This window comes from Pollicipes pollicipes, unplaced genomic scaffold (genome assembly GCF_011947565.3).
Source record: "Pollicipes pollicipes isolate AB1234 unplaced genomic scaffold, Ppol_2.1 Scaffold_3447;HRSCAF=4054_pilon_pilon_pilon, whole genome shotgun sequence".
Classification (NCBI taxonomy): domain Eukaryota; kingdom Metazoa; phylum Arthropoda; class Thecostraca; order Pollicipedomorpha; family Pollicipedidae; genus Pollicipes; species Pollicipes pollicipes.
In genome coordinates, this window is record NW_023596297.1 from 5,016,108 (window position 1) to 5,086,825 (window position 70,718).

Consider the following 70,718-nt stretch of genomic DNA (forward strand, 5'->3'; position numbering starts at 1 on the left):
ATATATATATCAATATAGATCAATATTTGTACCGCGCGGACCGTCTGCAGTGAAAGGGATGCCTCAAACTTAAAAACATACACAAGCATGGCATATTCACTTTAACTACAACCACTTTGCACCACAAACTTACGAAGTGTTTATTCATGTGGGGGAGGGGGGACGGCATTGCTTTCGGCCGCGCACTTGGTACACGCCGGTCCTCGACATCGTCCCCGAAGACATCGACAGCGTGCCACTTTCCAGCCTCCGCTCGTTCTTCTGCCGCTTCTTCCGTGCCCCCAGCAGACATGCGCTTGATTTCGCTCCAGAAGAATCGATTTTGCCTCCGACTCGCCGAACGGTGGGTCGACTTTGAGGCTGGCTCTGAGCAGCACAGCCACCTTTGGGCTGGCTCTGAGCAGCACAGCCACCTTTGGGCTGGCTCTGAGCAGCACAGCCACCTTTGGGCTGGCTCTGAGCAGCACAGCCACCTTTGGGCTGGCTCTCAGCAGCACAGCCACCTTTGGGCTGGCTCTGAGCAGCACAGCCACCTTTGGGCTGGCTCTGAGCAGCACAGCCACCTTTTGGGCTGGCTCTGATTCAGACCCAGAGGACATTATGCAATTCTGAGTCAAGTCTGATGACAACAGCAAAACATAGGCCTCACCTAAGCCTGCAAAAAGCCTGCGTTGGACCTCCATTTCGATGGTAGGATGACATACACTCACGGCTTCATTTGATGCGCACAAAAAAAACTGTTGGTAGGTCACGATTTCATATTATTTGCATTTACGCTTGAGATGAGCCGTCGACGATAGTGTCAATACTGCCAACTCCACTCCGACTCAGAGTCATTCAAAATAGCATGGGTCGCTTACAATTTAGGCTCAACAAGCTTTGTCTTATTCCAGAGTAATATGCTTGGACATTGCCGGGAGTCAAGAACGAATCTGCTCCACATATTCATCAGATGGCCTTCATCGCTGGTTGGAGCCCGGATATAATCAAGTGAAGTCGAGAAGCTGACCGAATAGTATGGTCTCGGTCACGGCCCCAGCTGCTTTCCTCGACCTTGTACAGAGGTAAGGGCAGGCCTGTTACTTGCCCGCTTTTGTCCCTTCTTGTTGTCCGTAATGCATCAATTTGGTACGCGGCGGATGGGATGATTGATGCCACTCGAGGAACAATTATGATTAAAGTGAATTCGTCGGCGCATTATCAGGCGATCGACATCCTTCAACCGAGCGACTCGATCTAAGCATGGGCACCCCACGGGGCGCGAAGGTGAGTAGCCCACGACATCCATCAGCGGGGAACATCTGCACTGTGCGCTAGCAGAACCGATAGTCAGCCAGGAGCACATCCTGTCCTTCATGGGTCGTGGGACACAAGGGCGAAAAGAAACTCCAGCCCATTTCAATTACGACGCGTAATATCCAGACCGACGTAATATGCCCCAGAGGTCAGGATTAGATACGAGGCATTCAAGACGATATGCCGAAGGACTTTAAGTGTTCCGTGCATGGGTGATCCGAGTTTGTTCCACTGAACACAGCAGAATGATGGCTAACGGATGGCTAGTGATGATGGCTGGTGGATTGGTGATGATAGCCAATGGATGGCTGGTGATGATGACTGGTGGCTGGACTGCACCTTTAGTTCTGCTTTGTTTTGATTCAGTTAAGTTTATCGGTCGATCGTCAACGTGTGTGTAGCTTCCAATCGCAGATAAAGCCATAATAGCAAAGACACAAGCACCCTCGAGCCACGTTGGTTGTAACGATCTAGGAACTCGTTTCGATTCAATTTGTGGATGGGTCGGTGCACCTGAGCGATGCACCATGTATTGCCTCGGAAATGCTAATGTAAAAATAGAGAGCTTATGCGATTTCTAATGCCCATCAGTTATCACATGATATGCATGGCGTTCGAAGTTGCAACGCCCCTTCGACGTGTCTGCTGCAATGTCAACATGACTAAAGCGACCATGCTGCTCAACGCCAGGCGCCCCAGCTTGCCATGCCCATCGCTTCCAACATACCCAGCACCCGCCAGTGCTGTCACCACGCAATACCGCCAGTACCTCACAGTGTAAACAATCCATCATGTGAAAAACAGGGCCCGTTATTTTTCAGAGATGCGGGCCCGGATTGCCAGCTCAACCTGCGGGGCGTCCGGCCGTCGGGCGGCGCACAGTGACGTCACGGAAGCTGGCTCACGCCTCGCTGGCCCTCGCCAATCTGCCTCACTGCAGTCTACCCGCCGACATCCGATGACCTCCACAGAACATGGCTAGCAGAGCGCCCATCTCGTTATGATATTCGACCGTCAGCCACGCCTCAGTTAGGGCCGTCGGGCGGTACGTGGGCCATTGGGTGCAGTCGACAACTAAGGACAAATGGAGTAAAGGGCGCGGTCACGCTCGGTCGTTTTGCTCGGCTGCGTTTCCTCTTTGCTTCACATCCCCGCAGCTCCTGACCTGTGGAGAATCCGACCAACGTGATGCTCCCCCAGGACATAATCGTTGGATCAGAGAAATGCATACGGCAATCGGCAGTTCTTGCCATTTTTACGAAGGATTTGTTAAATTCGCATCATTGTCATGTATGATGACGTCATATCTCTCGCAAAAGACATTGAAGATAATGAAAATTATCTAACCACTTCAAAGCTCTGTAACACCGATAATAATGGCAATGTTGGTTGGCGCTGCACAACAAGCAAAAGAACACAATTCTCGCACGTCAGAATAAAGCCACGTTGTTGGTAGTTGCACGACGACGTGCATCCATTTGTGGAATGCCAGCGACTATAATGGTTCAGTCAGCACCCAGAGACCATAACTCACCAGGAATCCAACCAGTTGCGAAGACAGGCACGCTCCAAAGAAAACAGAATAATGCTACCGAAACGTACGCCCAATGATCGCACCATGATCATCACGACGCAGTGGAAGATAGTTCACGCATGTTTTAACCATGTGCGGTCTGGCAGGTGTGCAGCCTATGGGACATAAGGCAAGAAAGCATTCATGGAATAATTGTCCTGCCATGATGCAGCACCTGTACTTGCAGCAGCCGACATACGCTCCTCTCGCATTTCAAAACCCACAATGTTCCGAGTGTAAAGCGATTTTTGGCAAAAAAGATGTCATTTTAAGATATGCGTATATCTGGCTATTGTCATTTTTCACCATTTTTAGTTCCACATTCGTCTTGTTGTGCAGGCCATCAGGAAAATTTTAGACGCATAAATCTCATATTGTCTCGATGATGACGCAGATTGACAAACGGGCTGAGACGGAAAAATCTCGGACAGCTACGAGGAAAATCAAAGTTTCGGCAAAAAGCAGGGGAAGGCAATACGTTTTCTACTTCGTGAGCAAATGATCAACAAAATTACGATGTTTGTGGAAGAACAAGACAAATCTTTTATCCTGATATTCACTGCAATGAGCCACACACGGAAGTGTATCGACTTTGCCTATCATTTTCACCGTCTTCCTCTCACAACCATTCACACGACAATTTCGTCACTCAGCTTTGATCTACACTGACACCTATTATCGCTTGTCACGCGCCATGTGCGTCGCATGATAAAGCCAGCCCCGTCACTGCTTGGGACGACCGGCACAGTGACGCACCATGTTTAGGAGCCCCTTGCCGAACAGGCAGTCGTGATGAGCACCATTTGTTACTCGCCGATCGTCATAGCGCCTTTACAGCCCGAAGCATTCACACGGAAGCACTTGAGAGGCAAGGACAGATCAGACGACATCCACGACCTTAACCTGCGTGGCCAGAAGGCACTGCATTGGAATCGTCATGACCTCATTGACACAAGCCTGCTTCGCCTTTGTCACACGCGGACAGAAGCGCCGTTAGGGTCGCCAGATATGGGCCAGCGCCGCGGGTGTGACAAAAACGTCCACGGCGGTCGCCGCTGCGCATCACACCGTCGTCGGTCACGGTCATGCGACCGCAGGCATGTATCAAGTGCGCGCACAGCGCTCGTGTCAGGAGTGGAGAAAGGAACATCACAATGTAGTCCTGGCGTGCCATGCCAGCTGGATTGAGCTGTACAAAATGCCAAACTGAGAGGCCTCATGAATTCGGATGAACTACTGGACGCGAGTGAATGATGCTATCGCTACTCTGTGCGTAAATAACCACTCATTCTCTTCGTGCCTTGTTTTTGTCAACCCGAAGGCTGCATTCACGCAAAAAGAGCAGCGCAGACTCGCCCTGCAGCGCAACTAAACAAGCATTAAACTTGTCAGTACAGCGACAGTGTTTGATGGGAAGTGCTGCGTTTCAAGTCAAAAGTCAGCTGTGCACGTGCACGTCTCGATTAAGCGTGTCCCAGTCGGAGCGCGGGGCCAGTTTTCTCCAGGTCTTACTCAATGGCTCTAAATGTTATTCAATGATTTCTTTGGAATCATTCCACCCAATCCCCTGATAACTAGCATTATAATATGTTTTAGCGATATTTCCTTAGTTTTGCTACGGGCTGAAATAGAGGACTGAGAGTAATAGTGCCGAAACTGGATGGAAATCAAATATCGTTTACGGCACTGTGTTTATTTAATGCCAAAAGGACATGCTTTTCGCAGAATGTGTGGCTTAACTGCTCTGCTCTCGTTACCCGCACGCGAAGTTATAATACCCCCTCAATAGAGAACGCAATTTAAAACATCACAAACCAACGAAACCTGGCAACTTTTGTGGCACTTGTCGTATGTCAGACGGCGTCCCATTTTGGCCGTCACTGTAAGCGAGAAACGCAGGCCATCGGCTATCACTGCAACTGCATAAGATACAAAATACACTTGAGTCATTGAAAGCATATCATAACTCGATTGTGTTATCAGCTGTACCTCAATGAATGGTTGTTGTCAGCCACCGGGGCTTCTTTTGGCGCTGCATCCCAAATAGATTGCAGTTACTTTCGAAACGCGCCCATTCTGGCAGTTGGTGACTAGTCTTAAATGATATAGGCTATGGAAATTTGAGCAACCGCAAACAAATCTAGCAGACCCGTATAAGCTCACTTTTCATTTGCATACAGCCGACCCGCCAATAGTATTTGTGGTTTCGATCTACCACGGAATGAACGGCTCAGCCATCGTTAATGCTGTATACAATAAGGTGTCATCGGTCACGCTTTACTTTAGGCAAGAGATGAGCCGGTGATGTTGTGGTGTGTCATGATGAGAAAGTTGTCCCTATCTGTTTCACCTCAGCGGCGGCGCTGTCACCCGGCGGCAATAAGGAAATCCAGCTAAAAGCTGTAGTGAGTTTAGCTGTTGCGCATTGTGCTCGGTGCACGATGAGGTCAGCAAGAATAACGATTTATTTTATTTTTTGAGGCCGCCGTGAACATTGCACGCAATGCTACGCCAGATGGGAAATATTCGCTCACGACAGGCGCAGCGCGTTCCTGCCAAGCCCCAGCATGGTCTTAACAAACTTATGAACACGTTTGTGATTCCGTGGCTGGTCAAATGTTAAGAGGACGTCAAGGTTTGGTTAGATATTCCTGTGCATACAACACCGTGAGCGTCAACTCAAACTCCGCAGCCTCCCCGCTGTAAGATAACGACCTTGATACTAATTCGAATGGCGCCTTAAGCTGACTCACGTATGAAGAAATTCCTGTGTGGACTGTGTGTTTCACAAAATGAAATAAATTTGCATGGCAGATTAGGTCTTCCGAGCAGCCTGTTTGTAACACAGGCTGATCTGCAAATTTTACAACCCACGTGACTGGTGAGTGTGATCAGTTCTGAGAGTGACACCATCGTATGGTTCAGGTGGGAGCTGAGGCAATGCGGTACGCGTTTAGGCTGACCCTGTGGCACGGCTCATGCTTATTAAGTGATTAAGCTCACCATAACCCACAATGGCTTTAAGTAGGTAGAATATGCTCATAATGGCCTAAAAGTCATAACAGACATCTCAATTCCCGCTCACTTTGCCTCGTACTCGTAGCAAATATATGTACCGAGACAGAATTGCCACCCCGCCTCATCCTCGTTCTTGCGTAGACCATTTTCTTCACTTCCTTAGAAGCTCTTTCGACAACACCTGACTGAATCGCAGGACTGCAGCTCCCATGCAGAGGCCCCTCTGGTCCCATTGCCGTCGTCAGCATCGTTGGCACAGCGGTTCGTTGCTGTGCAACCGTTCATACCTACCACGCACGAAATACGTCCGCTTCACGTTCGGAACGCTGTATAACCGCGCGCGCTCCATACGTACGAAAACCGTACATCACCATCATTACCAGCTGCGCTCAGGATTGCAGACGCCTTCCTCGTCACAGCTTCCAAAGGACACCACTCCCTGCTCCTCAAGACGCTGCTCTGTCCTTCGCCATCATCACCAGCTGCGCTCAGGATTGCAGGCACCCTCCTCGTCACAGCTTCCAAAGGGCGCCACTCGGTGCTGCTCAAGACGCTGCTCTGTCCTTCGCACTCTGTCTTCAGGATACCAGGGCGGTGCGGCGCCTGGTGCGACCATTCTGTTGTGAACGAGTGGGCTGATCGGTCACTCCCCTCGGCGCCGGCTCTTGCATACATGCATACATCCATGCGTGAGCGACTCTTCCCCGGCTGCCGGCGGCGCCGGCTGAAAGTAAAAGTCCGGCGACGCGTCCGGTTGCGCAGGTTTGCCAGCAAAATATAAAATTCATCACCTTTGACCCGGTCCTGCGCAGCGCCATCCGTCGCCACCCACGCGCCACGTTACCCAACGCACTGTCCCATCTAATTATGGATAAGCCGCGAGGTCCGTTGACCGGGGCGTGCGGAGGGCGGCCGCGAAGCCGGTTTAGGTGGTCCGACAGCCGGCGCGGCGCCCGCTGAGACAATAGCGGTGTGCTTAATGACGCGCTGCGGCCGTCGGTCAGACTCGCCTTGCCGGAGGTGGCGGCGAAGATGGCGCGTGTGGCGCGGGGTGGCACAGATGAGAGGTGAAGGCTCCTGGAGTCGCACGTCATGTCTGGACCTGTCGACGCGCCGACCGACCGGCGCGCGCGCGCAATTGACCGATGACTCGCCGGAGCGCGCGGGCGGCGGACGCTTGGAACCGCGAGATGGCCGGCCGGGCCCGGGCCCGGATGCCACAGTCCTCCGGACCTGTGGCCCACTGGTGCTAACTTGTCGACAGTCAGGTAGGAGTGTCTGCGGAGTGACACGTCCTCACTCCGGTGTCAATCACGCAATGCAGCATCTGGTCCGGACAAAGAATGTGGAGCTTTGTTCGGTAAATGCGTGGAGGCATTTTTATGTCGATGCCAGCATATTATGCATACCGGGCGCACGAATAGGCTGCCTAGTACAAAGTTCACGAGCCCATCTTTCCATCAGGTCTTGAGGGTGGACGGAGGTCGCACTAAGGATCCCGGCCAGCAGGGCCGAACCTTGCATCGTCAGTCAGATGGTCCCTTGCGCCGATCGAGGACCTCCGGGGACGGTATGGATCTATGTGACGGCCAGAGACTGCCAATTCAAAATCATCGGCTTTGTACCAGTCGGGGTCGTGGGGCCATTTCCCAAGAAGGAACAAGGTGGGGGCCGCGATTTGATTGTGTTCAGATCAACCCCGTGAAAACGGCGGTCCCCTCTGCAGGTCAAGGGCCCAAGGTGCCTAACAGAGAATCCTGTGCTTTCAGAGGCCCCGCACCGGCTAGGGGCTCATTTGCTGGAAAAATTCAGGTTAGGGTGGGGACTTATTGCCGGAGGGACTCTTGTATTGGTCGGGGTCCTCTGGCAATGGAAGGAGACATGATAGCTGGCGATAAAAGGGTCCACATTGAGATAATGAGGCAGTGGAAGGGACCTTTGTCAGTGGGGGGCCCAGTACTAAAAAGAGGGTCCTGTGCTCAGCTCCAGCTAGAGGAAGTGATCACAGGTCAGCCCAGAAGTCGCACGGAAATCCCTGTGCCAATTATTGGCCTCCTGCGCCGGTAGCGGGTCTTTTTGCGTTAGCGCGGGCCTCTGCGTCGATCCGGGCCAACCAACCCGATCACGGGGCCTCCCACGTCAAGGAGGGGACGTATGAACGATGCATCGTTGTAAGGACCTCTGGGCCGGCCATGGCTTCCTATCCCACGTCACCGGAATGGCAGCCGATGGATACCTCGGGCTAGGATAAAAGAGCCCTTCAGCCACTGGCCGGGAGAGGCAATCTGTCTTCTAGGGTCCCGCCCTTGCCTCCCGCTCTTGAAGGAGTCTCGTTAGCTTTTAATGAGGTAGTTTAAAACGAACTCAAAGTCTGATGTTGTATTTCTGACACATGTCTGAGTAACCAATTGTGTAAACAATGTAATGGTTTTGGTCATGCGCGCTTGCAGTCCTCAAAGGTAAAAGTAACTGCGCCCGGCGTTGCAGTCCCCGTCGAACCAGCGGCGTTATGGGGTGCAGTTAACGCATTAGGCGGTGGGTGCCGGACGTTTGAGAACGACCATGTGTCGGGGATATAATGCATCTCAAAGCCTTTAAAATCAGTTCGTCCCGTTCAGAAGTAAGACAGGGACATTTACTTCACATGTGCGACATTGGTTATCCTGCCCCGGACAAGCGGGGTGTCGAGAGAATACAGGATGAGGCAAGATAGAGGATGACAGGGACGGGTGTGCGGCATTCAGACTGGTCATCTGAAGGGAAGAGTAGCTAAACAACGCGAACCGTAGGGTTCTGCAATTACACCAAGGGTATGAGGTGCTGTAAATGGTAATTTCGAGCATCAATAAGAAAATGGCACGAGGGAAATTTACGGCCTGGTCTATCTTTTACACGAACTAATGATGTCATGAGACGTTCGAAAGTCCTACTTTCCGAGGCGCGGTTATTTTCGCCCGCTCGTTGACCGCCGCCTGTTGTCAGTTGAGGTCAGACGCCAGGCGGCCTTTATAGAGGCTACGACGGCCATCAGTGCTTTTGCTCCTAAAGGTTCGCGAGTTGGCAAACGCACATGCTCAAAACCATTGTTTTATAACGCTTTTGCTTGAGGATTGTTGAGAGTAAATTACTATCCTCGCCGGATATGGGTTGTTCATACCAATTCATTTTTTACGCTCTTTCGATCTAGAATCTATGTTCAGTAAGCAATCTCTCAATATTTCTGTAGATCCCGAAACATTCTGACGAAGTCCTTGACTGTCATCGGTATAGAAAGAGCATAATGGACCAATTTAAAACAAAGAGCAGTAGTGTTTTCTCGATGCAGTCATTTCATGGTGCAGCCGCGCGGTCAGCAGCCATTCCTGCCTCGCCATTTTCTTTTTGGGGGCTATAAATAAAAGCAATCTGCACATTATGGTGGTTCCTGGTTTCTGTCTCAGTTCAAGAAGGTTTAAATTAAATAAAAATTATACCCCTCGAAATGAAATGAGACAGATCTGGACGCTTTCAGTTTTCACCGGCAGGACCCTTCCTTAATCCACTGGCCACCTGTCTTTTCCAAGACTCTGGCTGCACCCCAGGGCAAAGGAAAACCAGAAACAAAGTTGACCCCCGAAATCAAATAAGTACACTGGAACTCCAAAATATAGGCCAAATGCCGATCATTTCCAGCTGTCAGTCGGCGTTAGGCTTCAATGTTCTGTCCGGAAGTGTTGCGACTTTCAGGGTAATCAGAAAAAGGCAATACGTGATTGAACAGGGAATTTTGACAATTATACTGCTATCTGTCTCTGTTAAAAGCGCCGCACATACGAAATTTGTGAACAGAAAATATGCACACAACGTCACGCTATTGCCCACTATGTTGGCGCACCGTTTATCGTTTTAGTATTCTGTGCAGTGCTCATGTGATCGTCAGCGCACCTACCTGCAATTTGTATTTCGCGTACCAGTGTGTATGTTGTTTTCAGATTTCGTCACTCGACTTAGCCAATTGGCGGTGTGCGGGCATGACAGCAGTAACAGATTTGTGACAGACAACAGTGCTCATGAATCGTTCGAACGACTCAGTGCATATATCAGATGCTGCTGTAAAAAGGTGCACGCCACGTGATCGCCAGCAGCCAATGAGCATGCGCACATGATCCACCGGCCAACCGGAGCCTTTATGGATACTTGATATAGCCATCGATGATGACTCCTTACTTGTGGCGCATTGAATATGCGTGCGAGTCTGAGTCGATCGTTTTGTGTTTAATTGATGGTTCCGTGCTGGCGTCAGAAAGTGTCAGAAAGCTTACCGCGCTCTCTTGTTGCCATGGCGTACATTGTGCGCTCTTCGGCAGCAAAACATCCTCACGAGAACCGTTTTGTTTACACCATCTTTGTTTTTTTAATGTACGGTTGCGGAGGTTTATGTAACATCAATTATGTTTCATGCCATTAATCACACATCAAATATCATCAATTACCCTGAACATTAGCTGTGTGGTGAGCTAAGCCCTTCTCAAACATCCCTGAAGTAATCGTCTCGCGTATGAAAGGCTTCGTGTGCAAGTGCTCCAGTGAGAATGCCACCAAAGTGGGACGCGAACGGAGCGAGCGGAATCCCGCCAGGTCCTTAGCGCCGTCTTCACAGCCGTTCGACCTTCAGAGCCTAAGCCAGTCCACACGTCCTTGGCTTACCACGGCGGTCTGCCCAAACACAACACTGAGACGTGCTCCGGCGCGGCATCCATCAACACGCCGACAATGGACGCCGCAATGCGGCACTGACTGTCGTCGTCCATTGGCATCCGCTCGTGCGCAAGCCGAGCGAGCCCGGGACAGGCCACTTCACCGCACGTACCCTGAGACCACTCCCAATACAGGCATACCGGGCAGGCCGCTGTGTGAGCCAGCTATTCTCACATGTTATGGCCAGCGGCAAGCTTGCTGCTGAATACAAAGTCACATATTTAGCAGATAAACAGTGACATTAAACAGACAAATCAAGCACTTGAAACGTCTGGTTTAACAAAATAAACATTTTTGAGAATATTTTCCCCTGGTTATGGGCTCAATATTGGCTAAGCCCTACGTTGGCCAACTCTGCAATGGGCAGCCTCACTCGAACCGACTGACGTCCCTTGCCCGCAATCCCTCACGCGGGCCGGCTGACGTCCCTCACCTGTCATCCCTCACTCAGACCGGCCGACGTCCCTTGTCTGCCATCTCTCACTCGGACCGACTGGTGTCCCTTGCCCGCAATCCTTCACTCGGACCGGCTGGCGTCCCTTGTCTGCCATCTCTCACACTCGGACTGGCTGGCGTCCCTTGCCTGCCATCCCTCACTTGGACCGGCTGGCGTCTCTTGCCCGCCATCCCTCACCCGGACCGGCTGGCGCACCTTGCCTTGCATCCTTCACGCGGGACGGCTGGTGTCCCTTGCATGCCATTCCTCACGCGGGCCGGCTGGCGTCCCTTGCCTGCTAGCACTCACGCGGACCGGCTGGCGTCCCCTGCCTGGCATTCACGCGGACCGGCTGGCGTCCCTTGCCTGTTATCACTCACTCGGACCGGCTGGTGTTCCATTGCATGTTGTCTACGTTCCCCGAAAAATGTACTAGCCATTGTCTGATCTTGCATCAGAACCTAAAGACAGCGTCAGTTCCTCGCAGACCAAGCCTGAACTCAAACGCAGCGAGACGTGCGATGAAGAGAGAACTTCTGAGCGCTAGCCAACGCGTCAGCAATGTTAAAGCTCTCTCCGCCTGGATTCGCATGACGGCACGTAGTTCAAACCTCGTTTTTTTCATTTGGCACTCTGTCAGAAGACCTGTGCTGTACTCCTGTCACGAGACCTGTCGACAACCCTGAGTGAACCCATCATCGGCATTCCCCGATGACCTTCTATGTGTTATGGTTCACTTCTTTTTTACAGCTGTTTTCTTGTTGACGTGATGCAAGCCCAACTCTGTTGGTATAGCACTATTTTAATAGTTTGTCATAGACAGTTGTTTGTTTCGGCAAAGGCACCACTTCAATTTTCCTCAGCGCTCTCGCTTTGAAAATGTGATCGCTAAGTTTGCGAAGATGTCACATCGACAGGCAAACCACAAGTAGAGCAAAGCCTTGACTCTAAGTGAGAGCCGTCATTTCCAAAGTATATGTAATTCTGTAGGCACTGCGCTGCGTGAGTTAGCCGGCTCAATGAGCGCTGCCGAGCCTGAAGATCCGTCCGCGTCTAACGCCGCATCCGCTGCACATGGGCCGGACGAAAACACTCGCTCCAATCCTGTCGACGCACCGACGCCGGCCTGCACAACAAAGGCGCGCACCGACATTCCGTAACTCGCCCCGGTGCCCAGACGTTACACAGCGCATGGCGAAACAGCGGTGGCGCCGGTGGCCGCGTTCGCAGGCGCGTCTCTGGCTGGCGGCGGCGGTTCCGGCGGCGGCGGCAGCGCCGTGCCCGCGCCGTCTCCTCACGCCTGGGAAGGCCGCCAGAGGTCGGCTGCCGGAGCAGGTGTCGTCACTCGCTCCCACCGGCAGCCGACGAGGTGACGACGTCATCACGGAGATGGCGTGGGACGACGTCATCACGGAATTGGCGTAGGACGGCGTCATCGCGGAAGATGACGTGGGACGGCGTCATCGTGGAAGATGGCGTGGCATGGTGTCATGTCGGTATACATAGCTTTGTGGCGGCTTTGAATTAGTTAATAGGTGTGGCAACGTCCCAAACAGTGTGTGAACAAAACCCATTGATGTGGTCGACTATTGCATGCATTATTTTATATTTAATGACACCCACCCACTTTCACAAGTGAGTGAGCGGGTGGGCGATGCTTTCCTCTCCCCATCCGAGTTTCTACGAAATATATTAGTTGATGCAAAGGTGGTGTTAGCCCATACCTCACAACCATGTGTTTTTCATAACCAGGTATATCGCCGCACGCTACTGGTCACACTCCAATGGCGTACCGCACGGCCACACATCACTGGCGACACGCCAATGGCGTACCGTACAGCCACACATCACTGGCGACACACCAATGGCGTACCGTACGGCCACACACCGCTGGCGACACGCCAATGGCGTACCGTACGGCCACACATCACTGGCGACACGCCAATGGCGTACCGTACGGCCACACATCACTGGCGACACGCCAATGGCGTACCGTACGGCCACACATCACTGGCGACACACCAATGGCGTACCGTACAGCCACACATCACTGGCGACATGCCAATGGCGTAATGTACGGCCACACACCACTGGCCACGCGTCAATGACGTACCACACGACCACACACCACTGGCCGGTTAAAGGAAAAAAAATCGAAAGACAAAAGTTCAAAGGACAAAAGTTAGATGACGAGCAATCATACGCTAACGATTCAAAAGGTAAAAAGTCAAACAGAATAAACGTCAAGTGCGAAAAAACTAAACAGTCAAAGAACAAAAAAATCAACTGCAAAGTGTTAAACAAACAAATAATCAAAAGACGCAGGTCAAAACGCAAAAAGTCCAACGGGCAAAAAGTCAAATGAATAAAAGTAAAAAAGATGAACGCCTAGATTGTAAATCTAGTAGAATTACAAAACGTCAAAAGGAATAAACGTCAAATGGAGAACGACAGAACAAGCACTTAAAAATCACTTTCCGGCTTTCACAGGGAAGCCACAACCCTTTCACAGAGTTAAAAATCCATTGTGCTATGGCGAGGTCAAGCACAATACACTCTGCGGCGCCTCTGTAGCTGAGGCGGGTCGCGCTGCTAGACGTGTGACCTCACATCATGCCCTCGCCTCCCCCTAGTTGTGGCGGTGCGTGTGGGCTCTCCACCCTATCAGTACCTTCATTGATGCCGTCCAGTGGGGCCGACCGTGTAAACAAAGCCCCCCACCGCGACGTCTGGCGCGTCCCTCTGCAACAATGAGGCGTCAACGCCGTTCTCGCTGCGCGAGCGGATCGCCCCATGCAAGGACAACACAATGGCTCTGCGTGTGCTGCTTGGCAAACAATCCCTTACCTGATTCAGAATGGGTGCTGGATGACAGTGGCTTTGCCGTTGGCACAAGCCCACGTTTGTATCGCAAAAAGGTCTTGAAGCGGCCTGCGCACTGTGGGATGGAACCAAATTTGCCCATGGTTCAGCAAAATGTGAAATTGCCGGTTATTTGCCGCGACGTAAAAATATGTCACATGAGATTTTCATTTACATGTTGAGGTTCACAAGCACAGTTTGTAGCACGCATTATTTAGCATAAGGTATAATGCTGCAGGGTGCTGAAGCTCACGGAAAAGACGGAGTTAGGGGTGTGGGTGTGGGGAAGAAATTCAAGTCTTCTTTTCATGCAGCAACGTAGAAGCAGGACTCCATTTCTGCCTACACGAGTGCGATTTACCGGGCATCGAAGGCAGCTGACTCTAACCTTCCCCCCCCCCACGCCCCCCGGTTCCCTCGCTTGAAGACATGACAATAGCCAAACGTGAGTTGGGGAAAATCGGATGAGATGATGCAGCTCTTAAAGGATGGTTTTAGTTTTCACGTTTTTAGCTCCTTCTTAACCTTGTAATACCAACAATGCACCTTATTTTGCAGAATGGTCGCGCGATTTTATTAGGTCATGTGAATAAACTTCTCACTGGTGATCAGAAGCATGTTCAACCGAGATTGCACACAAAATAAGCACAATTACAGGCTCTTCACCTGAGCAATAACACTTGTGTTTTGACCCCAGTAGTAGATGCAGTAAGTGTTCCAAAAATAAACAATCAACGTTGCTCGCCTTCCCGCCGGCTATGCAGATCGTGACATGTTTGTCCGTGCCTGTTTTTCTTCTTCTTTTCGCTTGTGCTCATGTTTGCCTGTGAAATTCGGGTAAGAGCGTGCTCTTGTGCGAGCTCTTAGCGACAAAAGATGGAATGTAAAATGTGCAACGGTTCGAAGCCGAACAAAAACCTACCGCCTTAAAACATCAACTACGTTAAGGTTTTAGTTCACGTTAACGAAACAAAAACGTTTTGAGCCAACACGAAATAGGATGCTACGCCTCAACGTTCACGAAACTGACAGGTTTTAAGCCAACATGAAACAGCACGTAACTGGAGAACCACGTAAAGTACCTCCCTCCAATGTCATGTCGGAGAGAGAGAGAGAGAGAGAGAGAGAGGAGAGAGAGAAGAGAGAGAGAGAAGAGAGATAGAGAGAGAGAGAGAGAGAGAGAGAGAGAGAAGAGAGCAGGCAGGCAGCAGGCAGGCAGGCAGGCAGGCAGCAGGCAGGCAGGCAGGCAGGCAGGCAGGCAGGCACAGGCAGGCAGGCAGGCAGGCAGGCAGGCAGGCAGGCAGGCAGGCAGGCAGGCAGGCAGCAGGCAGCAGGCAGGCAGGCAGGCAGGCAGGCAGGCAGGCAGCAGGCAGGCAGGCAGGCAGGCAGGCAGGCAGCAGGCAGGCAGGCAGGCAGGCAGGCAGGCAGGCAGCAGCAGGCAGGCAGGCAGGCAGGCAGGCAGGCAGGCAGGCAGGCAGGCAGGCAGGCAGGCAGGCAGGGCAGCAGGCAGGCAGGCAGGCAGGCAGGCAGGCAGGCAGGCAGGCAGGCAGGCAGGCAGGCAGGCAGGCAGCAGGCAGGCAGGCAGGCAGGCAGGCAGGCACAGGGCAGGCAGGCAGGCAGGCAGGCAGGCAGGCAGGCAGGCAGGCAGGCAGGCAGGCAGGCAGGCAGGCAGGCAGGCAGGCAGGCAGGCAGGCAGCCAGGCAGGCAGGCAGGCAGGCAGGCAGGCAGGCAGGCAGGCAGCCAGGCAGCAGCAGGCAGCAGGCAGGCAGGCAGCAGGCAGGCAGGCAGGCAGGCAGGCAGCAGGCAGGCAGGCAGGCAGGCAGGCAGGCACAGGCAGGCAGGCAGGCAGGCAGGCAGGCAGGCAGGCAGGCAGGCAGGCAGGCAGGCAGGCAGGCAGGCAGGCAGGAGGCAGCAGGCGGCAGGCAGGCAGGCAGGCAGGCAGGCACAGGCAGGCAGGGCAGGCAGGCAGGCAGGCAGGCAGGCAGGCAGGCAGGCAGGCAGGCAGGCAGGCAGGCAGCAGCAGGCAGGCAGGCAGGCAGGCAGGCAGGCAGGCAGGCAGGCAGGCAGCAGGCAGCAGCAGGCAGGCAGGCAGGCAGGCAGGCAGGCAGGCAGGCAGCAGGCAGGCAGGCAGGCAGGCAGGCAGGCAGGCAGCAGGCAGGCAGGCAGGCAGGCAGGCAGGCAGGCAGGCAGGCAGGCAGGCAGGCAGGCAGGCAGGAGCAGGCAGGCAGGCAAGGCAGGCAGGCAGGCAGGCAGGCAGGCAGGCAGGCAGGCAGGCAGGCAGCAGGCAGGCAGGCAGGCAGGCGCAGGCAGGCAGGCAGGCAGGCAGGCAGGCAGGCAGGCAGGCAGGCAGGCGCAGGCAGGCGCAGGCAGGCAGGCAGGCAGGCAGGCAGGGCAGGCAGGCAATCTTCACGAGGTCCCCCTTTTTAAATGTAGCCAATAAAAACAGTATATTTACTTTAAACTGTTTATTCCAATCCTTTTAAATGATGTCCCAAGCGACGAATTTGCTTCGGTGCGGCGCTTATTTCGTGCAAAGGATATCTATGACGCAATATCGTCATACTGAGCCAGCTGAGCCAACCTTGAGAGTACCTTCCATACTGGTACCCTTGATCGGTATCGACCCCGATCCCGCTTCGACTTGGGCGGCGTGTTTGCATAGCTTTACAATTAGGTGAAATCGCAGAATCTTAATTCGTTATCGGGCCAACGGAGCAGTGAAACTTGACTTAATTGTTTGACTGCGTGCATTCAAGTGATTAGGTAGTCTCTCACCTATTTACATGCGTAGCTAGAAGGGCACATGAAGTTGAAGTTGGTTCGTGTTGACGGCAGGTGACCAGAGGTTTCTTGATTCGATCTCACCTTTTGACAATTTTCCTTGATTGCTGTTAACATCTGTGGCGACCTAAAAAAGGAATCCTGGCCTACTATCTGGCATAGAGTGTGGCCTACTGACAAAGGTTCCTGTTCATTTGTTTGAGATAGCAAAGAGGTGTTTTTAGGATGTCCCTGCCCAGCATAGGGGAACTGATGAGCAGATAACTGCAGCAATAATTTTGAGAAAGGTATCAATTCATGGCACAAAGGGAGACAATTTTGAATCAGAATATGCTGAGTTTTTAGATTTTTCTCTCAAAGCTATTGCCTGGGGGATCAGATCTGTATAGGTATTGCTCTTCCCAGCAATTATTTTTGTGACAGCTGCTCCCTGCCCTAATCCAACCTCCATGATAAGTGTCTGCCCAGACTGCAAAAAGTTAGGTTACACATGATCTCAGCAACAGCTTGAGCACATGCATCTTAAATTTGATCAACAAGTTTGGTACTTGGTCAGCACCAATTCTTGAGCATGAAGTCAAAGGTTCCAAGGAATTGTGATGTAAAGTTTATGTCATACAAAAATACTTTGAAAACATTTTTCATGAAAAATGGTATAAAATTGACCTGAAATTAGCCTGGCCTGGGTAGTTTGGCATGTACAAGCTTGAGGTTCAGGCCATTGATCTTGTGTAGGCACCCTGTTTTTGGTATATAGAGTTACTGTCAGCCCTGCCAGTTCCCTGTTGGATCTGTGTGAACTTTGACATGCATGCTTCCTGCTCAGGCATGGGGGTTGAGCTGCTCTGATTGGTACTAGGGTTAGTTAGAAAGGCTTGTATTGTTATACCATTTGATATCAGTAAGGAAGAATAAGGTGCCAGGATTTTAATAAAATAATCAGTGGTGTCATGATGACAGAGTGCCTACTAGCATCTTAGTTCTGACATAATCATATCTGGTAGTATAACCAAGCATTTACTTCTGTAGCCATGTAGTTCAGATAGGACTGCATGAAATTGAATGTAAGGGGGCTTATTAATTTGTTCAACCATCTAGAAAACTGTCATCAGTGATACCAAAATACCCATGACCTGGCACCCAGGGTATCAGCTTCTTGAATTCTGCACTGGCAATGCATGGTGAAGGCTGTCAGGCTGCCATGCCTTGCACACATTTGGTAAAATCATCCATGATAAGGAACATGGGCTGCTAGCTAAAACTTACATGCTGCTCAACTTGCTGTTATAGGGAGGGGGGGGGGGGGGGATGCATGGTTTGTTGGAGGGTAGGAAAGATGGTGAGTGGTGGAGGATAAAACATAAGCTCTTGAACTGAATGCTAAGTTATGAGAGATAAATTACATTATCTTGATTGATCCCTGCTTTAGAATGTAAGCACACTTGCTTGGATAGAGTTTTGAACCTATGCACAAAAGCTCTGGTGGGATATTGCTCTCAGTTGTGTTTTTGGTTGTCTTGATGGCATGGGACACCTTAAGCAGGCCAGTTGTGGCAGGTGTCAGGTTTCACAGGTGTCTTGGCTGGCCATGGTTGCCCCTTTTGCTTTGACATGGTCAATGGCTGTTGAGGTATTGTGTTGGATTGGTTTTGAGGCTGTAACCAGTGAGTGATAACAGTTAAGCTGCTGTTCATGGCATCTTTGAGGAACATTTCAGCTCAAATTTGTTTTTTGGCCATTCCATCCAAATTAAGTAATTCTGTTTGAAGCGTGACATGTAGACAACTAATATACAATGTGTGAATTAACATTTGTTTTCCAGTGGCAATGAGCGAACATGGGTCAGCTGCCTCAGACAGATCAGGCCAGAAACGCAAATTTGAAGTGGAACATCTTTGTAACAGGTGAAAATATGTGGCCAGTGCTTGGTTAAATAGAAAACATTGCTTTCAACATCACATTCAACAACCATGTGTGAACTTTGATTATTCTCTTTTTCTGGTCTGTGGAGGCAAAACAGGATGGAGCCTGAGTAAGTCCAGGGCTTGCAGACCTGTGAGACACTGCACACAGACCAAGCAGATACATTTTTGGAGCAAGTAATCTACCCTTCCAATGGGTGTGAAACCACATTTATGAACATGATTGCACAACTGGTCTGCATTTACTCAGTTGCATTTTGTCTTGATGGCTAAGGCATCTGCTCACAGTATTTCCTGATATTTGATGTCTTGTAAGCCTATACATTGTTTTTAGGGAGAGCGAAGATGATGATGACACCATCTCCATCGGAAGTGGCAAATATTCCAAGTTTTCGTCGGACTCCGGCGGCAGTAGCACTAAAAAGTGGGTATCTGTTGTGATTTTGTATACGTATTTCCATATTCACCTGTGCATACAGTCCTGTATACACTGATGACCACCATCTTGCTTTTTCTCACTGAATTTTAGTTCACGAAGTGGCTAGTGTGTTCATTGTGCTTATTTCTCACTTGCTTGATGTTCCTGTTTGATTATTCTGCTTCCAACAGACTCAATGAAACACGAGCTCATCACATCCCTCTTGGAAGCCTCCATCAGACCGACACTAGTGGACATTGGCACATAACTTGTGGTGTCATGTCAGGTGAAACAATATTAACAATTCTTACATTGGCCCATCACACTATATCAAGACCCAAATGAGCCATTGCCAGGACAGAATCACTAAGGCCACAACAACTTTCCTTTTACCATGTTAAGATGCATTCACAGTTAGATTTTATTGCCACAGGTTGGGGATTTCAACCGTATTTTTGTCGTGGGTTTTTATAGCACGGCCCAGAGGTAGAGCGATACTGTTAAGCTGGCAAGCGAACGTTTCGTGAAGAACTTTGATTAGTTGGCCATTTCTCAATCAGAGGCACCATTGTTGGGGCCTGTGGTTGGATATGTAGTGATGATTTGGTGATGTTGAAGTCAAACCGTCAGACATGCTCGTTATACTCAGTCGCATGCTGTGTCTTTTGGGGTGGTCCTCAAAATACAACTTTTTAAAATGTTCGGGGCACCCCACCAATCGATCCCGCGTGATACAAACATGATTGTGTGGAACTCTGGGCGAGCGATGAATTTTTAGAGTCGTCACACCTAAATTTATCCGCGTAGGTGCGAGGCACCGACTACTGAAAGCGCTGTGCAAGGCGCTGCCCGATCCTGGCTCTAAACCATCAGACTAGTTCAAGAGCATTTGACGATTTCTTTATCTCATAATCTAACGTTTGCAGCGTCCAAACCGCATGGTAACACCAGGACGATGCCGGTACGCGCAAGGCGATCTGTCGAGTGGCTAGAGTCCCGTTTATTGTTTTTGTTTTTTTCAGCCGGGGGAGGGGGGGGGGGGACGGCCACACCAGAGGATCACGGTCCGGGCACGATCGCGTGACTGGCTCAGGCGCGAGGTCGGGTTCCGGCGGGCGTCAGTCTGCCCGACGCCCTCAGGCCCGATGCATAACGGGCGAGGGGAGAGGGGCGAATGGATCGTTTTCCGCGACCACATGGCCGGTTTAAATCCGTAGAGTCAACTTCGAGTGCGTCTCTTGCGTGGTATGTTGGACTGCACCGCCCCTCACAGTGGAAGCCAGCTTCCCAGTCAAAGAGCGGTCTTTTGTGTCACCATCAATCGGAGAGGCTCGCAGATACAGTTCTGCGATCCTGTATGGGGAAATATTTTGGAGGTAGATCCTAGATCGGGAAATAGCCCGCATCGCGATGCGAATAAAGCGGCACGTGTCAACCATTCTGAAATTCCCTGACTAGTGCTCAGTGCGGAAAAAGGGCAAGACCCGTATCCGCCAGCTTCTCTGATGCATGGCCAAAAATGACAAGAGCAGCCCACAAAACCATTCGAATTTCAAGAAATAGGAAAGCCGTGACAAGAATAGTGGGCATAACCGTTTGAAGGTCGTGCTGAATTGGGAGGCTGCTGTTGCAGTGTGGGATGGCCGTTTCCATACACTACACAAACGGTGGCTCTAAGAGCGAGGCGGACCGGCTCGTCGACGAGAGAGTGAACCGACAGTGGCCGGCAATGGCACACTGCGACATGTCGCAGCAACAGGACACGGCAATACTTGCAATAATGGATTGGCTGGGGGAATGTTGATGATATATCCCACAACGACGCCTGAGACGCTTATACAGGTTGAGGGGAATTTATTTGTTCTCCTGGCGAGAGTGAATACTGTTGCTGGGTCGCTGTGGGGTCTGTCGTTAATACGCCATATGCGGGGAAGAAAGCGTAATGGTGACCACCACTGAAGCGAGCGTTTGTCTTTGGGGCGCATAAAAATTGGCTGCAGGAGATGGCATAGTTGCGTGCAACAAGCAGGGCTAGAGATGAGAACGAGAACTCAAGCGTAGAGGACAGTGACGAAGCATTGGGAGAACCTGGTCCTTGGAAGCCAACCTTATTACTGCGTTGGATTAGATCAAAGGGAACAATTGTTATACCGTTTGCGTGATTGCATTCGCATCGCAAAACCTGGGCTGTATCTCCCATCCGGCGACGAATCGTTCTTCAATTCGCTGTCAAGGCGGGAAGGATCCCTCAGTCAAGTTGTATGCCTTGAGCAATCTTAAATATGCTGAGACATAACACCCTCTACTTGAATACACACCGGGTCGGCCCTATCAGTGATTCGAGTGTTCTTCGGTGGTTGTTAAGTTCGCCGATAAAGTAACTTAAACTATGGTCAATTAAAAGTGCACCAACCACATGGCATAATGCCAGAGGAGTGATCAGTTTAGGATGAAGTAACTGTTCCCACTACCGCCATCGTCTGTTGTTTTGGTACGCACGAAATGTCTTGGTCTCTTAACACGAGCCCGGGTGGCCGGCTGGATACCCTTCGCTCGGGTGGGGGGTCAAGTTGCCCCCCCCCCTGAGATCTCGGAAACTAAGAGAGCTAGAAGCTCCAAATTCACGGGGTGTGTTGACCTGTATGTAAAATCACCTAAGTCAAAGTTTAAGGTTCCTAGATCATGACCTTCGGGTCAAATAAGGTCAAACGAGGCAAAATACCAGGTTGGTCCCTAAAACGCCCGTTAAGCCTAGGTAACTGTTCTAAACAAAAGGTATGCTCATTTAAGGTCTGACCTTGCTTGACCTTTTGAAGGCCATGGTGACCAAAATTATGCAAGATTGCTCAGAGTTTTGCATTTTAACAAGCAACAAAGATTACGCTAGGCAACATGTTCCTAAAAACACAATGTTGACTTGGGTCATTCTAGGTCAAGAACCTATTCTGACCTTTGAGAAGTCCATGGAAGGTATATAATGCGGTTTCTGTTATCAATAAATTCGAAATGAGCACCAAAAACTACCCCACACAGCAAGCCCAAGAGAAACAAAACAGGTCGGTTTTGACCTAGGTCTGATCTTCATACCTTACCCTAGGCCAATGTAATTTGTTCATTTAATTGTTGTGACCTAAGAAAGTATCTCAGAGATGTATAGCCTTGCCTAGCACTCCATTGTTGGATCAGACTGAACGATTCCCTAGAAGTTGCCTTCGCTGAAACCATGGCCTGACGTTGACCTGTCATGTGTCAGCGACCTTACAAGGTGCATCTTAATTTTCGATGCCAGACGATTCATTTTCAATTGTCTACGGCTGTATGAAATTGAGCGTCGCTACGCCGCGCCGTTCGCAAACCATTCTGGAAAAACCTCCGGGCGGTCAATTTGACCCCCCCCCCCGCGCGTGTTAAAGAGAAAATTCCACATTTGAAGATACTGAAGCAAGCATCAGATATGATGAAAGGTATGGAGAAGAATATGGCTTTGAACTGCATCGAGTGACATTCAAGATGACTATTTCAGCTCAAAACGACATACAAATGTGAAACACTTCAATCTGCGGCTGTCATTAGGTGTTATGGGATTCCCGAAAAGGACTGGATGATGTTCAATTTCAGTCATGTACGCGTCAACCAGAATGTTTTTTTCTGGATTCGTGGCGATTCGAACTGAGACTTCAGCATGAGAGTCCGACGCTCTACTGTTGAGCTGAGCATTGTCGGCCAAAGTCTGAAAGAAGATCTCGGCATTCTCCGTCAGCCGCATGGGCGAGATCGCGTGTTGGCACGTTAAAGAGAATGTTCTACATTTGAAGGCGTTGTAACAAGCATCAGATTTGGTGAACCAAGCTCACTCATAACTATTGGTATACGTTTAAGTAGAAAGGGCTGCTCTTGATAGCACAGCTTCTCTGGTTAGTAAATATGCTCCACACTGTGTCATTGTTTTGATTGCGTCGTCGTACCTCGCACTGCATTGATTGAAAGCAATTGAGGGCTTTTAAATCTGAAAATCGTGCTCACGAACGCCACATATAAATGAGTGGACAATTACATTTTTCGTGGCCTTGATCGTCGCATGGAAACTGGAACGACAGAATTTGAATGACATTAGTGTAGCGTCAGGGATGATGACATTAAAATAGTCTTCACATCTTCGCGGGCGTGTAGCTTAGAAACTAGAGGAGTTTAGGTCTGAAGAAGGGCAGAGCTTTTAACTGCACTGAATAATCTTCAAGATGACGATTTCTTTCGAAAACTCCATACAAATGTGGGACACAAAGGGAAACACCATAATGACTGGTGTTAAATGGGACAACATTTAGTGGGATAACATAAACAGTGTTGGAATTTTCTACTGTAGGACGCTCCATTTAGAGGGCTTTGCACATTACAACTTTTCTAAGCAGTCTCGCATGACCTTCTTTTTCAGACCTATTTGTACTAAGGGCTTCAGTGTCACCCGAAGAGAGATAGAGAGGGTGGGGAGGGGGCGGCAAGACAACAGTTTTATTTTTTTGCTGCGTAATTTTTGTGTTACAGTGGCATAGCGTTGATGCTGCATTTTGAAAGGATGAAGTGACTGCTCCCTCTCCTTCGTTTGCCCACTCCTCCCTCCCCAGTCCCGCATCCGCTGACCCAGCTTGAAGGTAAACGTGCCTTCCGAGCTGTTTTTTAAAGCCAGAGATATGAGGACATTTTCTCGCCACGCTCCCATCGTCTCAAAATGCAGGTTCCCTTTCGAATTGCTCGTATAATTATAAGGTAGCCTGTGTATTTGATCCGCACGTGGCTGTAGCACACGACGTCATAACCATTTCCCCACGCCGGGGGTGGAGTCAGCGGCCCCGTGCAGCGGCGCCGGCCCGTCTCGAACCCGCCTCCGACAGCATCTCCACCGGCCCGCAGGCAAAACCACAGCGAGATTGAGAAGCGGCGGCGCGACAAGATGAACTGCTACATCTCTGAGCTGTCGCAGCTCATCCCCATGTGCCAGTCGCGCAAGCTGGACAAGCTGACGGTGCTGCGCATGACGGTGCAGCACATGAAGATGCTGCGCAGCTCCACGCCATCGGCCATCGAGGGCAAGTTCAAGCCGGCCTTCGTCACCGACCAGGACATGAAGAGGCTCATCCTGCAGGTGACATCCGTGGGGGGCGGCCATCGAGGCGGCGACAGGCCGCGCGGCCGTGCCGCTCCTGCTGGAGGGGGGAAGGGGGTCAGCGTGCAGCATTGAACGGCATAACATGGCAGCACCTCTGGGACGGTGGTTTCGAGACACCTGCGCACCTAGCGGCTCTTGTTGGGAGTCGCGAGCACCGCTCAGGAGCTCCAGAGTCGCAATGTTCAGTTTGTGGGTTATTAAAATTTTCGAACTTTTTGGAGTGGTTTTGCTATGAAAGCTTAATTTTGTGTGTATGTTGCGCCGCGCAGTGAGCCAATACTGACATCTTCACCTGTGATGGCTCATGTGCTGTGCCGTTATAAGTGACGTCCTCCCCATCTGCGCGTATGAATGTTCCTTGGCCGTAGCTCTCAGCCTGTGGGGACATCATCACCAGTGTGCCTCGCTGGGATTGCATCCTGCTGTCTGGAGGTCGTCGCCCGTATCGGTCGTGCTTCGAGAGCTGTGCAGACATCGCTCACTCTGTTCCAGGCCGCCGACGGCTTTGTCTTTGTCATAGGCTGTGACCGAGGCCGCGTTCTCTATGTGTCCAAGTCGGTGGAGAATGTGCTTGACTTCTCCCAGGTGAGGCCACTGGTCGGGCAAGCCGTTCTTGCGGTCGGTTCATACCGGGCTCTCCTATTGATAGTACGCTGTGGTGGACTCGGATCACGTTTGCTCGCGACGGTTCCCCCCCCCCCCCGCATTATGTGCACGGCTGTAGACAGATATTTACTGGAAGCCGCGTTCCTTTAATTGTGTGCTGGTTAGTGCGGGCGACTTTATTGATTTATAGGTGGCAGGTAAATTAATTCCTTGATGTCTGGGCCTAGCATTGTTCGTTGTCAGCATCGGAAGATGCAACACAATTTTGCGCTCACGATGAAATCCATGCGCTCATGGCGAGCATCTTCAGGATCAGCATCATCATTACCGTCATCACCCCCATGGTCTTCCTCAGCCTGATCGTGATGGTGTGTCGGCGGCGATGTTCGCGCGTGTTGCTTGGCGACGCTCCGCCAAGCCAGGCCGGTGTAGCCACCTCAGCTTCTGTGTTCCGCCCCAGGACGACCTCATTGGTCAGAGCCTGTTCGACATTCTGCATCCTCGCGACATCTCCAAGGTGAAGGAGCAGCTAGCCACCTCCAACCTCGCGGCACGCAGCCAGATCATCGACTCGAAAAGTCAGTACTGAGGAGCCGCCCCGTGGCGATCACGGCGGGGCTGGCTGGGCGTGGTCGACATCAGAAGCTCATTATCAGATTGTTAATGGCAACTTGGTCCTAAATATTCCTCTCATTCTAAAATTATTTGGGTGTCTTTGGGTTCAAGTCTTCTTCCATACCCCATTTACCAGTTCAAGTGATACCGAGGCTCAGCTGGGAATGCTGGCGATGTGTCTTACATGCTCCACTTGTGTAGACTGCCGACTTGATGCCGCACCTGCCGTCGCGCACGTCGCTCCGCCCTGCCCGCCGAGCTGCCGCTGGCGGCGCGGCACCCCGCCCGCCCCTGGAGGCGCTGACGAGGGCCACTGTGGGCGCCGACAGCCATGCTGCCAATCCCGACGAGCCTGCCGAGCGACGCCAACAGCCTGTGTCCGGGCTCGATGCGCTCCTTCTTCTGTCGCATGAAGTGCGGCGGCGGGGGCGGCGCCGAGGACGGTGACGCGCCGCCCGGCCAGCGTCGCCGGCGGCGTTTCTCCGCCGCCGGAGGTGGGTCCCCCGCGCCGCGTCGTGCCGCGCCGCGCCTCGCCGCGGCGGCTGACGTTGCGCGGAGGTCCGCGCTGACACCGTGCTGTAGAAGCGCATGACACCGCGTGAGGTTAAGGTGTTCGGATGGATTTTCAGTGCGACAAAAGGAGCTTATGTGCACATTCAGCACGTCTTGTTTATCACCTTGCGCCTGCCCTGTCGGGATTGACAACATTTTTTTCGACAACCAGGCTTGCGATTGGTATAGCAAAAGTGGAGTCTCTGCAGCAATTTTTTTAAGCAGTGCGAGAGCCAGTAGCGAGACGGCACCATGCGGAATCCTGTCATGTTTGGTTTTTGTACCATGCACTTTCTGTGTAGTGATCTAGCCGATCCTTGGCCCACCCGCCCAATATCACCGCTGAAAATGAAGCGGAGACACTGCCTCGCTTCGCATCGCAGTGTCGATCCGAGGAGCGCTTCGTGGTGTGCTGGCCGTCAGCCTGTGTTGCCAGCCCCTCACTCGGCTGGCGTCCGGCTCGTGACGCGACCTGCCACGGCACATATGTCACCGCTGCTGACCCTTGCCGGCAGACAAGCGGTTCAAGATTGTCCACTGCGTCGGCTACCTGAAGGCCTGGGTGCCATCCTCCGGCGACGTGGGCAAGGAGCCCGACGAGGACGGCTGCAATCTCTCCTGTCTGGTGTGTGGGCCGTTTGGTTAACGCCCCGTCTGCAATTTTTAAGTTAGGGCTAGACTTTGGCCTTCAGTCATTTCGCAAATGCTTCGAGGCGAGGCTTTTTTGACAGTGGCATGCCATCAAATTATAAAGTAGAAATGTTGCACTAGGCGCAGCCATGACGGCCGTGTGTTGCCCGCTCTCTAAATGTCACTGCGAGTGACTGGTTCAGCAGCATCAGATGAAGGGCGTCGGCCGGGTGGTCACATGCTGTCGCCGCCGTGCCGACCGGGTGGTCACGTGCTGACACGGCTGTGTCGGCCGGGTGGTCACGTGCTGTCGCCGCCGTGCCGACCGGGTGGTCGCGTGCTGACACGGCTGCGTCGGCCGGGTGGTCACGTGCTGACGCCGCCGTGCTGATTGGGTGGTCACGTGCTGACACGGCTGCGTCGGCCGGGTGGTCACGTGCTGACGCCGCCGTGCTGACCGGGTGGTCACGTGCTGACACGGCTGCGTCGGCCGGGTGGTCACGTGCTGACACCGCCGTGCTGACTGGGTGGTCACGTGCTGACACGGCTGCGTCGGCCGGGTGGTCACGTGCTGACGCCGCCGTGCTGTTCGGGTGGTCACGTGCTGACACGGCTGTGTCGGCCGGGTGGTCACGTGCTGACGCCGCTGCGTTGGCCCGGTCGCCTCAGGTGGCCATTGGCCGACTCTACTCCAACATGGTGGCCGGCCCGCTCGATGCCGGCAGCTCGCGGCCACTCGAGTTCTTCTCGCGCCACGCCAACGACGGCAAGTTCCTCTACGCTGACCAGAGGTGAGCACGCCGCCACCGAGAATGTCGGGCGGTCGGCGAACCGGAGCGAGGTCATTGGCCGGCCATGGCACCCCTGACTGCGAGTGCCGTACAGTGTGTCATGTTTCACTGCTCCTTCGACGCTGACCGCTGTCGGAGACGGAGACGTCACTGGTCCTAACAGCTGCTGCTGGCTTCGGGAAATCATTAAGCGGCGGTGTGGTTGGCACGGCTGGTGTCGTTGAGACCTGTGGTGGTGGTTGAAACGGATGCGCATGTGTATCTGGTAGATGGCTGAGAAAGGTCTGTGACCTTTTGCAGTCATGCCGCTTAGCTCTCTTCCCGCCGATGCAGTCGGGTTTGTGATCACATGAACTATCCGGGTTAGCCCAGCTGTTAACTGGTTGTAGTTCAGGGGTCGTCATCATGGTGTAAAGCGTCGTGCTATTTCACATATTCGGCCTGGTATTTGTCCGTTACACGGTCGACCGCTAGGAGCAGTAGCATACTGTGACCCCCTCCACAGGGTGACGCTGGCCCTGGGCTACCTGCCGCACGAGCTGATCGGCACCAGTATCTACGAGCTGTGTCACCCGGACGACATCGCGGGCATCGCCGACACCCACCGCCACTGCCTGCGCTCGTCTGCCGGCGAGACCCAGGTGGGATAACGGCCACCTGCGGCGCGAGCGCGGCCGCCGCGCGTCGCCAGCATACCGGCCAATTAGAGGTGCGCCGGCGCGGGGCCTTATTGCGGCCGTCGTCAGGGCGGGTTAGAACGGCGAGCGGCGAGGCTCGTTCGCCGTCGGTGGCGAGCGAGCACTAGCGTTGTCTGACGTGGTTGCTTGTGTTGCGCTGACGGGAGTCTTGTTTCTCCTGAAGACATGCGCGTGGGCTGTGGGCTGGTATATTTCCATCTGTGTGGCCGGGTCGTAGGCCGGTGGCGGGCTGGGGAGTTTCCATCTGTGTGGCCTCCGTCTGTGTGACCGGGCCGTGGGCCGGCAGCGGGCTGACAGGAACAATGTTGACTTCTTCAACCTGAACGACCTGTCCCGTCCAAGCGGTCGTGCTTTCGAGCGGAACACGGATTGCCGCTTATTTTCAAATGGGTCCCAAATGCCATCGGTTCTGGCGCACGCCGAGAGGCCATGGTGCTACAGATGCGTGCTGACTGGTTCGCTCTTTAAAAGCCTTCCGAAATACGTTTTTCTGAGTGTTTTGGTTACAGTCAACAAAAACGTAAATTGGTACAATTGCCAAATGTTCCGCTTGGATTCTGCATCTCTTCGTCCCTTGCCGGCGTCCCGTTCATGAAAGATAACATTCCAGCGGATTGGTCAGACCCAATTGTACGGGTCTCAAGGAACTGTCACCCCAGTTGTGTAGGCTTTGTTGTCTTCACGTCTTTTCAAACTCGTATTTGTCACCATGTTGCTGATTACACGCCAGGACAAGGCGTCTTACTGCGTATAATGGTCCTGAATCACCGCTGCGCTAAATCATGGGAGTGAGAATAATCATATTGTGCAATCGCACGTTTACGGCAGTGACTCTGGCTCTCCTAGATCACGGCAGATAACAATTGATGTTTCCGTTCCGCCTGGTAATGGTATCGCAGTCGTGTAGCTTTTGAAACATTTTGACAGAAGGCCGGCTAACATAGCGTACTGTAAACTAGAAGACAACAAATAAGAAACGACATTTTGATATCAAATTATGCCAGCTGACAAATGACATTTGACAAGGGCTTGCCACATCGAATTTATGTGTGCGCTGCCTTCCTGGTCAAATCATAGCGCGTCACATGATACCGGGATCTTACGGATGAAAATGAACACTGACATCCTCCTGTCTCTGGAGAGGGTCGGTAGCCTTGCAGGATCACATTTCGCAAGGTTTGAAGCGTCGTGGCAACCCCGTTTTGTTGTACGTGGCAAGAATCGCCACGGACTCCTGTCATGTTGTTTCATTGGTTGCAGGTGTACAAATTTCGTGTCAAGAATAACTCTTTCGTCACGGTGCGGACCAAATGGAAAGCGTTCAAAAATCCTTGGACGAAGGAACTCGAATACATATCAGCATCCAACCAAATCATAAACTCCAGGTGAGTGAAATGTTGAATGAAAAATGAAAACCAAAGTGAACGAAATGTGAAAAACTGGAATGTCTGCTTGAACCAGAGGCCACCATTTGGCTTTCACCTGTGGCCGTGCTGTTCCGTACATTTTTAGTTTCCGCGATTTGTCTCGTGTCGTACTTTTGGAATCTGGCGACTCGGCACCTGAGATGCATCAGTGACAACAAGTTGAGTACGGACACAGAGCGTCAGCTGTTTCCGTCCCGGCCACGAATTTGAGCGCAGCAACCATCGACGGCATGTAGGCGGTCTCAGAGATGGGTACAACGTTCGGGGAACATGTAGCAGAGCGGCCCGTGCCTGTTGACCACACAACACCAGGGACCGCCCTGCGCAGTGGTCGCCAGCAGTTGGGACGGCAGCGCGCACTGAAGCTGACCCACTGAATTGACCCACTGAAGCTGCGTGTCCCTCCACCAGCCGGGCCGAACGGTCTCACGAGTGCCGACGTCTCTTGTGTCTGCACCGCCCGCCACCCATGGCTGTACGTTCCGGTCCACACAGCCCACACAACCTGGTGCTCTGCGCCCGCTCCCTGACGCTTCGTTTGCGTCTTCCTGTTCTGATCCGCCGCCATTTCCCCCGAGTGGAGGCGGAAAGGCGCCTCACACTGCTTCGGCCAAGTCCGCACCTGTGTGTAGACCCCCCCCCCCCCCCCCGTGGCCGCCGCGCGGAGCTGTCACCGGGCCGTGCTCCCCCAGCCCTCTGCGCTTCTCGGGGTTATACTGCCTGCCCGACGCCGGCCCCAACGACGCCCTGTCGGCCTTCTCTCCTCTGCGTCCGGACGACCGCTGCTCCGATCCAGGTGCGGACGGCGGATGCGCCCCACCCCCGACGGACGGCACCAGGTGGCCGTGGGCGGCTCTGCAGGGCACGGGGCGAGCTCGATCTGAGACGGTCTCGGGGTGCCGTCACATGCGCAGCATCCGAGACGCCGTCTGGACCGAGGCATGATCCGTTGAGCCTGGGCTTAGGGGATGCCATTGGCTGGGGAAATGTGAGAGCACACGATCTATGTAGGGGATGGTAGTTTGGTTCTTGTGTAGATGCGAATGTTTGAAGTTTTTTCGAAACGTGAACGGCTTATTATGTGATTCATCGCGGCAGTTCATAATAGCTGTTCATTGATTGAAGATCTGCCGATTTCGAACCGTGCGTCGTTCAACTGTCGCCTAGTCACTTGCTTGCCACACAGCTTCCAAAATATGTGCCTCCTGCACATGTTACATTTCGAGGCAGTCTGCTTCCGCCCTTTTGCAATAATGACTGGCATTAAGGCCAAGGATGACCCGAGCTGGTCCGCCTATGTTTGATGTGTGTTTCTCGCTGGACTCGCGTAACGTGCCGTAGGTGGCCCTGGATCGGTGGAACCTGCCGGTAAATTCGACAGCATCAGTGCCAGCAAGATCGGCCGCCGCATAGCAGATGAGGTGGGCTGTGATGATTCGACCTCTGCTACACTGTTCCCCCTCCCCCCTCCCCCCCCCCCATCAGGCGGGCTATATGTTTTAGCTGGATGCCGGATTCTAGTTCGTTCCTTCTCGTGCAGTCCGGTATGCTTCGCGTTTGGTCCTTATTTGCTGTATTGTGCATTTCCATTTTCAAGTATTCACAGCTTTCATCTCCAAGCATTTCTCAATATTTTTTTTGGTTTTAATCAGCCTTGGTTGTCTGTAACTCTGGAGTAGAGTGATTTTGGCTAAAGGCTTTCTAGCATTGTGTAATACTCGTGCTTTGGACGAAACGGCGATATACATTTCCGTTTCACGGCGTGAATGAGAGTGGAAAGCCCGGTATGACTTTCCACACGCTGACCATGCATGCCAACTTCCGTTGCGCCATAACGGTTCAGCCACAATGTCGTGGAGGTCTGACCGAGTGGAAGCATCGGCTGGTGTCACCTGTTCTGTCATCCTGTCAAGTGGGACTTGCTGTAGTCGGACCGGCTGGGCGGGTGGGCCGTCCGATCCGGCCCATGTGTGGCCGTCCGTTGCGCTGGGCTCTAGGGCCGCGCGCCGTCGGCCTGCCCGCTGACCGACGACGACTGGCCGTCTGCCAGATGCTGGACTGCAGTCGGCGTCCGTTGCCGTTGCTAGCCTCCGCCAGCCCGGCCTCCAACGTCGAGGCCCTGTTTGACACCATTCGGGAGAACTCCAACTCCGGCTCGGCTCTGTCCGATAACGTGAGCTGGCACGGCGCGAGGCGTCGACGGGCCGCCACCTGATGGCGCCGCCGCCTGTTGGGCTGTGAAGGCATGGCGCTTACTGGGACTACTCCCGGCCATGTCTCGGAAACACAGGCTGTCCAATGTTCGACACGTCCTGTCCTGTGCCAACCGAGTGCGTGCATTGATTGAGAAATGCTCAGCGACATTCGTCCATCTGTTTCTCCACATGCATTTTTAACGGCGTATTTTACGTTCGCCCGCCCGTCACTTTCGCGTTTTATTGTCCCTCTGTTGTTGCAACCGGGACCTCAATTTGTTCTTTGCCCAGCGCCTGGGTCCGCTGAGCTTCGGTGCGTCCACAGGAGGACGTGCTGCTCGATAGTCATCAGCTGCTGACGCAAGTGATGCAGGACTCAACGGTCGAGGCGCCGCCAGCCGGCCAACCGCCCTGCTATGGCCGCGACGCGCCACCCCCGCCGCCACCGCCGCCGCTCCCGCCGCCACCACCACCGCCGCCGCCTCCCCCGCTTCCGCCGCCGCCTCCTCCACCCGCCCGCAAGGGGCTGGCGTCTTCACCGGCGCCGACGGCAGCGGCGGCGCGCAGCCCGGCTGGCGCAGACTCGCAGGAGGACGAGGCGGCGATGGCCGTCATCATGTCGCTGCTGGAGGCGGACGCCGGCCTGGGTGGCCCGGTTGACTTCACCGGGCTGCCCTGGCCGTTGCCGTAGCTCTCGAGGCGGCCGCTCAGGCTGGGACCCACCTCTGTGGAGAGCCAAGCTAGCCCGCCGCTGGCGTCTGCAGCGGGCCATGCTTGCGTTATTTTCGGTGTACGCTAGAGGCGCACGAGACGGACATGTTCAGGGAGATTGGGCGGATTATCAGGCGTTGTCGCGACGGTGCGAGGAAGAACCCCTCGCCCCCCGGCAGCGTCCTAGGCCCGAGAGGCAGCCGCTCAGTCACTGCGGTCGTCTCCTCCATTGGGGTGGGGGTGGCATAGCAGCCCGCGGCCGATGAGCCCAAACACTGCTTGGATGGAGACGGCTACCTCACTGCGGACGGCCAGCGGTGATCCGACCAACGTCCGGACGACCCGCCGTCGTTGGCGCGTGATACTTGCCAAGGGAGACGGAATACCGAGCTGAGGTTGGCTCGTTTTGTGCCGGCTCCGTCAGCTCGCGGGCCCGTCCGTCCGTTGTATGAGGGAGTGATCGCTCTTCTGACCGCCCTTTCACTGGACTGGGGCTCAGTATTCAGACTAGGATTTCTGACACTCAGAACGCAAATCTACTCCAATGTATTTGCGTACTCATTGCCCACACATTTCCGAAAACAACTAGTATCGGTGAGCGGGAGGTATTTGTCATTGGACTGCGATCGCTAGCTGCCAGCTGGCGCACAGGACCGGGGTAACGATGATTCTGGATGCGTTTTGACGATCCGAGCAGGCCGTTTGGAGGACATGTTTTGTGCTGTGTTCCGGGCCATGAGTCAACATATCATGCAAGGATTGCAGCTGGACAACTACCCCATTGAAATTCCTATGTGCTCTTTCGTGGTTGCTCTGGATGTCGATAGTAAATGCAAGACTATTTCGAGGGGAAGAGAGCTGATGATATTATTGTCCTCGTTCGCAGGGCGTGTGCAGCTCGCGTGCGTGGTCTGTCGTTGTCGGCTGTTATCGTCAGGATTGCGGAGGCTACCTGGGGCTGTCCGGCCCGCCCGTTCTCGTTCGCACGGGAACCTGTGATCGTAGGGGTAAGACGTGGAGATACTTGCTCACTTGGACATTCTGCAGTTCAAATGCCTGGCCGCCCTAACGCGCTTTCGTGGCGCATGACGGTGGGAGCGGCCGTGTTTTCGCCTCTCAGGGAGTGGGGTGGCTTCGCCAGGCCGCCTGGTTGAGACCAATTACGAACGCTGCTGTGCCGAGCGGACGCCTCTTCTCCTCGGTCGGCGAGACCCGCCGGCAGTGCTCACTGGACTGGGGTGTGGCCAGGTCACGCTCCGCGCTACGCTCCTCACCCGTTGCGAACATGTTTTGCGAATAGCTAGCAAAATGCAAAGGGCGGCGCATTGCTGATGCGCAAAATTATATTCCTGCCACTCCCTCCAAGTTGTAACACTGGGTTTAGCCGTTGGTAGTGAACACGGTGTAGGTGCGGTCGTGCTGCGGCGGATTTCGGCTTCTTTGCCGACGTAATTGAGGGCGTACATTCCTAGTTTATTGCCGTGCCTAAGTTAGAACGGCGAGATGTCTAGCATCGTTCCATAAAGATAAGCTATATCCCTTGAATTGTCTAGTCGGCGGGGCTGGTGTCAGCACGCTGTTGGAACGGTGGCCTCCGCGGGTGGCGCTCTTTCACTGGCGGGTCGCCTCGGGGCAGCAGGCGTCTGTTCCGGGGGTCGGTTGTGAACCAGTGCCAGCGTGCGTATCGTAACGACCGGCTGAGCTCGGGCCGGTCAGGCCGTGCCGGTCGGCGGCTCGTGGTGGCGGCCAGGCGCGGCCGAGGGTCAGGGCCGCGGACGGGAACAGCTGTCAGCTGCGCCCCGGCAGCGGCGCGGCTGACAGCGACGCCCGGTTGTCGGCTCCTATTTGCTGACGGTTGGCGGCTACTGTTCAATGACGGCTGTCGGCTTCTGTTTGCTGGCGGCTGTCAATTATCGTGTATGGCGACGATCGACTGCTGTTCACTGACGGCTGTCGGCCACTGTCCATTGACGGCTATCGGCTACTGTTCACTGACGGCAGTTGACGGCTGTCGGCTACTGTTCACTAACAGCTGGCGGCTACTGTTCACTGACGGCGATCGACTGCTGCTCACTGACTACTGTTGGCTGCTGTTCACTGGTGGCGCTAGGCGGATCAGACAAGGCTATCGCCGGGCCGTCCGCTAACGACGCTGGGCGCCCGAGGGTTATCAGGCACACGTCTGTCACCGCTGAAGAATTGGAACTTACACTGCTGACGATGCTAATGACGGATGATGCCGTACTGCCGCTGACTGTTGGCGACAACGTATACTTGACGGGAACCGCTGGGAGTGAACCGGCCGTCTTCAATGGCAAACGTCGGAGCGGCTGGCGATAATGAACGCTGGACGTTTTTTCGAAACGTCAGAACATCTTTGATTGGTTGGTTTTGGGACCAGAGCCCGAGCCAAACAAGGCTTACGTTTGCTCTGACCTCACCAATCTGATCATGAAATTCCGGTTTGATGGCAGAAGTTTGGGGCGAAAGTTGAACGTCCCGGGGTGCTGGGCGCCGTCCGCCGCGCCCTCTGACCCGCTCAGACTTTGAGCAGGCGCCTTGCGGCTGACAGTGTCCAACTCCCAGTGACAACGTTGACACCAGCGCGGTCCCTTTCGCCGCGCTATGACCCGCTGCCGACTGTTGGGCGTTTCTCCTTACCCGCGGATAGCCGCCAGGAGCTCAGCAATTCCGCCGCCTGCACGGCCGCTGCGGCTGCTGGGCCACACCAGTTATCACAGGAAGTTGCCTCGGGGAGCATTTAGCCCAACTCGCCGCAGTGTGGCCGGACAGATGTAGCGTCGCGCGGAGCTATGGGTGCGTACATTCGGGCCTCGTGCTCCAAAGTTTTGGGGCTAGAATCTTGGCTCGTGCGTCATATACTTGTATCTGGACTTAACCTACTTTGGTCACCACATATTACATTGTGTATCATTGTTGATGTACTGTGTTGTGAGTCGTATTTGCGTTTACTCGACTGGGTGTATCAGTGTGCGTCCGCCGTGCGTCAGCCGCGGGTGGTAAGTGTTACGTGTTTCATGTCGGCATGCCCTGCAGTGCCGCCTGTCTTGGAGTGTGCAATATGTTACTAGTTTTGGTTGGTTCATGCGTTCTGGCCGCGTAAGCCGACATTTGCGCATGCACTGTGTGCGCAGCTCGGCGCTGCGGTCAAAGCCGGTACAGACCTTAGCGGGGCGATGGCGGCGAGGCAGGCCTCAACATCAGTACAGCTACGTATTACGCGAAACGCGGCCGGGGAGTGTTGGTTTGAACCGTGCGTTGGTAGAACGCACTTTCCGCTTGGTATTCGCGCCCATCGGGCTGAGAGCACACGATGTTGGTGACGTTCACATTGGTCAGGCTTCTGCCGTTCTATCCGTTCGATATCGCTACATTTGTCCGCGATTGCATGTATCGCGCATGCCTTCAGTATGGCGCCGGCGGACGCATCATCGGCGCGACGCGTGGCGCGAACGTCGGCGCCCTCCTGCCGGTCTCGGCGCGCCGCCACAACCGTCCAAACAGATATCAAAACAATGCTCACGTGACGTCAGGGGGCCCGCACCTCTCGTGGTCCCGTTGTGCATGATCCAGGAGCGAAACGCGAGCTGGGTTCGAGTCGTGGTCGTTCAGCCCAGACGTTGGCGAGTATTTTTCCATGTTCTGTCACCTCCAGCGTCTCTTGGTCAGCCGGTGGACAAATACAGGTGTGGCGCATGGTACTCCGTGTTGTCTTCAGAATCGGTCCACATAGTGAGCACATGTGACGAAACGGCTGAGGGTGTGTGAGCTGCCCAAAGGCGCAACGCACCGGCACGGGTCCAGAAGTGACAAACGTTCAACGGCAGCATGCAGCGCTTGTGTCTAAAAAACAAATACCCTCAACATGGCAACAATGTCCGTGACTACTGTGACAACAACCGCCGCGGAGTACTATCTCGGAGAGCGCGTACCCATCCCGTGCCCCGATTCCATCCGCCGCACCAACGCACCGCGCCGCGAGTCCGCGTCAGCGCGCGCACACAGCCGACTTGTCGACCGCGCCTGTAACACAGCAGCCTGGCCATCACATGGTCCGTCGGCTCCGGTCCCTGCCCTCCCTCGGCCCACCGCGCCTGCCACCGCCCCTCGGGGCCGGATCTGGCAGATACAGCTCCGCCTCAGCGTCCGGCTCGCGTTTGATCCGCTTCTTGCGCGGGCTGGAGTCGGTGTCGGCGTACCGCTCCCGCCGCGACCGGTCCGCGTCCCGGCACAGCGTGTCGTTCGCGTCGGCTTCCGAGCGTCGTTTCCTCTTGCGCGGCGTGACATCAGCGCCGGGCGGCGGCGGCGCGTCCACCTCCGCTCGTGACCGCTTCCGGCGGCGCCGGGACGTGTCGGGCGGGGTGGGCGAGGAGGGGCTCACAGCGGCCGGTACGTCATCGTCGATGGACGAGAGGCCCGAGTCGGGCTCGGCCCGCGGTGGCGCGTCCTCGTCGAACCGCATGTGGGACTCGGACGACGCTGTGCTGGCCTCCAACGATACACTGAAAAAGGCGAATGATCAGCTTGCTTGGAGGGCGCAAACTGACAGCTAACTGAAAATTCATGGTCGCAAAGGTACGAGTTCTAGTTTCATGATGACCGGATTACAGAGAATGACAGGAGATTACGAGCACTTCAGCTTTGAAAAGGAAGCTGGAGCAGCAACATTTTTATAAACATGAAGCGTGCTGTGACTCACCTCGACGCAAGGCGCCAATAAGCAGCAAGACGTGTTCACCAAGTTGAAAATCGCCGAGACACAGTCTACACAATGACAGACCTCCCAAATGATTTTTGGGCTGGGGTACTAGAATGGCAACTTAGTGGTTGTATTCTCATGATATAAGACACCTGGCGAACAATATCGACAAGCTGTAGCGGGCCCAAGCATTCTAACTCGTCGACGCCGGAGAAGCTGAATCGAAGATAGCCTGGCAGGCAAAAGTAATCTGCAACCTCCGGGCTAACAAACGCCACCTATCGCATTCCAAATTGGGTACGCAACATACAACTGTCATCCAACATCTCCGCGGTTCTCAGATTGCTATCGAGTGTCATACCGTAGTGCGGACAGCGTAAAACGTTCGAGTGAAGGCGTGGAGGGATTCTTTATATACAGAGAAAACCGAGCAAGTCATTTCTCCTCATAATGGGCTTGCAGGATCCACATGTCATCTCACACGGCACTGCGGGCCACAACAGTGAGATCAAACAGGAGCCACAACGAAAGGCGTATTTCATGAGCGGAAAGAAGAAGGCAACCTCGCCTGTCCGCGTTCAGGACGCCCATCACACACGGGATCTGAACTTGCCTGTCTGCGTTCAAGACGCCCGTCACACACGGGATCTGACTGAGAAGGTCGACCTTCTCAATGGTGAAGGAGATATCCTGGTGCAGCTGGACGCTGTTCCTGAGATGTGGCGGAAACCTCACGAACACGGTGAACACCTTGTTCGTCAGACACGTGGCAGTGACGCCGGACTTCGTCAGGACCGTTCCTGCAGGACGAGGGACACATGGGACCGACTCGAGGTCTGCTCCGGGGTAGCCACACCCGAGTTTGTAATGTCTACCGCGACACCGCCCAGCGCAGGCATGCGATTTAGAGCAGCCATTGCGGGAGCCAGTGCTCCCTATTGGAGCCGCGGAAATGATATGGAGAGTATGATTCTCTCCCACCACCATGCTGGTCCAGAACAATAAAAGTACACTACCTTGACTGCCACATGCCGTCAGCAATAGCAAATGACCAGCAGCTTAAGAGCTTTCTTAGTTAGATCAAATAACAGCATGCTTTAAACCAGCACCCTGAAACACACCACCAAAGTGCTTTGATGGGGAACAAAGCAACTGTCCCTGGACAAAAAAAAACCCACATTGGCATGGTGATGTGCAAATGTTCTCTGACACAGATCAGCATCCCATTTACAGCGACGCAAACATGTCATGGCATAAAACTGATGCATTGCTAGTAATAACTCTGCTCAACAAAATGCAGTGCCTAGTGTTACTGCATACTCTGGGATAAATGTGGTGGTGGCCTTCTCAGATAACCTAGACAGCAGTTGACAAATCTTACCTGTCAGAACTCCCCCTACCTGGGGGTTAAACACATAGAAATCAGCCTTGACATTAACATGGATGTGAAAGTAGCCTGGTATCATGTGACCACCATTGCCCAGCAGAGCAACATTATCATAGCCAACCAGGATTCCATCCAGTCTGAAAAAAGACAAAAAATCAGTCAGGTAGGTTATACATGGTGATTTTTGTCATTTAGTTTTGATTATGAACATGTACCAGTAGATGATATGATGAGTGAATTTCCTTTGAACTCCAGGCAGGCAACATATAATCTATGGTGGTCGACTGCTGTTGCATGGTAAATCACAATGCATATAGGTTTTGACACTAATAAGCATATCTGTGGCACCGGAAGTGTTATGACCATGTCATGGATTACTCAAGCCTGTTAAAATCATGTCATACTCAAGACTTTTTGGTGCTTTCTCAGGATTTCTTGAACTATATATGCAACACAACTTTACTTTGGTTGTTCAACAGCTCTGAAAAACCATGTGCTTCAAAGAGTATCAAAACAGGTGGTTCACGGCAATCCTTTGCCCCACTCTTACTATGTAGCCTACTTTATAACTACAGTGATATGAATCATCAGGTTAAAGATGGTTGTGAATGTCAACTTTCATAATGGAAAGGCTGGTAGTCCTTGGAAGGCCATTCATTTCCAGAATAGTAATGATGATGATTTTTATGGTTCATAGTAGAAACCACACTAAGTGTAAGTGTCCACAATTCAGATCTAATTTTGTATAAGCAGTCCCTAACAGACCCGGCAGAACAGCAATCAAGAGATCTGGTCAGGTGGATGGAACCAGGTGGTAACTACTTTGAACTCCAGGCAGACAACATTAACAAGCTGTGCTACTTTTCTCATCTATTTCAAAATTACTGTGCTGCTTGTGATGGAACAAGTACAAAACAGAGCAAACAGTCATATATGTACAAGGCACAAGTCTGCATGTAAGTTACAATGAGTGGTGATCAAACATTAGCTGAGAGCAAGTTTGCAGGAGACCTGGCAGTCACTGTCATGCTTCCAGACAGTAAGTTTCCTGACAGTCTGGTAATACAAGGCATTGAGAACTAACAGCATACTACCACTGGTTTAGATATCAGAAGCCACAACACTGAGTTAACTCCAGTACAAAACATTATGTCTTTTCTGGCCTCCATGATCTGTATTACCCAGACATTTAACAGTATCATATCTTTATCTGAATGCTGTACATCATGTTATGAAAATCAAGTATCATAAGCCTACTACAAGCTTCTGGCATGCCATTTTACTGTAACCAAACAGATCACTGTAAAATCCCTATTGTTATTGTTACCTACATTTTGCTTTTACAATCCACAAAAGCTGAAAAAAGTGATCCTTTGTAGCCACACACAAAGTTTCACAAAACAAAGTAGGTGCTAGACAGGGAAATGGCCGAACCTGTCCCAAAAGACAAAAAAGTCTCTCCAAATCACACAATGTATGAACCAAACAAAACTTATACTGCTAGCCATACCATCACAAATATTGCTGTTATGCTGACAACTGCAATTACAATATTATGTCACACATTCCAGCACTTTTTGTCAGGAGCATACATTCTAATGTATACTTCCAGACTAACAACAGTCAATATTATCTTGGCATACTGTCTGAGACTTCTTCAAACTAATTCATACATACCAAATATCAAGTAATGAGTCGTCATATAGGTTGAATGCTGTTTTATACTGTACACATTTTTACATATACTTACTGTGGGCTGTACTGACGAAGCTTATTGTTCAGGGCATCATAAATTCCCGTCTTTAATTTCCCTAAGGCACCAGGCAGCAAACCAACATGCATAGTTTGGGTGACCTTTTCTATAAATGAATCTTTTTTCTGTGCAAGCTCGTGAAGCAATGGAATATTTCCTTCGTTACTTAACTCGTATGGGAGAGACTTCGAACGCGCCATTTTAGATATATCGACGTAACCAAAACCACATACCCAAAAGATCAACGTGTTTAAGAATGACAACGTGACAGATGTCCTTGAATGCAACAAAAGCGTCAAAGTTGTATCTACTCCAGTGAACCGTTCGAATGGTAACATTGTTTTACTACGGATTTGATAACAAAAACTTATCGGCGTATTTAACATAAAAACTGCATCTTTACTTGCTAAAAAATGCAAGATTTTCGACTTTACTCTGAAAGCTGCTCTAGACAACAAAATTGTACTGTTTAATGAATATCTCACTCAATATGTCGTCATTTGATCACGTTATGGGACGTATTCATGACGTCACTCACTGCCGGACTGGCTGTGTCAGAATTGCCAATGCAGCGGACGGGTTGACTCACTTGTAGTACCTCAACTGGCCGAGAGATGGTGGTGTGTTGCTGGAGCGTATTTGCGGAACTATCAACACTTGATCGTGCTTTGACCCTTTTTCGTCGCGCTCTAAATTTTATTATTTTCCTTGTTTTATTTTCATCATAGCTCGTAACACTGCTCAAATTCTTGCATTTTGAAGCACAAAACGGGATTCGTGTTTGAAACTTGCATTGCACACATTACATTGGTTGGGAGCTAATTGACGTCAGTTGATACCAGAAATTGTGATGACATATGACGGACATTTATGCCTCAATGATCATATTTCGCTTGGTATTGAACATTTCATGGCCAACCATGGCATGATAGCATGATTATGGCAAATGATGGCATGCATACCTGGATGACCTTGAAATAATCTGTACGAAAGGCTTGCAAAAGTTCGCGAACGTTATCTTGGCAGCCAGATAGTTTTCAATCTGACAAAGACAGGATTGTGGGCTGCACTACGTGGTCTTCAGAATGGCTATCTCCGATTAAAAACCCATACAAAGGCATGAAACACTCCCTTCGCTCCCTTAATAAACAGAAAGTCAGCCCCGATGGTTGGTAAGAACGCATGCCTTTCGATCCACCCACCCGTGGCAAAATGGGTTCGAGTCGTTTTGGGGGCTCGCTCTTTGCCCTTGACAGATATGGTCTGCGGTCGGTGTGTAAAGTACGTTAAAACTTTGCCACCAAATTCTGTCTTTAACCTGGATTTGCGTGATCGGATGGTTGGGGTCAGGGCCTACACAACAAGTACTGCTTATTGTGGGCTCGGTTCCCAGAAATCTACCTATTCATGAAGTTTGGCTCACTTTTTTATTTCCTTATTGTAAAAAAACCTAAATAATGCCGGTTGATTGGCCCCAAACATATTGTCGTTTTCCTCGAAGCGGCGTCACATGCTGAAGAACACGTTGCTAGAAAACATATAAAGGCTTAAACATTACGATGATAATTAGTTCAATGAAAATAATCACACAGATTCTGTTCAGCTTTCATAATGAATTATTTTTCCACCGAATCACTAGTGAGGTAAATTGAAGAAAATGTCAGGAAAGGGAACAACGAGCTGCAATTTATTTACAGTGCTCTTCACTGGAAATTCATAGCATTGATTACAACTGAGGCGATGTCCGCGCCCGAGACAAAATTTTGCGGCATGAAAGTTTGTCTTTAGCTATCTTTTCCCAATACGAGCCAATGGGAAATGAACTCGTGTTCTAGGCGGACTTTGCTGAAAGTGCACTTTTGCCCTGGAACTTCTTCGGGAGGCAATTTTGTTGTTGATGATATTGTGCCTTATGCGATCGTTGGCCCTGGACGAGCTTATGCAGACAAACTTCTGTGACATGAAATTTTCCCCTAGACAATCTTTCATCCGGTGAACCATTGACCTTACTAACCAGTACTCCGCGAATGGCTTTCCCACGAATATTTTCAGGTGATTTTTATCGCGGAAAACCTTAGTTTTCCACAGACAAATGCTGATATGCTTAGAGGACACGCATTTATGCTATCGGAATTGTGAGGATGGTCAGCACTTTCCCATTCCAGCTCTGACCTCCATTATTTCAGTTTCTGTCGTTCACCAAGAATTTCAAATTGCATTGGTATTGGATGTACGTTACTAAATAACTACGTCTATTCACCCATTCTTCTGTATCGTTACCCGGCATGATGGCGTAAAGCACGGCAAATGATGTAATCGGTGGTAGACACATGACCGAAGGGAATCCAATGACGCGAAAACATTTCAAAGAATATTACGTTATCATTTGCAGCATTTCACGGGTGCCAGTGACTCTCAAGATTTATCAGAAAATGATTTATTACTTTCGATTTATTACTTTGATTTATTACTAAGATTTATCACTTTCGACGGAGTGTAAGAGAGGATATGCTCTGAGCAGGCGCACCAGCGCTGGGGAAAGTATACTTTTTGTCGCCGATTGACTTTTTGGAGACAAAATTTCCGCCAGCAGCGCAATGCAATGGTATAAGATGCAAAATGGTAGTGTAGTCCATGCCCAGTAGTGTCATCAGGAATCACCATATCCCCAAAGCCCCTCTCTTCGCTAAAATTTGCAATATCATGCAAACAACCCAAACACTTTAAGTCACAATGTCTTTCAACTAATGTCAGAATACCTGCTACTGCTGGGAAAGCAGGCGCGCCTGACCTATACTATGGGAAAGATAAATCACAGCAGCAGTTTTTCCACTCTCGGGACTTGTCAGGGCCTCACGTTTAAGCTCAATCTACCGCTGGCTTTGTTTTCCTCGACTGCAAAAAAACGACGACAAAGGACTTCGATAGCCAGGGGAGCAGAATACATGGCAGAGTTCGAACCGGTGGCAGGTAGCACTGGGGATGGCGTCCAACATGCAGACCTTCTCGATACCATGCCCTCCTATGAAAATCCCCTGTGCGCTTTGAGCCTTATCTCGCCCGTCATCAAACTGACCACTGTACCTTAGGTATGGTTCAAGCCTGGCGCAACATGTGTTGCTTGGTGGGCGCCTTTCGTCGTGCCCGAACAAGTAAATTGTATTGAAAGTTATTAATAATTTTACATCAGTCTGCAAGTTCTTTATGAACAACATAGTCGCTCTGACAGGGGGAGGGGAAGGGGGGGGGGGGCGTTGCATCCCCCCCCCCTCTCCTCTAAACATTTCTGGGATACCAATCTGGTATATTATGCCGTCTCGCTTAAATATTGGTAGTTTCTGGGGCATCCATTGCGCGTGTGTTAGCACCAAAAACGTGGACAATCAAGTGACGAAAGCATGCGTTAAGTCACTGCGTGAAATAAATAACCGACAGTCTTCATTACAAAATGGCCCCGCAGACTCTTTCTAGACCGATAGAGCTCGGAAGCTTTGTCAGAATCTTTACCTGGGATGAACAGAGAATGCAGATTGAAAGAGGTTAACAGTGTGACTATTTTATAAACATGGCTAAGCCATGTTTGTCTGGAAATGTTAAATACTCATTCAGAACTCATAAGTGGTACCCATTCTTTGATGTAGCTGTGAGTAAGCATGCTGGCATGCTCTTAGCAGCAAAGTCCTTGATGTCAGGCGCTGCAGTCTCCACAGGCCGCCTGGGGTCGGCCCCGCGGCAAATACTTAGTTGTGACCAACGGGTGGACAAAAATGATGACGCATGTGCAACAAAATAGTCTTCAACACTTGAAATGACACACTTAAAGGGTAATTATCAGGTAATTATCAATTATAAAAGGCAAGGTAGCCCAGGCTATAGTTCACTCGTGATATTTTTAGACTGTTGATAAGAATGGACTGGCCTTTACAGCACCGCGAAGCAGTGCTGAAATCTGGTGGCAGAACTGGAAGAGTCAAGGTTGAATTTATCTTTCCGTGTTGTTATGATCAAGTTACTCTGTCGAGATGACAAACTCAAAGCTATAAGAAAAAAACGCCCAGTTTTCTTTTTGAACGGCACGAATTAATTTTGAAAGACATTCGGAACCATTATTTTACAACGGTCGTTTTCGTGCGCAGAGCGCCCGCCGCCTGGTGTTACATGCAGCAACCAACGCCGTTCGATTTTACGGAAACTGCAACCCAGGCCATTGCTGTCCTTACTCCCGAAATTGCAGACGCGCGGCTCAAATATTTTGATGTGATTTGTTTCACTAGTCGACTCTGCAAAATAATGAACGTTCTAAGACAAACACGGGAAAGCCTTGCTCGTTTTTTAAACTCATTTCGACCCACTCAACTCAGCACTAATGGGTCCGTTAATTTCTCTCTGGGAAAGGGGCTCTGGACACATTGTTACCGCCAGTATAAATATGAATATTAGGTAACTCATTATTGTTCTTGGTTAAGGCTAAAGGTCCATCCCGTCCCACCGCGAAGTGTCTTCTAACTGTCATGGCGGCACAAGGCGGGATCCCCTGGCCGATTCGGAGGTCCTTAGAGGGATACATCATACTATGTTTGTCCCCTCCACACATGAAAGGTCCTCTGACCCGTGCAGAGGGCCTCGGATCGATGCAGGAACCCTCATGGACGCAATAACATCCCTGATCGCCCCAAGTGGTCCAATAATTGACACAGACTCCACTTTGGCTTATCGGGCCTATGCTAGAAATGGGTTGAAGGGTCAACTGCTTGACAATGAGGCCCTGACTGACACATGAGCCTTTCATTGTCCACTGTGAACAATGATTACAAGCTCCTATGTTTCCTTTCGTTGTCATAGGACAATGAAAGGCAGAGACCAACACAAGAAGCGCTCTGTCATTCGGTGTTCCATCTCCGTCCCTGTAGAGCAAGTCTTCCCCTGCCCGACTCGAGACCCCTTGTTGACACGGAATGCCCTGTTAAGCACTGTGGTCCCCTGAACGATGCAGGAACCCCACATTGTTACCGCAAGCATAAATAGGAATACAAATCAATGCACCTATATAAATCGCGGGAATATCGGTGTTCATGCTTGGAAAATGGTCCCTAAGAGCTCAGACCGACAGGGAGCCGGCTGTCCGGCATTGATGATCTCTTCCCGAAACAGAAGAATACTCTGCTTCAGGGGTCCCTAATTGGTGCAAGAGGCCTTCTAATTGACATTCGAGATCGTGGCTCTACGGGCAGGGGTCCTTAATGTGACTTTACATGACAATTCGTTTGACCTTAATGTGATTGCCAGACCTCTGGACCCTTTAGCCTTCCAATTCAGCACTTGATATTTAGTCCTAGCAGACCTTTTGGCCCCTCTTCGGGCCCTTCTAAACACCACTCCCGGCCAACCCTGGCCACTTGCTGCCACGGAATTCCTGTTTGGCACTATGGCCCCTGACCGGTACAGGGACTCTTGTGTGTCAGGGACCCGAACATTGCAGGTCGCGGGCCTCGGTTGTGCTTGGAAAATGTGTCTCAGGGGCTCAGACGGGCAGAAAACCGACCGTTTGGTTTCGTGTCGAAGCCCTATATAGGCAGAGAGAACTGAAGAGAGGACCCTTATAGAAGTCCTCCGACTGACATTTCTGGTCACGGCATTACGGCTGCGGGGGGGGGGGGCGGACCTGAGTTCAATTGGGCCACTGATATGCAGTCCCGAGGTGCCCTCCGATCCCTCCTTGAACCTCCTCAGACAAAACCCGTGACCGACCATTGGTCACAAGCCGACAAATGACCCCCTGGTGTGCACTGTGGACCCCTGACGGACACAGAGCCCCGACCACTGTTTCAGGGACCCAGACCATTGTAAATCGTGGCACTCGGCCTTGCTCCTGCTGGGAAAAAAATGAATTGGCCTTGCTCCTGCTGAAAATTGGTCGTCACTGCTGACGACATCATGTATACAGACTGCGCACTCCCTGACGGACCGGTCCTCGCCGACCTCAGAATTAGACTGAAACTTACCATGCGTGAGCTTCAGAACTTGGTCCAATTATCTCCAATTATCTCCAAATGAGCGAAACAAAAACTGCTTTTATGCTCCTTGGATCTAAGCAAAATTTCAGAAAGTCAGTTGACTTCCGTTTCGAACTAAAAGACTTGGCTGCGCATGCCTCAATTAGCATCAAAATTTTCAGCGTTATGGTTGATTGGGGCGTCATAGTCTGTCATGGGGTGCCCAAGTCTCGAGCGTCGTGAACAAATGTAATGGCAACCTCGTTTCTTAGTACAAGTTCCGTCATTATTTTACTTCAGACCTTCTCAAAATCATCACCCAGGCGTAGGTATTCCATCATATCGTGTGCTGCCTGTGAGCATGGGGTTGAGTGTCCAAGAGTCAGCAACACAAAATAAAAAGGAACAATGAACGTTGCTGCAAAAGTAAGTACCAGTTCCAGAAAGCCTTATCGTTTATCGCTGGCTCTAAACCCGTGGGATGGCCGAGGATCGAAGTCATGGTGGCGCACCACGGCGTTTAGTTTTGAACTGTTTAACGTTTAGTTTTAAAGTGCTTAGGGCGTTGAAGGAGATAGGCGCGCCTCACGAGGTCCGCGCGTCTTTTGTCCCGCGCACCGCTTTTTCGAGCCGAAAAGCACGCGCCTCGAACAGCGACAATCTGCACCTGCGCAGACAACAACTGGCCGCCACACAACGGGCGTTTTCACATCGAGCTACAGTTGCATTCCACCGTGTTCGGCCTTGCCACGACGCCGAGCGCGTTTAAGACCGTCACACACGATGTGATTTTAACCACTGACCACTCATCTGATCCGGCCCGCAGTGGGTTGGTACGTCTGTTAAGCTTTTTGACCATTGCTCACATCATTTACTGTGTGCCTTTGTGTGTGCCTTTTCATACCGCACCTGCATGGCCTAAAACCGTAATAGGCACTATGTGTATGATTTCCAATACACTGACACTAATAACATATGCTAACTGGGAAACGTGCTTTGCCCCTTGTGTTCTATCCCTGGGTCCCTTGCCTGGGAAACGTAAGTAAAAACGTAACGTAAACAAAAAATAATACTCATACAGTTCACAGCCCTTGCCTTCTTAAGAATTAAAACCATTTAGTTTCTGAGCTATACACCCTCGACGATATGCAGGCTATTTTGTGCAGACTATTTCAATGTCATCCAGACATGTACGACCCAAAAGCAACGTCAGTCAAATCCTACCACCTGTAGCTCATGCGGTGAAGGTCAAGGTCAACGATTATATTTTCTTCGTGTCATCCAATTGAAAATTGGTTGTCTTTAGCAGTCTTTTTTGCTCAAAAGTACACCAACTGTCACAAGTAGGCTGATTTCATCATATCTGATGCTGCTTTAATACCTTTAAATGTGGACCATTCTCTTAAAGGCATTATTGGGAGGGGGGATCAGGCGCTTCGGAAGCATACAAGTGACACCCGCGGATGGACGTCCTCGTTTGTGTTGGCCTTTTCTCATACTTTATCTCATTGTGATACGCCCTATTTAACTTTCAGGAAACCTCCAACGTTTCCCAGGCAAGGGACCCAGTGGGTAGAACACTAGGGGCAAAGTATGCTTCCCAGTTAGGGCTGAAGGGTGGCCTCGTCCCAGCCCGGGTTGCCTAGTGACTATCTTTCTGGCGATTCGGGGGCTTGCCTGTTTGTACATTGGTCGCCTGCTTGACGCCGGGGACCGCCTGGTGTGGGAATATGGGCCTGGGCCAACGCAGGGGTTCTTAATGACGCAAAACGCATCCCTTATCGAAGCAGATGTCCAATAATTGGCGCAGAGACTCCAGTTCAGCATACCAGCCCCAGGCTGAAATTGGATGGAGAGCTCTCCGCTCTGTAATGATACCCCTGACTGACACACGGCTTTTCATTGTTTCATTGCAGACTCTCATCGTAAACGACCATATCCACTTTCATTGTCAGAGGTTTCCGACCAACGCTGGACGCCCTCTAACAGTCTAGCACTCTGGGCCCAGTATCTGTCCCTGTTCAGGAAATATTGCCTTTGCCGACTCGGGCCCTTTGTCGACGACTCGGGGCCCCTTGCTCGATTATGCACTATGGCTCCTTGCCGACACAGGGGCCTCACTGATTCAGGGGTCCCAAACAATGCAAATTGCAGGTTCCAGCCCTGCTCTTGTTCAGGAAATGGGCTCCCAGGGCTCAGACCGACACAGAGCTGACTGCTCGTTGTTGGTGATCTCTGGCCGAAATAGAGGCCCGCATTCTACGTGGGTGTTCCCAGTCGGTGCAAGACTCCCTGACTGGCATTTGAGGGCCCGGCCCTTAAGATCAGGGTCCTTAATGTGGCCTACCGCAGCCCTTTGTACGTTCCCATCAGGCACTTGATCGTCGGTCGCAAGGGGCCTTCGGGCTCCTTTGCGGGCGCCTCGAACACTGCCTCAGGCCGATTCTGGGTTCCTTGCCATACAGGAGCCTTTTATGCACAGTGGCCGCCAGATCGCGACAGGGGCCCCTTTCTTGTATCAGGGGCCTCGACCGATGTAAATCGCGGGCCCCAGCCTTCCAGCTTCGGGAATGGACCCTGAATACTAGGCCTGACGCTGAATTAACCTGGCGGCGAATCCGTCGCGTGTCGCATTTATTGCCAACAATTTTCAGAAGCCTCGAGTCATTGCCCCATTTTTACTTGAAGGGTCGAGGCCTGGTCACAAAGCTAGAGAGCCGAAGTTCAAGCTTGGCTTGTGACTGAGCGAGGGCTGTTATTATTTGTTTTTGAATGTGTCTTTGGAACGTTCGAACCCCGTGCGGCGAGGCACTGAACGCCAGTGCATCACGCTCTCTCCAGATGGCAGTGTCTGTGCGGCGGGTATATCAGTAGTGTGAGGCCAGGACCGACTGAGTCTTCCGCACGCCAACCGCTTCATCACAGTCAAACCGGTTCAATGAAGGAAACAGCCTGCATGTGAACCGGGCATAGGCGCTCATCAGCTTCCAAACGACATGAGAAAGTAAGTGAGGTAGTAAGGCTTTCAACACAGTTGAGAAATGACGTTCATGACGGAACAGAATGACGACAAAATAGCTAGATTACTAACTGTTGACTAAATCTGATCAGCAATAGATTAGCTCCGAGTATGCGTGTTTCATCGCTAACCATGTATGGTTTCCGGTTATAGATGCCTTTGAACACAAGTTACCCAGATACCAGGCGCAACTAGTGTAGTGCTAAGCCTGTTCTGTACTTACTCCTCGAACTGTTAAAACGCTTGGCCTCCTCTACGGCTATTCTTGTCAATAGAAGCTATTCAATGGCGGGGCATGCCGACAAGTTTGATCCCCACCCCTGCGTTACCGCAGTTTCCATTACATATACCGTCTGCAAAAGCTTTACGGTTTCGCCCAGGACCCGCAAGAAATGCGGCCGCAACCACACCAGCACACGTACACGTCACTCAAGAACGGAGACGTCTGAACAGCAATCAATTTCCGTCCGGCCTCCTCCATCAGTCCATTCCAGTTCCAAGACCGGCGGACAGCATGCACCGATGTGGCACTTCGCACCGCTCCCCTCAGTGCCTCCCCTCCCCCTGCGCCGCCGGCGACCGGCGCGCCGCCCAGGTGAGCCGGTGGCCGGGCAGAGCCGGCGCATTCCTGGGCGCCGGCCGCGGCGGACGGCGGCGCGCGGGCACCGGCGCGGCAGAGGTGCGTGCGCGCCGCGCTCGGCCGCAGTCGGGCGGCGCGTCCCAGGCCGGCCGCGCGCCCAGCGGGCTCCTCTGCGAGGCGAGCGTCGCCGCCGAGTGGTGTCGAGGAAGTGGTGCCGTCGGACGGAGCCTAGTGCCACCGGTCGTGCCGGCGCGCACGTGTGGTGACGGGTGTGGTGAGAGTATGCGGCCGGGGCGCCGCGCCGGCGAGCTCGGCGCACGGCCCGACGCGGACTGGGAGCGCCAATGCCCAGGTGAGGAGCCGGCCCTGGGGCCGCACGAGACTGACAATGGTCAGCTGCTGCAGCCGGCTTTGTTATTGGGTTCAGCTAACGACATTCCGGGAGAGAAAAGAGGGCTGGCCGGGCTGATGGGCGCCCAGACAGATCTGGCACCCGATAAGGTTTTATGTGCGGTATCTTGTATCATGAGACATGCACATCATTTTTTTGCTGAATCCACGTCACAAAGCATAGCTATGGCTTTGTCCCTATAGTGATCAACGGGATCATTTTATTGTTGTTCCAGTGTCTTTTTTCTATCTGACAAGATATGTGCAGCTTGTTTCGCCTAAAGGCTCAGCAGACTGACGTCCAAGTGCCTTCACCAGTCATCCAACGGAAATGCCTAATTAAATTCCAGCGCTTCCTTTCTGTGATGCATTGAATCATGGGTTCAAAGATATGTCCTGTTGTAGAGTTGAAGTCTTCAGGCGCGCGGGCGGAACAATTACTTGGGCCGTTAGCTCGCTTGGCCGGCCGTAAACTACGGGCTGTCTCCGCCATTGGGACTGTAGTCGCTTCGAATTCTCGCTACTAGTGCAGCAGACCGACGGCCAAGCATTTTCCCAGCGCTTTTCTCCCATACTGAAGTCCCACAACCTTGACAAGCGACCTAAGAGACCTCATCGGGGAGCAGGCCAATTCAGTTGGTGTGCGAGATGTGCATACGGCTGATGGGACTGCCGTACGTGGCCCTAAATTGACCCCTCGTGAGTGGGCTGATTGGGCTCTGGCGAGGGAATGGCTGCCCGAGGCGGGGTAAAAATGGCGACTAAATCCAGCTTGCTGGTACATCGCGGACTTTAAGAGCTGGTCTTCGCCCTAGTTTGGTCTGTAAATTGACTGTATGTATTTAGCGGAATGTTCGGGCATGCCTCCCGTACAGGTGGCGGCAGCACTAAAGCCTTCCAAACCGTCAAAAGTGATCGGCCCTTCAAACACAGCGTGGAAGCGACATCGCCTTTGAAACAAGTCAGCAACCAAAACAATTTAAGTCATTCATTGGCATGACCCGGCCAGAAATGCATCAGGAAGCACGTAGGTAAGTTGAAACTGCAAGACTGCGGACATACAGACGGAAGGGATTTCGTGACACGACGTCTCGCGAGACGGCGCCATTCATAGTGTAGGGTGATTTAGCTATGCCTGCAAGGTCTGCCCCCATTCCGTCTGTCTGCAGGCAGACCGTCCAAACTCAGGGTCAGTACCTCGATCCAATCTGAGAGGGGAGGTTTAGGATCAGCGCGCTGGGCTAAGCGTGAGATGCGAAACAAAGGCGGCCGGAGCGGCGAACAAAGACTGAGTTCTGGCCGGGCCACTGAAGGGCTTCGCAGCGTCGCTGTCGTCCCGCGTCGCTGTCACTGTCCACCAACACTGACACTGTCTGTCTGTTACTGAACTCGTGCCATTGGACTTGTTGGTGGACATTGTCATCGATCGCATGCCTTTCCACCTGATGCGCTTTAGCGCGGTAATGGGTGACGACGCTGTTCACATTCACATTGCTGCTTAACAAGTGCACGAAGACAGCGGCAGGCATATCAATCCAATGTTAGAGCTATGCGATTCAAATTCACTCTGCCGTCCACGTGCTGCAATGCTGATAATGACCCGGGCTGATAACGATGTCGTAACTCAAGACAAAATGGCGAACATCCCGCCGCGTTCAGCCCGGCTTCGGCGCGGAGGCTCCGTCTAGCGCTGACAATCGACGGCGGATTATCTGGAGTATGGGACGATGGGGGGGGGGGGGAAGGGAGGGGGCAGCTCCAACCCGTCAGCTGGACACAAGGGAGCACAGCTCCATCATGGCGCAAGTGGACCACAGCCCTCGCACCCCCTCCCCCCCCCGGTCCACAACCCCCGCCCCGGCCAGGTGGTCCGCGACGTGAGATATCGATCGCAGCCCGGCGGCGTGCCGATGCCGGCCGGTTAATCCCGGACGCCACGCGGTCAGCTAATAACCGGCGGCGTCATCGGCGGGCACCTGGCGGCCGCTGTCGCTCCCCGCGCCACCCGAGCACGTACGGTCACACGCCGGCGCCGGCGCTGATGGCCTCGGCGGTCGCCGGCACCCTGAAAACGACGGCCAATTTCATCTGTGGTCATGCCGCCGCTGTTAAGCAGGTAACTGGCTGTTTTTATGCCCAGATGCGTTCGCCGTTGTACGTTTGTTCCCGAGCCTAGCAGCAAGCAGTGCGCAAGCGCGTTTATATTGTTATGCGTGGTTACCTTGGCAGACATTTCGTGCCGGCTCTTTATCATCGCTAGATCACATTGAAAGCGGTGATTGGCTGCAGGCGTCGAAAAACAAGTATGCTGGGTGCATGTCAAAGTCTCTGAAGACAATATAGCGTTGCGGATGCCGAGGCATGCCATGTTGGAGCATCCGTCCCGCCGGAGGGAACACTAAGGCGACTGCCTGTCGGAGACCGCGGGAGTCAACTGCCCGGCAGTCTGGGTCCATGTCCACCGGCAGGGTGGGTGTAAGTGAGCTGCCCTGCCGTCAGGTGAGGAGGGCGCCAACAAAGTCTGGGTGTCCTGACCGGGTCGGCACAAGGCACACGGTTGGATATGGAGGGTATCCAACCGTGAGTTATAAAACGCGGAATAGGATTGGGTCAGATTTGAAAACTTTCGCTCCATTGCACGTAACAGTTTAAATGTAAAGATATCAAGGGACAAATGCACCCATAATTGCTAATTCCGACTATTATGATCAGTTAAGCTGAACTGTGATGAACTACTATCACCCTTCTGGGAACTAGTTTTGTATGACAGAGTGAGCCGGATTGGATTTTGAATTCGTGACGGAGCCAGATTTGTGGGCTAATTAGATTTGTCTCTGATCCTTTGAATTTGTCCGGGTTCTGGAAACTGAACCCGTGAAACTAGCGAGCTAGTCTGCATCCTTTTATCGTTAGATGCTTGTAGCGCTTCAGCGGTTTACATCACCCCTCTATCCTTATTTATCGCTTCATCCTGAATCCTTGCAAGGCCACGTTTATCCCGGGCGTGCTGCGACCATAAGCCATAAGCCGGCTTAAGTGTCGCCCGAGCGCCACCGTATACCCCGACCAGGGGTCTCTGGCGGGAGTTCACCAGAGCGCTGACATATACCTCGACCAGGGGCCTCTGGGGCAGAAGGCGCACTAGAGCGTGTCATGTGCCTCCATCAGGGGTCTCTGACGGAAGGCACACCAGAGAGCTGGCATATGCCCCGGAGAGGGGTCCCTGGGCGGGATAAAACTCCTGACCGGAGGTCTCCCACGATGGCCGCAGCATCGTTCCACCACTCTCCTCTTTCCTTCATCCCGTAGCCCCGGAGTGGTCAATGATGGCAGAACGGACTATAATGCAAACTGAACCGAAACGCCATCAGTGTCCTTACCTTTTCCGCCCGAGCAGCGACGCTCGTCCCGCGTGATTTTGCTCTCGTTGTATGCTGAACCGCAAGAGTAACTCCGGCAATCGAGATCCCAGTCAGAGAGCTGTGCTATCTGTCTGCGGATATTTTACCTGTGTGAGCCGTATGATGGCTGTATGACGGCTGCATTCAGTTGTGTATTGGTGTTACAGTTGCCCTGCCGTGGCGGCTATGACTCCGCAATTGCCCTGTCTGTCGACCGTCCGGGTCCGTGTGCTGATGACGCGTCGGCCACTGCGACTGACGTTGGCCCATGGCCGCCGGCGGTGGCGGCCGTGTGTGGTCGCGCCGTCCCGCCGCTGGTCTTAAGGCGCGCTGTCCGGCGGCGCCCCAGCCGTTGTTGACAGCGCGGCGGCCCCACCGCCGCCGTCCCTCGCCGCCGGTCGCCGCGGAGCGCGCCGGCTGGCAGCGGCCAGTGCCCTCCATCCGCGCCGCCCGCCCGGCCTCCACCGCCGCCCGTCTGCCGTCGGCCCGGCGCCGCCGGCCGGCGCCGCGCTCCCAGGCCAGTGTGCGGTTACTTCGGGCTGGGGTCGTGCGGTTCACACCTGATCTGGTTTTGAGTGGTCGAAGGGTGGGGAATGAATGGGAAAATTCAGTGTCTGTCGGAATGGTGTTTTAGGACCATTACGGAAGATAAGTGAACGGTTTGATTGATTTCTATTCCACCGGTTCGTGCCCAGTTTGTTGCTAGCAAAAGTTCCTAGAACTTTCCAGCTGGTGCTGCGCTGTCCCAAAATAAATCATTCAATTCCCACCTATGCAGAATTATCGACCGAAGCGTCTCTGACGTCTCCTACGCACATTTCGCGGGCGGCGGACCATCGGTCATCTCCTTCCGCGCCCCGGTCTCGCGCCCGCCACGGGAAGTGTCGACAGCGCGGCTCTGCAGACGACGCCGCAGCAGCTGCCGGCCGCTGCCAGCTCGCTCGCCCTGGGGTCACGCGTGCTGGGCGCGCGGTGTTTTTGCCGGCGGCGCGCCGTTTTTGTCGAAGCACCCGGTGCTCGCCGCGCGCGGACTGGCCAGCTCTCAGCCCTCTCGCCCAGCGGGCCTCGGTCGGCGGCCCTGGCCGGCTGAAGAGAGACAGCGTGCCGGCGTCGGCCAGCGCTGACGGCGTGTGCGCAGCACCGCCGCGGAAAGCAATGGATTGTCCCGCAGAATGGAGAGCAGAGACGCCATAACGTAATTAGTGCCGAGTTCCTTGCCTCTCCTAAGATTGGGTACCAGCTGCGCCAGAAGGGAAGGCGGCTATCTGATCACCCTCTGGCCCCAGGCGCCATTCGGCCAGCTGTACTGGCGCCTGATTGAAGCCACTGCTTCGTGTATGTTCCCGTGTGCCCTGATGATGTTATGCCTGATGACGGCTCGGATTGGGACTCATTCGGTCGCCGCCTGCTTGGTCACCTCTCACCAATGTTAGGGTCACGATCGCTAAACGCTCGGTGTTTTGCTGACGCATGGCGTGCTGAAAATTTACCACTAGTGGCTTCAATGATGATAAATATGCGGTGGAAAACCCTGTTGCATGAGCATGTGTAGGCGATAATAGAGTGCGTTTGGAGCATGGCTGTCATTTGGCAGTAGCTGGTATAATCATAATCGTGAATTTGCATGTGGCTGAAGCGCTGTAATTTACACGCTTTTAAAATGCACGCACCTGAAACCTTTGATATTCGCTAGCAGGCCCTTGCGTGGTTTCCTTGTCACCGCTCCAAGGCTTTCTGTGTCGTATCCCTTCCCGTGCGCCACCACCTTTTCTTTCTTCCTCGTTCGCGTGCGACGCAGAGGGTTGCGGCGGTGCGACCGACGGCCGCCGATGGCGTCGTCATGGGAGGCTGACCCGGAGTTCCCACAGCCTCGCGGTGACGCCCGACCGTCCCTGCGCCTCACACCTCGCCCGCGCTCCGAGGCCCGAGCTGTTTGTCCCGGCTGGCCCGGATCTGCGCGCCGTGCTGGGTTGACTCAGTCTTACCAGAGAAGGACCCGCGATTCGCAGGAGCCGCGGCAGCTCGCAGTGCAAGCCTCGGGCCCGTGATGGTAGCAGCGCATCGTCGCTCTAAAACAACGTGTCTGTACATCATGGCGAAGGCACCTGTCGCGTCGTGATCGCGCTGTCCTGGCGGGACCCGTGCATCCGTTTTGTGGCCGACGGCTCGCGCGACCTCACGAGTCAGCCGCATGACTGCTGCGGCTAGGCGCGCCAGATGCGACGGTTGGCGCACCTGCCCGAGCCGAGCCGGAGCACCCCTTGGCAGACCTCGCACGCCCAGCTCGTCCCGCCGACGGCCGTGGCTCACACGTGACTTCCTGTCACGTCACTGGACCTCCCGCGGAGTGCAGCGACCCACCTCCGCCCCACTCAGGGTCCGGCCTCGTCCCTGCATTCGGTCCATGGCTAGGTAGGGGCACACATGTCATGTGCTGCGCAGCACTGCCATTGGCAAACAGAAGAGAATGAAGGTGTCGGAACATATTTTCTGGCAGGATGGCATGTGTTGTTGAAGCAGCTGTATATAGCTCAACAGGCAGCAGCCTCTTGAGGATTGCTTGGGACTGGGAGAGGAGGAGCATGCGGATCAGGGGATCACCAAAGACTTACGACCGGAGGTCACTGAAGCCTCGGCACCGAGATATTGCAGGAGCGAGACCTGCCGAACAACGGGACCGGCCGGACGTCGCAACGCATGGATCTCGATCGAGACTACAGGACCGACACCCTCGATTCGGCCTACGGGACCGATACCCCTCGATCGGGACTACGGAGCCGGGACCCCTCAACTAGGACAACGGGACCGAGACCCCTCGATCTTGACTACGGGCAGAGGCCCCTCGACCGGGACTACGGACAGAGGCCCCTCTTGGCTGGAAGAACAGTGCATTGCTGCTGCGGTACCTGAACGCACCAAGGCCGCGAAGCCGGCCTACCACCGCTGTCGGACCTGGGAGTCCCGCCGGCCTATCGGACTGAAGAGTTCCGCCGGCCTGTCGGAACGAGGAATCCCGCCGGCCTGTCGGACTGAGGAGTCCCGCCGGCCTGTCGGTACAGGGAGTTCCGCCGAGCTGTCGGACCGGGGAGTCCCACCGAGCTGTCGGACCGAGGAGTTCCGCCAGCCTGTCGGACTGAGGAGTTCCGCCGGCCTGTCGGACCAGGGAGTCCCGTTGGCGGCGCCGAGTAAGTGGCTGTCGCGCCTTAACAGCAGATGCCGAGCCGTCGGACGGACCGAGCCGGCGGTGGAGAGGCCCCTGCCCACGCCCCATGACCCCGCGCTCTTGCTGCCCGGGAGTGAGGGCCCCACGACCCGACCGGTTCGGGTGGTGCTCTAGTAGCCGTGGTCAACACGCGGGAATATTTTGTAACGATCAGAGCCTCCTTTCTGCAGAAATACGTCATTCTGTTCAGTGGAAATTCCTAGGCAATTTTTCATCACTTTGCACCCACTAGCCTCCGGCGCACGTTTTCCTGGTTTGTGCAATTGGGCGTGTCGGCAGTCACGGATCAAATGGTTTGGGAAAAAATCATTGCACTATTTGGATAGGAAAACACTGGCCTCCTTTGGACTTCCGAATGCATGTGTTTTTGTTTGTCTACCGTATAACAAGCCTGTGTCCACTTAACGTATGGCGTGTCCCTTCCACGACGCTATTTACGTTGACGTGGTGTATTACTTGAATCGTTGTGCATACACTTATTTTGGACACTCAGAATTTGTCATGAAATGTACCAAAGATGTTGTTTGCTCCAGTGATGATTGTATGGCGTTAAGGCTCTCTCCACATTCTGTCGTTTTACCGCCTTCCGCAACGTTGGGGGATGGGGAACTTTGCGGTTCTCGGTTGCCCTGAGGTGGTGCTCGGGTACTCTGAGGTAGAGCGGGCCCGTGGATCCCGTTCCTCCTGGCCCGCCAGTGCGACCTTGGTGCTGGTGGGACCTTGACTTGACAGGCTGCGTTCACCTAGACGGCGCGGTTCGCCGTCCCTGGTTCTCTTGATTCGGGCGGGCTGGCCTCTGGCATGTATAATGGTAAATTATGGCAAAGTTCGAAAGGTACGAGCAAATCAATGCAATGATAGGTGAGGGTTAGTAAACGCTTGCAGGCTGCGTTGTGGACATGTTGGTTTAAACTGCGGGAGCTTCCGACGGGGTTGATTATGAAATATGTGTTACAGCAAGAGGACATCTCTGCCATCTGGTAAGTGCAAATGGCCCGATGCTTCCCTCATAAATGTTGGTAGTGATGGATCGTTGACCGCATTTCCGACGCACTGGAGCTCCATTCGACTTGAAGCCATTCCATGGAACGATCAGTGAAGAGCATGTAAATTAAATCTTTGAGATGCGGGACCGTTCGTTCACCGCTTACCGGACCATTTATTATCATGCTAATGGTATTCATGCTAGTGGGGTCCGAACTCATTAAGGAAGGCCACAAGGCACTGAATTCCTCGCTCAGGGTTTGGTCCTCAAGAGACCGTTCTGTCTCGAATGAAGAGAAGAAGAAGACAGGGAAGAAGATGAGAAGAAAGAGGGTGAGTGCGAGAAAGACAGAGGGAGGGGGAGAGAGAGAGGAAGAGTGCGAGAAAAGCAAAGAGAGGGAGAGAGAGGGGGGCGGTGGGAGGGGGAGAGGGAAAGGGAGAGACGGAGGGGGGAGGAGGTAGATTAATAGAGAGCAGAAGAGAGAAGAAGGGAGGAAGACGGGACGGCAAAGCGAGCCAAAAAGATAGTACGCACGAACAGGATATGCACTGATCAAACGTCTCGGCGCGGAGCGGTTCGGCTGGCAGCGGCTAGTGCCCCCCCCCCCCCCCCCCCTGTGCGCACTGAACAAACGTCTTTTCTACGAAGCGCTATCTTCATGCCCGACGTTGCGTTCCACCTCCGACACTAGTGCATGGTGCTCGGTTTGGCCGGCAGACCAGCCATGCTGCCGACCGGCAGACCAGCCGTGCTGCTGACCGGCAGACAAGCCGTGCTGCTCGCCGGTGACCACCGTGCTGTTCTCCGGTGGCTTGTTGTGTCTGGCGCCATCTGTTGACGCCGAGCCTGCGGAGTCGGCGGGATGTCTTCCCGGGAACCCGGCGGGCAGCGGAATGTCCTCGCGGGAACCCGGCGGACGGCGGGATGTCTTCCCGGGAATCCGACAGACGGCGGGATGTCTTCCCGGGAACCCGGCGGACGGGCGTATTAAATGCACGGCTCGTTAAGGTGTCCTTTGGGAAGCTCTTGTGCGTCCGAGTAGCATAACAAAAACCAGCAGTGATGTTACCTCGACCATTCTGGCATACATCATGTACGACGTGGCCGTGATGGTTGTGCCATTGCTATAAATATAGCAAATGTTTCCAAAAGGACTTGCTAGCCGCCGTGGGCAGCTTGCAAAGGCAGTCCTTCTACTCCCAATGTTATGGGTCGATTTGTTAACTATCTTTTTAAATGCAGACCAATCTCGAATTGAGCAGGATTTAGGCATTGTTTAAATCCCACAGCATTGTCAACAAGCGTGTTGCCCCTGATCCAACGAACACATCCAAAATAGGAATCCCAGGCAGCAAATGGACAGATCATCTTGGTGCATACTGCATTGATTTGCGATCATGTTTTACCCCAGAATTTACCTGACACAACATCAAAGCGCTCATCCAAACGTTTAAACACATTGTTAGTACTCCTGGTTCAAAATATGCGACCACTTCTTTTGGCATTTATTGTTGCAGCTTTTAGTTAGTGTGTGCCTTAAACCATCGTTAGTTAAAGCAATCGTTAGTTCGAGAAGCTGCTGGCAGTGCGTGTCAGCGGAACCAGCTGAGCTGTCAGTAAGATAGCATGACCGATGGCATGTGTGGTGTCAGGTTGTCATGATCAGCAGTTTGTCATCATGCATCGGCATCAGCCTAAGCTGTGAACTAACTTGAAATGACACGGAGCGATTGCCCATTTGACGAATTCGTTCGCTTGTTAAATCACATATAAAGCACAGCGAACTCCGGAAGTTTATCAAGAATAGCCGTGGTGGCTTCGGACATTCACCGAGGGATGATTGATTCACCGACGCGCTATTGAAATATAATGGATGTTAAAATTTATAAAAAGTTTGGCTGCAGACTAGGCGCTTTCTGTGAGACCACAGTTTAAGCTCAAGTACATCTGTAAATCAGAATAAGTTGTTTGGCTGCAGACTAGGAGCTTTCTGTGAGACCACAGCTTAAGCTCAAGTACATCCGTAAATCAGAATAAGTTGTTTGGCTGCAGACTAGGAGCTTTCTGTGAGACCACAGCTTAAGCTCAAGTACATCCGTAAATCAGAATAAGTTGTTTGGCTGCAGACTGGGAGCTTTCTGTGAGACCACAGCTTAAGCTCAAGTACATCCGTGAGCCCAAGGCGTGAATGATGGCTCCGATTGGACTGGTGCAGTCGTTGGGTATCGCACACTGCACAATGGGCAACCAACACACTGTGGCTGCATGCCGGGCATTCAGGCCGTAAAATGTCGTGCATACCGTGCCTAGCTTGTCTACATATCCGACGATTTGTTAAATAAAACATGTTGTCTGCATCAATTCCCGCCATCATGCGATGCTGACCAGAGTTTGTTTTCGTCCGCCGTGACTGGGTAGCCAGCCATTGAACTCCTCGCTGCGGTCTTGACCTGAATGGCACAGATCGGTAGCGCGGTCAAATGCTTTGCTGTTACAACATATTACCGTCTCTAAAAACAGCATAGCTCAACAAGATCCAAGGTCGTGACCGGTCATGTACCCAGTCGTCTGGCGAACTGTGCAATCCGGCACTCAGCCAGCCGCCGGGGATACGGGACAGCGCCAGACTAGCCGCTGCTCACGTCGCTCAGCCAGCCGCCGGGGATACGGAATCAGCGCCAGACTAGCCGCTCCTCACGTCGCTCAGCCAGCCGCCGGGGATACGGAACAGCGCCAGACTAGCCGGTGCTCACGTCGCTCAGCCAGCCGCCGGGGATACGGAATCAGCGCCAGACTAGCCGCTCCTCACGTCGCTCAGCCAGCCGCCGGGGATACGGAACAGCGCCAGACTAGCCGCTCCTCACGTCGCTCAGCCAGCCACCGAGGGATACGGAATCAGCGCCAGACTAGCCGCTGCTCACGTCGCTCAGCCAGCCACCGAGGGATACGGAATCAGCGCCAGACTAGCCGCTGCTCACGTCGCTCAGCCAGCCACCGAGGGATACGGAATTAGCGCCAGACTAGCCGCTCCTCACGTCGCTAAACTTGGTGTCAAAGAGTTTGAATAGTGTCACCGAGCCGCAGGCCCAAAGCATACCCTGGGTGTGGCAGGGTCGTCCGGTTTGGCCCCGGTTTGGCCTTAACTGCGCGTAGGCGGGGTCACAGGTTACAGCGGGTCGCCGTCATGCAGCTATCGTTTAGGCTACAATTGGACGCCCATGTCGGCAAACCTAGCGGTTAAGTCCACGTGCGCAGGAGGACGTACGGTGGAAATGCCCCATTATATTTACAGCCCATGTCTCACCACTACGCTGATGGTGGATGTGGCCCATGGAATATTCAAGCTGCCAATCACCGATCGTTAGAAACCGTGTCGAGGTGTGATGAACGTCAGCCGGGTGCGACACGCCTTACAGTCAGAAGTGGTGGGGCCGGCATGAGCACTGCGCTGGAAAAATACCCGGGTGGACGCCTCTGACCCATCCAGAGGGACGGAACAACATCAACTCAATGCGACCTGACGCGACATCATGTCAGGGAGTGGAAGCTCTAGCCGCATTACGGGTGTCAGCTAGGTCCTCTGCAGGTCAGGAGAGGATAATGGGATTATCTGACATCCGGAGGAAGTCAGAATATCCCGTGAGACGCACTCGACTGTCGGTGAAAATATATTGCAAGCATTTGACCAGCACCACCAGGGCGTAGTTCATTCAGGCCAGACCTGCTCCCTAGGCCGTGCAGGACGGCCAGTATGCCATTCTTGGCGGTCTGCGTGTCATCAAACCAATGTGGAACATCCAGGCCTATCCTCAGGCTGATCAGACCTTGCACAGGTCGCCTAGCGTCACCCGCGGATCACCCAGGTCCATCCGCAGATCCGTCATGATCCTGTGTGGGTCGATCATATGCGTTCGCGTGTCATTTAGCTCGGCTCGGCTCGCCATGACTAGCCGCAGGTCATGTCGATCCGTCCGCACCTCGATCCGGTCCGACCGTAGGTCGTTGCTCCAGAGCGCGACGTCCGGCCGGCGATGCAGCCTCCAGGCGCCGCGTACGCCACCACGCCGGTCCCGCTCGGGGCGCTGGCCGGAGCGCTGGCAGGAGCGCTGGCCGAGCGCGCCCGGTGCAGCGGGCGGCAGCGTTTTTCGTGCCGCTGACGCCCGCCGCTGAGATGCATGGCAGCCGTGCACAGCGTGGTCCGCTTTCCAAAGCACCTGATCAATGTGGCGCTGTCCGGTGAGAGGGCGTCCCCGGCGGAGAGCGCGGGCGTCTCGGCGGGCACGTCCGCTGGGTGTCTCCGGAGATGCGGCGGACAGAGGCCGTCCCATCTCCGGAGACACGGCCGTCGCGAGTCGTTGTCCCGAAGAGGTCTAGCCGGCGTGGCTGGCGCGGCGGCGGCGGGGCCAAGGCCGAGGCCACGGCGGCCGGCGAGCGGCGTGCGATGGCCGCCCGATAAGCCGGCCGCTCGCCCGGACCGGTTAGCGGCCGGTCGGCTCGGCCACTGGCGCCCGCTGCAGGGCGCGCCCGGCCGCCGAGTGTCACGGCTCCAGTCGGCCGTCGCGGCGCGCGCCGGGCGCCGGCGCCGCGCGCCGCCCAGTGCCGTGCCGTGTCGAGCGTGAGCGCCGTGGCCGATGCGGCGGTGACGCCGGCGGCGATGGCGGCGGTGAGCGGCCGCCAGCCGCGCGGCAGGCGCCGCCCGCTCAGCGTCGACCTCGGCCTGGCCAGCTTCCTCAGCCGCTACGTGCGGCCGCGCTCGGCCGAGCGCGGCCGCCGGCAGCGGCACTCGCTCAACGCCTGCCTGGCCGACCAGGCGGCCGATGCGACGTCGGGACCGACGGAGCCGGCCGCGCGCCGGGCGCCACCGCCGCTTGGTCTCACAGCCGAGCCGCGGCAGGCCCGCCAGATGCACGGCACGCCTTTCGAGCCGCGCCTCAAGAAACGGCCCAACGCGGAGGCCGAGCGACCGCGTTCGCTGTCACACCTGGGACAGATCCTGCCCCAGCTGGGACACGTCCTGCCCAGCGTCATCGGAACGCGCAGGTAATATACCGTGCACTGGCGATGGCTGCCGCCTGGCAGTTTTCGTCTGTCGCCTGGGAGTTTGACTTGAGGAAAGTGGGAAAGTTTCCATCCTCATGCTTTTGTAGCTTTACGCAGTTAAGCTCTGATCTCCTTGGTTGTTTTTTTCTTCCATGTATTTCGCGGTAGTTCGATTTGCGGCCAATGCTAGGCTTGGGCTCCGCCGTCAGCTGCGTTTCCGTGTTCTCTACTAAAACTGACTATGCTGGTGGTTGGAGTGATCAAAAACATTGTAACATAACCCGACATTCTGCGAAGCATGAAATATGACCAACACAACCGCTTAGGTCCCAGTCGCCTACGACCAACCTTAACCCCTCTACCTCTTCGGTGTTCGGAGTTTTAGAGGCGACACATAACACATCCGGCTGTTTGAAAGCCTCATGCATACACAACAGCTGCCACGGCAGGCGCGACCGATGAGGTGAAAGAAAAGGATCCGCTAAAACTGAGGAAAAAGGAAAGGGTGGCAGATGACCAGCAGTCTCATTCGTCAGGCACGGTTTCAGCTGACCATGAGGTGCCTGATACTGCCTGTCTCCTTCTCGGGTCACGCCCCGTGCGCCTTCGCTAATCCACCTGCCCAGGTAAACCGTCTTCACTTGCTGGCCTGCGGTATGTTCCCGGGGAATGGCGCCTCGGACCTATCATAGCATGCCACGCTTTGATGCCTCTGCCACTTTGATGCCTTCTCTAGAGTTTTTCGTTCGCACCACTAAAACCTTTCGTAAATATCGTGCCAAGAGAAGTCCAGACTGGCATCAGATAATTCTGGATCTGACGGTGCTCCGCACCTGTGCCTTTATATGCATCCGGCTCTGCTGTGACACGAACCCTCAGCGTTCCGTGGTCGACGTAATGCGCCACTCTCTCTCCCTCAGCTAGCGCGTCTCGCTCGCAGCCCGCGTCTCCACACTCGCGCTCGCCCGCGCTCGGTCTGTCACTGGCCAGGCACGGCTGCCCCCCCCCCCCCCCACTCCCCCTCCCTCCCGGGTCCGGCCGGCGCGAGGAGGCCGGGTTCGCTGGGGCCGGGCGCGCGCACCTGTTGTGGGCCCCAGCCCGGCTGACTGCCCCAGGAAACAGCCGGGCCTATCGCGTCGTCGTCGGGGCCGTGGCGGCGTGAGTCGAGGCTTTGCCGCGCGAGTGGCGCCGTCGGCTGGCGTCGACGGACCCGGCAAATCGGTCTGGGCTGCCTTCGTGAGCCATACGGGCTCGATGGCGGAGAGATCACTCAGGGGGGGGGGGACATGCATGGGGTCTGGCTTCAGGCACTTGTCTTCAGGTGAGACGCTGAAGGGTATGTGTGATTGGATGTCAGTCAGCTTGATGTAGTGTTGGACGGGGTCGTGGGCAGACCTTATATGAGCTATGAACTTGACCCTGAATAACCCTGGTCGAAACGTAAATGTGACGAACAAACCTCTCCACAGAAATAACCGCAGCAAACACCGACTCTATCGAGACATTGATCTTAATGAAGGATGGTGGACTTCACGAACTAACAAAGCCAGACAATGATCCCCCAAAGTGAACCAAGACGCGGTTCTATACCGGACCTCGGCGGCTCCACAGGTCTGCGTCATCCATTTGCTGACCACATGAGACGGTGCCGACTGGCCGGTCGCCCGTCAGTTCCGCTCAGAGTGTTCCGGCCGAGCGAAGGTCGGCGCGGGCCAGCAGGCCGCCGGGGCTTTTAAACCTGACGCGATGAGATTCCGCCTATTACTCGGCGCTCATCCATCTGGCTATGACAGCCAAATGCCGGGCCGGCGCCTGGAATGTTGGCCGAGCTTTCCGAGCGGGCGAGGCGGCGGACCGACCGCCGCGTCGGCCCGGCCACCGCGCCGGCCCGGCGCGACCGCCGCCGGGAGGCGCTGGCGTGCCGCCGATCCGAGGCGGTGACCCGACGTCAAACGGTAACGCCCGGCCAGCCCGACCCGGCGCCGCGGGGAGCACGCCGAGTCACTGTCGCTGCTCGGCCCATCAGCTCGCTGATCCCTCCAGCGATACGTCGGCCCCATTCGTCACGTGCGTGGTTCGTCGGCACGCTCCGCTGCCGACGCTGCATCCTGGTGCGCTGCTAGGATGTTTGGTCTTTTTAGCCGCTAGGACATGGGTCAAATCCGCCTGCATTGCGTGGCCCTTATGTAATTGGACCGATAGCCTCGGAAACTTCTACCTGTGGGCCATCGCAAATGAGTGTTTTTGCACAGGCGTCCATGATATTAGATACCACGAATAGCATGCTGAGTCTGCCTCGCCCCTCGTACGGCACGGTATGACACGTTTGGTGTGTTGGCTGTCATCGTTCAGCTATTAACTACCGCGGTTGACACAATTTTATGGCGTCCGAATTTGTATTAACTTAGAACCTGATTTCCGGAGGTGACTGAAGCTTCTCTTATATTTTAAAGGCAGATCCAGCATGCAGTCTTGAGAGGGCCTAAAGTTCGTTTTGGGGACAAGTTCCAAATGTGTTGCGAGCTTCACTGAATCAAGCAAAAACAGTGCAAATATTGGCGCTTCCCATCTCGCCTTGGGAGGGACGTGGCCTCATTGGTACGCATGAACTGGCCTCTGTACATTTGGAGAATCTCAAGCTGGCGACCGCGGACGCTTCAGACTTCCAGTCAGGACGTGAACGCTCTGACAAATATTCCACCTCAATTAGTTTATTGCCAGTTTCCGGGAGCATTCCTTGAAGCTCGACTTTATGCACACCCGCACACGTTTCCGCTTAGGCACAGCGTCAGGCTGCCTGCCACTGAAATCTACTGATGAGGGCTTGGCAACTATTTCCACGGTGATCACACACACAATATTTAAGAGAGAACCAAGAACGCAACGGCCTGTTCTTGCTTCAATGGTGCCGTTTTAGATGTGCGACAAGCCCGTGTGCAATCACAGTCCGTCCCGACCAAGAGGAAGCCATGGAGCTGGCGATGCCAGACGGCCACCAGTGTGCGATCACGAGTCGCGTCAGATGTAGAACGCACCACCTCAGATCATGAGTTTCGCCCTCCTGTCTCGCGACGGTCTTGCACTTCCCTCCCATGTCACGGTTTGCCCTTGCAATTGCAAGCAAAACTCTTCAAGTTTCATGGCCTGTGGCACTCACGGGAAATGTGCCAGAAGATCCTTTGTTACCCAAGGATCGCCGTTAGATATTTATGTAGCCTGAACATGAAGCAAGCTAGTTTCTTTGCATTAAAAATGTATGTATTGGCTCAACCACTACTGGTGTTGGTGGGGTCCCGAACCTCGATAACTTTTTGGATGTGTCGGACTATGTCTGTGTTTCAGATTAGACACCAGTAGCATTGCTTTTGGATCCAGTAGCGTGTGGTGTGGTTTTAACGTGTGGTCAATGCCATGCATGTCCGAATCGAAAGAAAACAAATACGACCGTGATGCTTAACACAGCTTGGCTTGAGAGGAGAAGACGATATTATTTGCTTAGGCTGCTCACACTTAAAAGCAGCATGGCATGAGGCATATTTCAAAATCCTCTTCTGACTAACAGCGCAGACACTTTCGGTGACCCGTGAATGAAGTGCACTGTTCAGCATCGGCAATATCAAAAGTAGTTAAACGAATATTTGGCTGGTAGGAGGCCGCGCCAAGCACGGCTGATTACCACGACCCGTCGTTTGCGTCGGCTCATACCTCATTTGTCGTCTCAACGGCATAATCGTAACTCTGGCGGCCGGCTGCCTTCCCCTCCCCCGACGTGCGATCGCGCGGCGTTTTAGTGGCGCAACGCCCGCAACGCGCGGCAGGCGCCACTCCGGGCGAGCCCCAGGCGTCTCGTGCTGCCTCGGCTGCCGGCAGGGCGCGCGATCAATTCCAGGAACGGCTGAGTGGCGCGCTCGGAGATGGCGGCAGGCAGACTCGAGCAGCGCCGCAAAACTCGGCCAGTTGTGCGAGCCGTATCCGAGTGACACCGCCCCAGACCATGTTGCTCGCTCCGGCTGACCGCCGCCCGGGGATTCCGACCTGGCGGCGGTTAAACACCCTCGACGGAGGGATCACCTTTGCCAAGCACCGCCTGACTCATCTGAACGTGCCGCTGACGGCAGAGCTTTGCTACAGTTGTCCGTACTCATCTGCACCCGCGACGCCTGCCGCTGCGAATGACTCTGCGAACGACGAGGAGAGCGTTGGCCGTTCTCAGGCGCAAATCAAAACATGCACGGTGTCTTCATAGTGCCTTGACTCTTGGTAGCAGCTCCAGACATACCATGCGCCGTTTGTTTCTGCAGCACACGGTTGCGCGCACTCAGATAAAGCTCTGCAGCGCGCACGGATCGCGAGATAGCGTGTCATTATGCCGGCCTCAGTCGGACGACGGTATCCCGTGTGGTCTGCGACGGTTGACTGCAAAATAACGCTCTCAGGTTTGCACAGATCGGCTCAGTGACGATTGTTCTCGTGCCAGTGAAGTCAACGCCGCGCGTGACTACTGGCGGATGCTGCGGCGGCCGGCCGGCGACACCCCGTCCGTCTCCGCCGCCCGGCGCTACCCCCCGCCGACTGAGCGGGCGTCACGTGACCCGGCGGTCGTGACCAGACCGTCTTCGGTCGGCGCAGTGACCTTCGACGGTGCAGTGACCTCTGATCGGTGCGGTGACGATGGACGAGCGCAGTGACCTCTTGCCAGTGCTGTAACCCCTGGCTACTGCAGTGACCTCTGACCAGTGCTGCAACCTTTGACCATCCCAGTGACCTTCGACTGCTGCAGCAACCTTTGACTGGGTTGTCCTATATTTTAGATAAATAATTATTTGTATGAGGTGTGACTTGTCGGGAGTATGGCCGACAACCATTTCGTTGAGCTTTGAGTGGAGCATCGACTTTCTAGGAAATAGAGCTAGTGATTTCTGATGACGGTACTGGCCGATTGCGGGCTTTCGGTGGATGTAGTGTGAAAAGTGAATGCGTAGAGTGAATGTCCTGGTTCTGGAATGTCCCCATTCCAGAAGGTCAGCATGTGCCTACGAGCAGGCGCCTAAATGAGGGGTGATTTGTAGCCGCCTCAGTGACCTCTGACCGGCGCAGTGACTTCTGGCCGGCGCAGCAACCCCAGGCCAGCGGGGCGCCTCGTGACGGCGGCGGCCGGTCGTGACGCCGCCGTTACAGTCCGTCACGGCCCGCCCCGGCCCGGCGCGGCCAGCGGAAGGCGTGAGCGCCTTTTTTTGGTGACGGTCGGCTGCTGACGGGTGGGTAATGTACGGGCCACGGCCGGAGGCAGAGGGGTCGCAGGGCCAGGGCCGCTCAGCCGCCGCATCGTCGTCAGAGGCTCGTCAACAAGGTACCCGGAGCCCGACCGAGCGAACCTCGCCAACAGCCCGAGGTGGTGGCTCTGCCGGGACCAGGCTACGCATCCGTGGTGACGAGGCTGAGGCTATCGCGGCCAGGGACGTTCCATGATCAGTTGGAAGACTGTCGTCATTTTCGTGATTCGGTTCGGGCAGAGGATTACATGGAGCCGTGTTTCACGGCGTTGATGGGCCTTGCTGTGACTATGCCCCCACCGTATGATACGAAGCCAGGTGGTGGACCACAAAAACACAGACAATATCTTCCGTGTGCTGTGTACTCGGCCGAATATTGACACTGGAACGCCAGTCCACAGCCAACATGTAGCCAAAGCCGGCGTGCCACGAGCTGCTAACCTGACCACATACCCCGGGCCGTCGGAGACGATGCAGGAGCGCGCCAGTGCCGCTCGTTCCCCGACCACACTTACAACGCATGCCGGTCACGTTTACCGCCCGGTCCGGCACCGAGTGAACGGGCGCGTGGGCGTCGTGGAACGGTCGCGGCCGAGCGGCGGATGCTCCGGACACGCTGTTTGGAGCGCCGTGCATGCATAATGTGGTCCACTTTCTCGCGGGGGCGCCGAGGGCCGTGTCCGGTGCGCCTCGTCGGTCCGAGGTCTGCGGCGGCGGCGGCGGCGGCGGCGGCGGCGGCGGCGGCGCGAACCGCGCGGTCCGGTCGGGACACCCTGGGACGGGTGCGTGACGGGGGACCATCAGCCCTCGCGGCCGGGCGCGCCGCCGGCCGCGGCCGCTGATTGGTGCCTGCGGCCGCCGCGCGGGGCCGTCGAGGTCGGTCGGGCCGCCGCCGGGGTGATCAGAGCCACACGCACGGCTTGGGTGGGAATTGACGGCGCCTCCCTCCAGTACTGAGGCGCGAGACCCGTGGGGCGTTTCGTTGAACTGAGTAGTGGTATGCGTTCATCCTGTAGTGTCTGAGATGTTTTAAGATGGTGCTTCTGTCCAGTTTTTGTTCCAGCTTCCATCCCATTGTAGTTCGTCTTCATCTTTGGGAACTAATTAGTGCGAGTGAAATAACCCAATCCTCATCGTCTCGTCCTTCGCTATTTGCGCTTGGTCTGGTTTATTTTCGCATAGATGGCAGCGGTTAGCGCTGTAGAAACGCAATACTGGTCCCATCCACTGCTCAAGTCGGCTCTGTGCTGATTGGTAATGTCCTGGACACGGCATAAATAAAAGCCGAAAATTGACGTCAGTTGATCGTTCCATTCTGATCCCAACACGGTATTGCCAACTCGGTGTCTGTGGTCCATGTTGCAAATTGCATTCGTATAGGTTTCAGGCACAGGCTACGTTTATGAACCAAAATGTTTTATCGGCAGGCATGCATGTTAGTTACGGATGAGAAACGGCCCCGGCATCCAAAGCGCACATAAGTGCCAAATAACCATCAGGGTATGCTGATGACGCAATCTGTTGGCGGACACATGATATAGTTAACTCGCACAAAGAGCATTAAAGCAGGTTTAACCAACGGAGTCAGAACCTCAGATCCGTTTCATGCCACATGCATGGAAGCTCAGTGCCACAAATGAAACATTCGCAGTGCATAAGTCACGGGTAATGTATGGTATAAGTAGTGCCGGAAACCTAAAAGAAAGGACCATTGTTATGGCAAAATCCGCTCCGCTCAGCACATACTGAGTCATTCAGGCTTCGTCGCAGTGACATGCTACCAGCCACATTTCAGCCAGCAGCCGAGATTCCCTGCTCCAGCGGTCTTATCTCGCCGGTCGATATTCTAACGTGAGCTCATCTTCCCAAGTGGCCATAAGTCACTTGCTCAGTGCGACGTGCTCCTTTGTTCAGCCACATCAGTTCCCTTGCTCGTCCGCCGGTTGTAATGCGCCGGTTGATGCGCCGTGGCCCACCTTTTCATGATCTGCCGCTAACATGATTGCTCGGCAGAGCTGTTTGTGGATTGGTTCAAGAATTAGTTGGACCGGATCAGGACATTTTCAGACACGACACGTGGATTGTGCGTGGCGTGGGTTTAAAACTAGCTAGCATAAATGATCGAAACGAGTTGGAAAGGCTATGCGTCAAGCCTTCAGGCAGTACAAGCGACCATGCGTGCCGAGTCTGACACTTGATCAGTTGAAAAACTCGTGAAAAAGACGATTTGCACCGGATTCAGAATTGATGAATGCCATCGGTCGAGATTCTGAAATATGATCCATAAAGAGCTTTATCGTTCGGTGCACATGTCAGCATTAGTTCAGCTCCCACCGACTGTGGCCTACCTGTTCACTCGCCGTTGCACACACGTTGATTTGCTTTATCACACTCAGTCATTCGCCGCAGGCCCCTATTCTTCCGCCATCGTTCGGCTGCTATAAATCCCATATTGCACTGCAGCGGAAGCATTTTGCATTGTTCCGTTTCTGGGCATTCGGTTGACATACTCAGGTAATTTT

At 53.6% G+C, this 70,718-nt stretch overlaps 2 protein-coding genes across 5 annotated transcripts; one reads left to right on the forward strand and one right to left on the reverse strand.

The window, feature by feature from the left end:
• The first annotated feature begins 16,552 nt into the window (after positions 1-16,552).
• On the forward strand, positions 16,553-33,211 carry cyc (basic helix-loop-helix ARNT-like protein cyc). 4 transcript variants are annotated; one of them, XM_037214026.1, is made up of 15 exons: positions 16,553-16,596; positions 18,526-18,607; positions 18,960-19,049; positions 23,952-24,183; positions 24,700-24,792; positions 25,274-25,391; positions 25,758-25,922; positions 26,496-26,605; positions 27,280-27,401; positions 27,907-28,042; positions 29,360-29,484; positions 30,219-30,322; positions 30,868-30,947; positions 31,577-31,699; positions 32,047-33,211. In XM_037214026.1, the coding sequence occupies exons 2-15, from the start codon at positions 18,531-18,533 to the stop codon at positions 32,410-32,412; spliced, it is 1,941 nt and encodes a 646-aa protein (XP_037069921.1). In that variant the 5' UTR covers positions 16,553-16,596; positions 18,526-18,530; the 3' UTR covers positions 32,413-33,211. The 4 variants fall into 4 exon arrangements, with proteins under 4 accessions (XP_037069921.1, XP_037069919.1, XP_037069918.1 ...); XM_037214024.1 differs by having other exon boundaries at positions 16,559-16,767; XM_037214023.1 differs by having other exon boundaries at positions 16,559-16,757.
• Positions 33,212-36,142: 2,931 nt separating this feature from the next.
• LOC119091317 (DNA-directed RNA polymerase I subunit RPA43) lies at positions 36,143-40,540 on the reverse strand. Its single transcript, XM_037214027.1, has 4 exons — positions 40,290-40,540; positions 38,534-38,676; positions 37,766-37,952; positions 36,143-36,955 (listed from the first exon to the last, which is right to left on the reverse strand). Exons 1-4 carry the CDS (start codon positions 40,490-40,492, stop codon positions 36,499-36,501), a joined length of 990 nt encoding a protein of 329 aa, XP_037069922.1. The 5' UTR covers positions 40,493-40,540; the 3' UTR covers positions 36,143-36,498.
• Positions 40,541-70,718: the final 30,178 nt, after the last annotated feature.

What these genes read in the sequence shown, in the direction of transcription:
- LOC119091317 (XM_037214027.1), bottom strand. Translation starts at nt 40,492, where the DNA reads ATGGCGCGTTCGAAGTCTCTCCCATACGAGTTAAGTAACGAAGGAAAT. An exon ending in GGTAGGGGGAGTTCTGACAG is followed by an intron (nt 37,953 to 38,533) that starts GTAAGATTTGTC and finishes CTCGTCCTGCAG; the next exon opens with GAACGGTCCTGACGAAGTCC. An exon ending in GGCGTCTTGAACGCAGACAG is followed by an intron (nt 36,956 to 37,765) that starts GCAAGTTCAGAT and finishes CGCCTTTTTCAG; the next exon opens with TGTATCGTTGGAGGCCAGCA.
- cyc (XM_037214026.1), top strand. Translation starts at nt 18,531, where the DNA reads ATGAGCGAACATGGGTCAGCTGCCTCAGACAGATCAGGCCAGAAACGC. An exon ending in TTCCTCTACGCTGACCAGAG is followed by an intron (nt 27,402 to 27,906) that starts GTGAGCACGCCG and finishes CCCCCTCCACAG; the next exon opens with GGTGACGCTGGCCCTGGGCT. An exon ending in CGACCGCTGCTCCGATCCAG is followed by an intron (nt 30,323 to 30,867) that starts GTGCGGACGGCG and finishes AACGTGCCGTAG; the next exon opens with GTGGCCCTGGATCGGTGGAA.